This window comes from Helianthus annuus, chromosome 13 (genome assembly GCF_002127325.2).
Source record: "Helianthus annuus cultivar XRQ/B chromosome 13, HanXRQr2.0-SUNRISE, whole genome shotgun sequence".
Classification (NCBI taxonomy): Eukaryota; Viridiplantae; Streptophyta; class Magnoliopsida; order Asterales; family Asteraceae; genus Helianthus; species Helianthus annuus.
In genome coordinates, this window is record NC_035445.2 from 153,596,080 (window position 1) to 153,667,996 (window position 71,917).

At 41.0% G+C, this 71,917-nt stretch overlaps 4 protein-coding genes and 1 long non-coding RNA gene across 5 annotated transcripts; 3 read left to right on the forward strand and 2 right to left on the reverse strand.

The window, feature by feature from the left end:
• The first annotated feature begins 21,744 nt into the window (after window positions 1-21,744).
• LOC110901958 lies at window positions 21,745-22,440 on the forward strand. Its single transcript, XM_022148707.1, has one exon. The coding sequence runs from the start codon at window positions 21,745-21,747 to the stop codon at window positions 22,438-22,440; it is 696 nt and encodes a 231-aa protein (XP_022004399.1).
• A 2,295-nt stretch (window positions 22,441-24,735) lies between these two features.
• LOC110901957 lies at window positions 24,736-25,427 on the forward strand. The gene is made up of 2 exons (XM_022148705.1): window positions 24,736-25,057; window positions 25,228-25,427. The coding sequence occupies exons 1-2, from the start codon at window positions 24,736-24,738 to the stop codon at window positions 25,425-25,427; spliced, it is 522 nt and encodes a 173-aa protein (XP_022004397.1).
• Window positions 25,428-36,625: 11,198 nt separating this feature from the next.
• On the reverse strand, window positions 36,626-37,624 carry LOC110903380. Its single transcript, XM_022149366.2, has 4 exons — window positions 37,439-37,624; window positions 37,279-37,362; window positions 37,003-37,191; window positions 36,626-36,892 (listed from the first exon to the last, which is right to left on the reverse strand). Exons 1-4 carry the CDS (start codon window positions 37,586-37,588, stop codon window positions 36,728-36,730), a joined length of 588 nt encoding a protein of 195 aa, XP_022005058.1. The 5' UTR covers window positions 37,589-37,624; the 3' UTR covers window positions 36,626-36,727.
• A 5,007-nt stretch (window positions 37,625-42,631) lies between these two features.
• LOC110899746 (calcium-dependent protein kinase 17) lies at window positions 42,632-48,074 on the forward strand. Its single transcript, XM_022146635.2, has 8 exons — window positions 42,632-43,516; window positions 44,309-44,452; window positions 44,577-44,729; window positions 45,416-45,531; window positions 46,404-46,571; window positions 46,689-46,816; window positions 47,508-47,607; window positions 47,689-48,074. Exons 1-8 carry the CDS (start codon window positions 42,850-42,852, stop codon window positions 47,794-47,796), a joined length of 1,584 nt encoding a protein of 527 aa, XP_022002327.1. The 5' UTR covers window positions 42,632-42,849; the 3' UTR covers window positions 47,797-48,074.
• A 13,255-nt stretch (window positions 48,075-61,329) lies between these two features.
• Window positions 61,330-63,208, reverse strand: LOC110899745. Its single transcript, XR_004876388.1, has 3 exons — window positions 62,523-63,208; window positions 61,801-61,873; window positions 61,330-61,503 (listed from the first exon to the last, which is right to left on the reverse strand). It is a non-coding gene; the product is annotated as an uncharacterized LOC110899745 (long non-coding RNA).
• Window positions 63,209-71,917: the final 8,709 nt, after the last annotated feature.

A 71,917-nucleotide genomic window follows, 5' to 3' on the forward strand; every position in this document is an offset into this window, starting at 1 on the left:
ACAATTGCATTACATGCTTAAAATTAGCTTTTTGAGTCTAGTTTAGCTTTTAGGGTTAGTTTTTTTGGAGGTTTAGGATTAGGATTAGGTTTTTGGGTGTGGGGGAGGGGGGTTTAGGTTTTTTTTTTGGGGGTGGGGGGGGGGTGGGGGGTTTAGGTTTTTTTTCGGGTTTATGTTTAGTGTTTAGTTTTAGGTTTTTGGGGGGTGGGGGTGGGGGGTTTAGGTTTTTGGGGGTGGGGGTGGGGGGGTTTAGGTTTTTGGGGGGTGGGGGGTGGGGGAGGGGGGTTTAGGTTTTTTTGGGGGGGGGGGGGGTGGGGGGTTTAGGTTTTTTTCGGGTTTATGTTTAGGGTTTAGTTTTAGGTTTTTGGGGGGTGGGGGGTGGGGGGGGTTTAGGTTTTTGGGGGTGGGGGTGGGGGGGTTAGGCTTTTGGTGGGAGGGTGAATTTAGGTTTTGGGGGGTGGGGGTGGGGGGGGGGGTTAGGTTTTTGGGGGGTGTCGGTGGGTGGTGGGTTAAGTGGTTTAGTCTTTCCGTATTAGTGCACATGTGCAGTACAACAAAAATTTTTTTTTTTTTTTTTTTTGAAAATTTTTTTCCATACATATAAAGTAGCGATTTTTTATTAAAAAATTGTAAAAAAAAAAAAAAAAAATTTTGGTATTTTTTTTGGTTTTTTTTAGGTTTTTTTAGTTAGTTTTTTGGTTTTCTCATTTAAACTAGTTTTCTCATGATCCATCCCCTATATATATATATATATATATATATATATATATATAGTAGGAGTTGGCTACAAAGCCAATTTTTTCTTACAAAATGTACGAACCACCACATAATGACATTAATGACATGTGACAAGCAGTTATTTTAATGAAAAGGGCAAGAAGGTAATTTGATATTCATTCTATTTATGGTATATATTTATTATAACTAACACGTGAGAATTTAAGAAAACCAAATGTCACATTGAAATCGAATTGACAGTTATATTAGGATCGATTCATTGTTTATCATTCAAGTCACAATTCTTCTTCTTCTTCTAAAGTGGTTTGCTGAAAGAAAAAAAAAAAAAAAAAAAAAAAACCAGGTGTCACAATGTGTTTGTAACACCCACTTTCTTAAAAAATGTTTAAAAAAATAAGAAGTTAATAAACTTGTAATTGCATAAAAGTCCAAGTGTAAACACATTAAACTACTTCAGTGGAAGCAAAACCTAGATCATTTGCATGTTTAACTATATATACAAAAATTATTGTGGGTGGGGTTTATAGAAGTTGGCACAAACAAAATTCAATGAAAGTTAACTAGATAAACATCAGTGCTAGTTTACTAAGGTTGCCTTTGTCTTTCTATCCAAGAATTCATAGTAGATCAACCATCAAGGTGTTCACCTGAAAGGCCAAAGGCACCATAAGTATATTATAGATTAAAACATTAATTAAATACTTGTAGGACATTCTTTCAAAAAGTATATAGTATCTTATTATACTCGTTTAATTTTAGAACACGTTGTATGTATTTGAAACCTTTCACCACATACCATGGTCTTATAATCAAACATAATATGACAATTAATAGCTTGTCATTTAGATGCAGTTCCAAGTTCATGGTAAAAAATGGAAGTTGCTATTATTATTTTTTTTATATTTTGCATACTTCAACAATCCAATTTTATCTCATCATATGTAATACTTCCATAGGTAAGAATAGATACACCAGGTTTGAAGTCACGTTACCTCGTCATTGTTACGTTGCAATACAGATTGAAATAACAAATCTAAGTATACAATCCAAGATAACAAGGTTAGGGTGAATGGGGCGCCTGTGGGGAGGGGTGCGGTGAGTGAGTTCCCCACTCGGGAACACCGCCGCCGACCCCTCAGGAGGCTAAGCGGGGAGTGGGGAGCGGCATTGGTTCACCTTACATCAAATTGATTTTTTGAACGATATTTACTTAACTAAAAAAAAACAAAGTCCCCCGAGTGAGGAGTGCCGCCATCAAATTGAGGGTGTGGGAGAAGTTAAGTGGGGAGTTGACTGGCGCGTGCTGATTGGCTGTGGGTAAGAGAGGTCACTCCCCACTTAGAGGAGTGCCTCTTACACCCTTAAGGTTGTACTACAATAACTCAATTCATTTCCAGTATAATCAAACAAATTAGTTAGTAAATAGTATAACCATGTAATTGTTCTTAACGAGAGGAATGGTCAAGAAACTTACATTATGTGTTCAGCAGTCCCATCGACTCATTTATAATCAACAATCGAATTCTAGTATGCCAAACCATCTGAAACGTCACATTAGCATAATATTTTTGTCACACCCCAACCGATGCGGAGTCATCGGAGTGAGACAAAATAGATTGCTCATCACACATAACACTATTTGCGACAATAATTAATCCAAATCAATTTTCATTAATAATCATAAATTGTCAAATACAATGAAAGAAGTACAAGTACATCATCAAAATACTTAACTTCTCGTTATGATTCTAATGGGTATCTTAACCCATGAAACCGCATCAACACATAAGGGTTTTAATAGTGTTAAAAACGAGAATTAAGTCTAGATGATTATTTTCTCATATACATACTTTGGTGTATTTAAATTCCTAATCCTTCGTTAAAATCCGAATACTCACACACGTATGTTTCCTCGTGTAGGAGAACTCAGTGTTCCATCTCTAAACCAACAACTTTTCACGGATTAACAAGTGGAAGTTTGTAGAACCGTGAGTACACTTGACCAATTTCCCTTTTTAAAACACTTTGGGTTGTAACATGTTAATGTACAAAATTCACAAACACACACTTAAACATACTTTATATTCTCAATCCGTTATACATGCTACTTATTATACTTAGGTTCATGCTAGATTCATACTTATTACTTCTCATTAACTTAGTTAGCCCAAACTTAACATATATAGAGCTATAGGAGTAGCAGGTCGTCTGTCGGGATATTGTTAAGCTTTTTCTTCATAAATAGTCTCGTTACTTTTGTGGCGAGGGACACTTAATTCTTGTGGACACTTGTGGTTTGACATTTAGTATTGCATGCTAGTTTACCTTGTATACGATTGCCATGTGGATTCGAGTAAATTCTTTTATACTTATGATATGTAATATAAAACCTGTGTACTCGCCAATGCTTTTGCGTTGAACCTTTATTTTTAACATGTTACATGTTGATGTTGATGCTATAACGAATCTAGTAGAGAAGACTTAGAAACACGCTTGAATTACTAGACTTGAATATTTCGTTATGTTATTGTTGTTGTATTTTGCCATTTCGATGATGTACTTGTACTTCTTTCGTTGTATTTGACAACTTATGATTATTAATGAAAATAGATTTTGGATTAATTATCGTCGCAAATAGTGTTATGTGTGATGAGCAATCTATTTTGTCTCACTCTGATGATTCCACCATCGGTTGGGGTGTGACGGATTGGTATCAGAGCCATAACTATAGGGAATTAGGTAGAATTGCCATGTTCGACCTAGTCTATAGTAGGTACCATACTTTGACCATTCTTATTACTTGTTTGAAATGTTTATTCTTCCTATTTACTTCTTCTTCTTTTTGTCTTAATACTTACAATATGTCTTTTCTAAGACATTTTACACAATACACGTTGAAGACACTCGTGTTACAAACGAGATGAGTTTACCAAAATAGGTGTGAAACCCACAATTTGGTGAATGACTCTCATTCCGCTTATTCTATTTTGCACGAAATTACGCCATCAAGTTAGGAGTGAAATCCACATCTTGATGGTAAATTTCCAATTCAAATTCTAGTGGACCCTCGTCAAAGTGTCGAAATTATATTTTGACTCGACGAGTACCAACCAGACTTAGGTTACGAAATCGTCAAGTTAGGGGTGAAACCCACATCTTGTCGATTAAGTCCCATTCCTCGATTTTCAATCCCGCCAATGTTTCGATTGTTTCAATCGATTAGGGACGTGTAGTAACTGGAAGGGTAAGATACCGTTAATCGCTTCTCGGCGAGAGTATCTTATCTATAGGCCAAAGCACGTTTCCCTAATTAGAAAGGACTTTCGATTCACTTTGGAATAGTCGACGTTTCTAAACCCGAAACAATCCAATGTTTTATTGAGCCTCTCTTTTATGTTAATTCAATTTATATGTGATTTTATACTTGTTATCTCTGTTTATTTCAAAACCGACACACGATTCAAACGTCTCCCGCAACCAAAAACAATAATAATTCTCGTGAACAAACTAAATTTATACACTTTTTACGCATTTATACGTGTTTATGCTTGTTGTATACTTGTCGAATACATGTAATTTATGTGAATCGTATGTGCTACATGATCTTATACATGAAAAACTTTATTTTGAATTAAGATCAAGTCTCATCCTTTCCTTCTCTTTTGTTTCTTAGATGTCTTCTCTTAGTCTCTCTAAGAAGACCAAGTCCATGAAGGGTTTCAGCTCGAACTCGATGTCCAAGAAAGACTACATGAAGTTCATTGCCAAGCAAATGGCCAAAGTCATACCCGACATCGTCAGCAAGATCAACCCCGATTCACCCCATGGTTCCGTTGACTCAAAGGTGGAAACACCTAGATCGACGTTCCAATTCAAACAGTTCATGGCCTGTAAGCCTCTCGAGTTTACTGGCAAGGATGGTGCCACTGCCATGATGAACTCGTTTAATGCTATCGAACTCTCCTTCCTTCAGAGCGGGTGTCCCGACAACCTGCGAACCCTGAACACGATAGGGGTATTCCATTTGAGGGCTCTCGAATGGTGGACCTCCGAGCGTAACAAACGAGGAAGTGACGCAGCCCACGACTTGCCCTGGGACAAAGAAAAGCAACTAATGAAGGACTAGTTTTGTCCTCCCAACGAGCTTCAAAAACTCGAAAACGAGTTTTGGAATTTGAAGCATGTTGGGAGCGACAACAATGGTCTGACATCGCGCTTCAAACAACTCAGTGTTCTCTGCCTAGGACAGATCGACTCCGTCCCCAAAGCCGTTGCCAAATACATTCGCTGCCTTCCACCCACCTTGATGAACCATGTTGCGTCTGCCTACCCCAAAACCCTTGAGGATGTATTCTGTATATCCGCTGAACTCGACAACAATTGTATTATTCATGGAACCTTCGACAAGGTTTCAACAAAGAATGCACATCAAGCAACCACCGACACCACCACCGTTGAACCCTCACCCTCCCAACCTTCCAAGAAAAGCAAGAACAAGAAGTGGAAGGCTTCTGGTCAGAACTGTGCGGTTGTTACTCCGCAAAACCCGATACCTTTACTGTCTGTTCCTTCTACCTCAAACCCTGAACCACCAAAGAGGAACTATACAGGACCGTGGCCCAAGTGTAACCAATGCTCTTACAACCATCTGGTAACACCTCGTGTTGCAAATGCGCAACCTATGGCAGGTTTGGGCATTTCGCCGTTCGATGTCGCCTTAACCTAAAACCCACCATGACCAAGCCATCGTTGCGAACCCTGTTCCAAACCAGATTCACCCCCAAGCCGTTCCTATGTGAGCATGTTTCAAATGTGGTGATCTTAATCATCTCGCCAATGTCTGTCCTTAGCATAACCAACCACAACAACAACAACAACAACAATAATAGCCTCAGCAAGCTTGAGACCGAGCTTTTGTCATCACTGCCGCTCAGGAACAGAATGCCAATGACGTCATTGCTGGTACCTTTCTTGTCAACCATGTTTATGCTTCGTGTTTATTTGATACTGGTGCAGATAAGAGTTTTGTATCAGTAGAATTCGAACCTTTGCTTAAGTATAAACGCTCTAAGTTGCCTTGATCATTCGATGTTAAAGTCGCAAATGGTAAATCCATCACTGTCGATTCTGTTCTTTCTAAGTGTTCCTTGAATCTTAACGATTATACGTTTCACATTGACCTCATACCTATGCAAATGGGTAGTTTCGACGTCATAGTTGGTATGGACTGGCTTAAGCGAGTTCGTGCTGAAGTTGTTTGTTTTGACAAGTTCATTCGTCTTCCTCTTCCCATTGGTGATTCTCTACACGTCTATGGCGGGAAACCATCTCAAGGTCTCAAGCTTATAGCTTGTACTCAAGCGAACAAGTGCTTGCGCAAGGGTACCTTCGCCTTTCATGAGCACATTGTGGAAAAGAAGGACAAAGTCCCAAGCAAAAGCGATGTTCCTGTTGCTCATGATTTCCCCGATGTGTTACCCGATGGTCTTCCTGGTCCGCCTCCTGCTCGTTCTGTTGACTTTCGAATTGATTTAGTGCTTGGCGCTACGCCTGTCGCTAAGTCTCATCAAGTTTTGAAATCTAGCACACATCCGTGGCGTAGCGTGACGGCACAAATTCCACAGACTGTTGCATCCATTTTCCAGCTCTAGCATCCCAAAAACTCAGAAATAACTCTAACTCCTTTTCAACTTGTTCCGGGACTTGGTATTTCGGCGTTTTAGCTCGTTTTCACTCAATTTCCAGCGAATTTAAGCACCAAGACCTGCAAAACTCAATCTGATCAATAGTATGCATTTTCTAACGAAAACTAAACTTAATGTAACGCAAAACTTTATAAACTAGGTCGAGTCTAGAATTAAAGCTTTCCGATTGGGCCCTTTGTGAAAAATTCTATAACGGTCTCACCCAAGAGACTCATGATCGTTTTGACACTAATGCGGGGGGTCATATGATGGGCATTCTTACTGTTGCCGAGTATTTAGAGCGTTTCGAGGCATTTGCCCAATCTCAATCTCACTCGCGAGCCGATCAACGGTATCAAAGTGGTAATTCGAATACCACTACTACTGCACCCGCCCGAGGGGTGAACCATGTCACCATGGACCCTAGTTTAGCCGCTGTGTTGGAAAACGTGACTAGGGAGCTTAAAGAGATTAAGGCAAAAGTAGATAAGTGTGAGTTTTGCCGAGGGGGTCACGATACGAATGCGTGTCCATTGCTAGTTGGTGAGGAGCAGGTCGATTTTGTGGGAGGGGGTCAAGGTAGGTTAACCTAGTGGGTTTGGTAATTTTAATTCGGGTTGGAGAAATAATAATAATTTTGCTAATAATAACAATTTTCCCTCAAATGGACCTCCTGGTTTTCAAGTAGCTCAAAATCCAAATAGGGGTCAAGGTTCAGTCTTTGGTGGGGGTTCAAATGGGCAGTTCAATAAGGGGTTCAATGGGCAGGTCAAGGATAGGGGGTCAAGTAGTCAGGTTCAATCAGGTCAGGGTCCAAGTTATGATCTAGGGGTAGTTTAGAGAGAATGGAGGCAATGATGAGCCAATTAATTGTTAAGGACCAAACCACCCAAAAGACACTTAACGAACATGACCTTATTCTTAAGAACCACCAAGCTTCTTTCCAAGACCTTCAAAGGGTCGTAGGTGATATGTCGAGGAAACTAGAGGAGAGATTACCCGGTCAGTTTACGGGTAACACCCAACCGAACCCTAATGCTCAAGCAAAAGCCATTACAACTCGTAGTGGCAAAACAGTAGGGAACCCTAGAGTTGAGGAGAGAGTAGTTGAGGAAGATGAGGAGATCGTAGACGAAGAGATCGAGATGGAGGCTCCCAGAAAAATGCAATCGAGGCTAAGCCCAGCAAGTACAACACAGCCCGGTGAGTCTCAAGGTGAGAAGAAGGTATAGAAACCACCCGTAGACGTTAGACCTTCCCCACTCATAGACCATTCGCGTGTCCTGTTTCCTACACGTCTTAGGAACCAAAAGTACTTAAGGGAATACAAGCAATTCTTAGATATCTTCAAGCAATTGAAGATTAATCTACCTTTCATCGAGGCACTTCAGTCCATGCCAAAATACGCGAAATTTTTAAAGGACCTCCTTAGGAACAAAGAGAAGTTAGAGGAGTTATCGAATGTCCCTTTGAATGGAGGGTGTTCCGCCGTTGTTCTAAATAAGCTTCCGGAAAAGCTTAGCGATCCCGGTGTTTTTACTATTCCCTGTCTATTTAGTAGTAACACTAATACTAGAGCCTTAGCCGACCTAGGTGCTAGCATCAATTTGATGCCCTTTTCTCTTTATGAGAAGCTAGACTTGGGAGAGCTTTCACCTACCCGAATGACATTATCCTTAGCCGATCGGTCCGTGAAATACCCTAGGGGTATAGTTGAGAATTTGCTAGTTAAGGTAGACAAATTTGTGTTTCCCGTCGATATCGTCATTCTCGATATGGAAGCGGGTGAGAGAGTCCCTATTATACTTGGTCGTCCGTTCTTGCGTACCGCTAAAGTCCTTATAGACGTTTATGATGGTAAGATCACCCTTAGGGTCGGTGAGGAGAGAGTCACCTTTGAGATAGATCGTTCCATGAACCACCCGAGTGCTTCCGATGACTATAGTGGTCCTTACCATTCCGTATACTTCTTGAACTCTTTTATCTCATGTGTCGACCATTGTTTAGAGTATATTAGTGGTGCCGATTTAGTGGTAGGAGAGAAGGTAGAAGAGGAGTTGAAATTGGTAGATGAAGTTGAAGATGAGGGGATCCCGTTGATTCCCGAAGTTTTAGCCGTTAGCGATGACACCACCGAACCCCCACCCTTAGAGCTTAAAGTGCTTCCATCTCATTTAGAGTATGCTTTTCTAGGGGAGGGTTCCGAGCTACCCATTATTATCTCGTCAAAGTTGGAAGAAGGAGAGAAATTGAGGTTGTTGGAGGTGTTGAGGGCCAATAAGGAGGCTATTGCATGGAGGTTGTCTGACATTAAAGGCATAAGCCCTTCTTATTGCACCCACCAGATACTCATGGAGGATGATTACAAGCCGGTGGCGCAACCCCAAAGGCGACTCAACCCCAACATGCAAGATGTTGTGAAGAAGGAAGTTCTTAAACTCCTAGATGACTACGGGATGATATATCCCATTTCCGATTCTCCTTGGTTTAGTCCCATTGAGGTTGTCCCTAAGAAGGGAGGGATGACCATTGTCATGAATTCTAAAAACGAGCTTATCCCTTCTCGTACTCTAACACCTCGAAATTTTGCGTCCTATAATGTATTGACACGTGTCATAAGTTTACACGTGGTTATAGATACTAAATAAGGACTAAAGTTGACAAACATAGAAAGTATGTGAATCCGAGGGTTCAAAATGTCAACGAGGGATAAGTATATTGTACATTAACCCTACATGATGATCAAACTTCAAACGAATAAATCACGGATCATACGAAGCTAAATATGAAAGAAAGTGAGAGATTACAAACTACAGGGGTTAAATATGTCAACATGTTTAAGTTATACCTCTGAGTGACCTTTTGACAAACCCAGAGCTTTGTAACGGTTAATTATGCTCACTAGAATGCACGATATAAATTTCATAAAGTTTCGTTATCGTATGAGCAAGTTGTGATCAAATTCATATGCGAGGGATTAAAGTGTCAACGTTGAAAGTTAGGACTTTTCGGGTAACAATAAAGTTAACCGGGGACTTAACAAAATGGGTATATGTCTTGAAGACCCTAAACATCAATTTGGAGGGCTCAAAGTGCAAGAAAATGATGCCTATTCAAAGTTTGAAGAGCCAAGGACCAAAGCGTAAAAATCAGAAAATTGAAGATTTGGTGCAGAAAGGCTTAGCGTGACGCGATGCCCAAGGGGGGGGGGTCTTAGCGTCACGCGAGGGCCTGTCTGGTCCGATTTTATTGGATTCTTGTCTGCCATAGCCCTTGTAACTGACTTAGATCCATTAATGATGCAACATGGGCGCCCCCTACATGCTTTGGAGCCCTTAGGGACACTTGTTGATGTCACACCCCAATTTTCCACGTGTCACCGGTGGGCCCGGTGGGGAGTATAGTGACGTAGTTGGCATCATCATAGACAAACAACACAATATATAAATGCACAGCGGAAGCAAAAGATAAATATATTACATTCCGAATATAAGTAATGTCAAAGTATTGCAACGGAAGGTAAAGGATCCACAGACGGATCAATAAAAGAAAACTGTTCAATAGACTTTAGGCCTCTAGGACTTGCAAGATTCCCTAGTGACGCCCCGAGCTCCCAGCCAATTACGCATAGTACCTGTCACTTAACCTTTTGGAAAATACGTCAGTTTACACTGGTAAATACAATTAACTGACTCATTTTGGAAAAAGAGTTTGAAAAGTGATTCGAGTGCAAACGGCACAAAATATCTTGACACATTGATTAAAATGCACAGAGGCAAAATTAATCTTTATACTTGGGACAATTTTATTAATAAAAATCTTGTATCCGATTTACATGGTTGTCCAACATTTAGGGCCGGTGATTATACAATACAAGCCGGACAAGATTAATCGACACACCACAAATATAATCTCACAAGAAGATACCCTTACGAGTGAGTATACGTTATACATATGCAACAGGAGGTGTTTTGCCTACACCTTGTGCTTACGTCGTGGCCATTCACTTTTTAAAATGAGCCAAGGATATCCAGGACACGGTCATTAACCCCCAATGTTATTTGTTATCAATCAATACAGATTAAAACGGGATTATGCAATTTAATCATCTCCGATTAAACGGTTTCTATACCCGACCAAGCGGTATTTTTATAATACCGTATCCCAAGCCCGTATAAGGGAAAATAAGTTAAAAGTATTTACCTGAGCTAGCTCCTGTCTTAAATAGCAAGAATAATAACTCAGCCGTATTCACTTAAGTAAGCGTAGGTACAATTTACCGGAAGGCTCTATTCTGGAATAATGGTATAAATAACCAATTAGACTGCTAACGGGTCTTTAATTAAGCCTAAGCTTAGACCGGTTAGTCTTAAAGAAATATACAGTTAACACGCATGATTAAGCGAAAGACCGGATAGAATGTGATTTAGACCCGACAAGTTTGAATACTTGTATAATATGGGTATACTAAATACATTCTGGATTTTGAGATAAAAATGATAACGTTTGACCCGTTTCGGTCAATTTACGCAAACTAGTTACGTAAACCGAACCGAACGCAAAAAGGGCGTTACGGGTAACCAAAAGAGTCATATGCAAGTTCCCTGAGATAATATGCTTTAAATATGATATAATATCAGCAAGTTATGTCCTATTATGCCCCGAATGTATTTAAACTCAATTTACGCCTCATAAGGGCATTTTGGTCATTTAAAAGATTATGAAAGAGTCAATTTGGTAATCTGAGTTACAGGTCTGATTTATACAGTAAATATACTTAATTTGCCATATTATAACAGTAGGGTATGACCCGTAGACAAAACTTATCATTTAAAATCAAACTATGCACCGTAGGGGTATTTTAGTAATTTCACAAGGGCTAAAAACGACAAAACTGGAAATCTGAGTTCAAAATCTTATACTTACTGTTATTATATGAAAATATGCTAAATACATCAGTAGGTATGAGTCTTATATGTTTAATATGAGTATAACGCTTACAATGCGCTAAAAATGCTAAAAATGCAATTTAGAGCCGTTTCCGGGTTTTTAAAAGAAAGCTGAGATTTTTATATTTCCAGAATGCCCAAAATAATTTATTTAACAAATAAAATCAGTAGAAAAAGGTTTGGGGTCAAAAGAATGTATAAAACTCATTTTATGGCTTAAACGGTCAAAACCGGCATTAACCGAATCGACTTAGCGACGTATGATCCGATCAGCCAAAAATTAAATAAAAATCTTCAAAAATCCCAGAATATTATATAACATCAGTGGGTAAAAAGTTTTATATCGAAAAGTGGCCTGAAATAGGTTATACGCTAAATGCGCCGTTTATTTAACATAAAGATATAGTTTTACGCTATCGGCCATAACTCAAAATCTGGACCACCAACTGATCTCAAATTTTTGGTGCAAGTTTATAAATTAATAATAAAGATTTCTACTCTTTTACTTTTCCAAAAATCACGTTTTATATCAAAAAGGGCAAAATAGTCAACTTTTAAGCATAATCGGAAACACGCATATGAATCGGTTAAGCATAGACTCAAGATGTAAAAATTCCAGAAAGTTATACATAAATAAAAATGGTCAAAAATACACTCTAATACAGATCTCAAACATGCATGCACGGATCCGAATCGATAGTCTACGAAAAAGTCGTTTTGTAAGACTTTCGGTTCCGATCCGAGTTTATACTAAAGATTGTCGAGTTGATTATGATAAAACACATTCTTATATTCATTATAAGTTATTTTTGATGATCAAACTGATTGCATGTCATCTACATTACCATTTATGCTATATTTCGCAAAAACGATTTCTGTTGACTTTTTAAGAACATCTTTGACTCGACAAATAGCATGCTTAGAGTGGGAATCAGAGAATACCCTTTTGAGGGTTTGTTCCCCACATAAATACCAACTTATAAGTGGTTTCAATTTGAGAAATGACAGAGCCAATTTCGTTTAATCGAAAAGTCAAACTTTATGAACAGCGGTTTGACTCTTAACTAATAATCTATGCTAGAACGGATTTGAGGATGATATGAATGCTTACAAAGGTCCTAATGAAGCCTAGAAAACACTTGGAGGCTGCCTTGTCGATCAGATTGCTCCTGGAAAGCCTTGAGAGTTCTTGCAAGTTGTGGGTGTTCTTGTTACTATCACAAGTGCCTCAAAAAAATGGAGAAATGAGCTGATTTATAAAGGAAATCAGATGTTATAAGGAGTCTACAGGTGCCTATACTTGCATGTCCATCCATTGGTGCATTTAGGAGGTGATCCCAGCTGTTTCCCACAAAAAAAATGGACTAAACAGCCCCTGATTCGCAAAAAGCTGCACCTGGGCTGCCAAACTTGGATTAAAAATGGCAGCTTTGGTCCCTGTCTTTGCACGCGAGGTTTCGGCTATTTATTTTGACTCGTAAACCCTCAAATCTGGTTTTTAAGTACCTTGGGACATTTACCAACATGGTAATGTCCTCGGATAACTTTGCGCTCACCCGAAAAGCCATGAAATTCGAAGTTGACGCTTTTAACCCCTCAAGTACGGTTTTGGCCATAACTTTCTCATACGATAACGAAACTTCATGAAATTTTTACCACATATTCTAGTGAGTATATTTTAGCATCACAAAGCTTCGGGTCTGCCAAAAGTTCACTCAGAGGTATAAATTCAACATGTTGACACTTTTAGCCCCTATAGTTTGTAATTCCTCACTTTTGTGCAATTTCCGCTTCGTATGATCCATGATCCATCCGTTTAAGGTTATAAACATTATGTAGGGTAATTATAGAGTCTATTTATCTATTGTTGACACTTTGGACCCTTACGTTCCATAGTTTCCACCGTTTGTCAACTTTAGTCCCTCTAAAGTTTGTTTTTGCATATGCAAAGTCTATGACACGTGTTAATACATCATTGGACGTAAATTTTCGAGGTGTTACATCCTCACCCCCTTAAAAGAAATCTCGACCTAGAGATTTACTGAAACAAATGAGGATATTTCTCTTTCATCGTGGATTCCACTTCCCACGTGTATTCGGGACCTCTACGGGCATCCCATTTGACCTTAACAATAGACACGTGCTTCCTTCGAAGCTTCTTCACCTGTCGATCCTCAATCGACAAAGGTTTTTCCACGAACTTCTAACTCTCATCTATGTGCATATCTGTGTGCGGTATATCCAGTGATTCGTCAGCGAAACACTTCTTCAAATTACAGATGTGGAACACATTATGAATAGCGCTAAGTTCTTCAGGCAAGTTCAACTTATAAGCGACTGACCCGACACGTTCGACAAATCTCGAAAGGTCCTTTGTATCTCGGGCTTAGCTTGCCTTTCTTACCAAATCGCATCACCCCCTTCCAGGGCGATACCTTAAGTAACACTTTTCCACCTACTTTGACGTGAAAATCTTTGCGCCTTGGATCCGCATTCGATACGGGTTTATCATTATATCACAAGTCTTCCAACCGTTATGTGATAGTGCTTCTTGACCTATTGGCGAAACATATCCCTTAATCCTTAGGGTGATGAAGTACTTCTATACAATTCACGATTGAAATTGTTTGCGGGGAAGTTGAAATCATAGTGGTCGAGACCTTATATGGTTCATTACGTGCTTCCGTATGGAGCGGTGGAGATTATGGATGAGTCGGATGGCAGAAGTTGGAAGGTGAATGGCCACCAGTTGAAGCACTACATTGGAGGAGCAATAGACAAGAATGAGATGGAGGAAACTCCTCTCGAAATTCCATCAAAAGCCGCCACTTAGTGCTTTGGGATAAATCCCAAGTGTAGAGTATGTATCGTTTGTAATTTCGTTAATTTTCGTGATTTTTCATAGTTTTTCGTGTCTTTGTTTTGTGTGTTTGAGTAAATTTGCAGGAATCGTACCATTGAGGAGCTAAATTTGCGAAGAAAACGACATTCCAGGTAAGTCCCAACACTTAGAAAAAATTTGGGATGGTTTGGGGAAGGTTTGGTAACACTTAGAAAATTTTCTAAGTCATAAAACTTGAAAAATTTTGCAACCTTCTGCCCAAAAACCGCCCTTGCGTCGCGCCACACCGAAACTAGTCCCCTGGTCGTGCCACGCGACCCCTAGGTTCACAAAACTGATTTGACCCCACCTGTGGCGGCACGCCAAGACCTTTGAGCCTCCCCGTCACGTCACGCGACCCCCCCACTTTGACCTCACGTTCTGAACCGCCCCGTGGCGCTACGCCACGGGTAACCTATTTTAACGTAGTGCGACGCGACGGCTTAACAGGTCGTTTAAAAAACCCCTTTTCATCACTCTTCCCAAAAATCAACCTAACCCTTTTCTTCTTCACCCCACCGCCGAAAACCCATAAACCACCCTAAATCCACCATTAAACCACCGAAACTCCACCATTTTTACCCATGATTTCACCCTTGTGACCGGTTTCACGTGAGAAACAAACCCCACCCAACTAAACTTGAGTTTATCCGGCCGTTTGCTTCGAATCGGGACCCGCCACTAACGAAAATTTCCAAGTTTTTCATTCCAATTTCGACGCTTCAGGTACGTTTCTGTGCATTGTTCTCTTATATGTCTTGATTAGAGTCATTGTGTGAGTCCGTAGGTTAGTTGAGTCGTGAGTGTCGAGTCTTGTTTAGTCGGGTCTGTAGTGAGTCAGTCGGTTCATATTGAGTCAATGTTAGGTTCCTTCAGTCGGTTCATGTTGAAGTCATGTGTCTTCGAGTCTTATGCTTCGAGTTTGGTTAGTCGGGTCGATAGCTAGCCGTGTGTTGGGCTTGAGTTAGTCTAGTGTTGAGCCGATTTACTTCGCGTCTAGTATATGTATGTTTGTTAGTATAGTTCAGGGGTGCGGTTGGTTTGGTTTGGGAGTAACGGGACTTAATTTAGAGCTTGCTAATGTCACGTTATCGCTTATCATATGCAAGTGTTCTTGGTCTTGAGTATGCTTAGGCTGTTTAGTATCGACATATGGGTGCTGATGGTTTTGGTTTGGGTTCGTGAATGTGCTTCGATTAATGATTGATTGGTATGGAACACGTTGACACATAAAGTTTCGACCTTGCATAATGAAACGGAATTTTTTGCAACGACAAAAACCTCCTTTAATTAGGCGGAATTTTTCGACGTTAAAATCTGTTTTCAACTAATAAATGGCTGATTTTTTTAAGCAAGGTTGGACTTCAATGTCTTGGTTAGGCACTCGTTTTAAATGCAGACAATTAAAGTGCCGAGGGGAGTAGTGTACATTGAGTCCAGTTTAGTGTCTTTGTGTCTTTTTGTCTTTTTAGTCCGTTTTAGTATAGTTTGAGTCATTTGAGTCGTAGTTAGTTGGTCTTGGGTTTACTTGCATGTACAAGTGATTTAGGCTCGCCCGTACTCAATCTCCATTCGGCCGAGTTTAACTATCACTTAGCATTTGTAAAAAGGTTACCCGGTTTTTATTCCAACTTTATTTTTTAGAATTAGCCGCGAGCCCTCGAATGAAATGCTATACGGCTATTCTAATTTTTTCGAAAATTTTTATAAAAATCCAAAAAAAATATAAAAATTTCAAAAAAAATTCAAAAAAATTAAAAAATTAAAAATACCAAAAATAGTTTGTTATTACTGATTGTTTGCTTGTTTCGCCTTGTTTAATATCTGTTTTGCAGACATGGCTAGCAGTTCGCGCAGCAGTAGGTCTAGAAAAAGGGTTGCGGGTCAGACAACACCACAACTGGATCCACCCCAGCAAGATCCGGTTCCACAGGATACCCCGATTATACAGATAGATATGAACGATCCAAAGTTGAGAAAGATACAGTATCAGAGGTATCACGAGTTTATTCCAACGCATAAAGTCAATTGACTCGATCACCCGATACTTCAATTCGAGCCGAATACATCTGAGTGGGAAAAATATGATAAGCTGAGGAATATGGATTTGCTTCAGCACAGGGTTATAGATTGGCATTGGTTGGAGGAAATAGGGTCAAGGCAGGAAGTGTTGGACCTTTTGGGTCCAAAGTTGTCTAATGCATTGGAGTGTATGCAGACTCAGTATGAGGAGCTGGTGCTGGAGTTTCACGGCACATGGAGACATAAGGAAGGAAAGTTTGATCAGGACACAGTTGTGCCTTTCAGTTTAGGTAGGCAGGTTTTTGAGATGAATATGACGAGGTTTGCCATTGTGTCGGGGTTTTATACTGAGGGGGAGGTGAGATAGCCGAGATTTTTGACTAGTTTGAGGGGTGCTTATTCTACTGCTAGGGATTACAATGTTGGTTCGGCTGAGCTGCGGAATATTTGGAAGACGATATCTGACCACCCGTTCACGGTTACGAACCTGATCACTTCGGTTCGTAACCCAGTTTATAGGTATGTTTTAAAGATTTTGTCTACTATGCTGGTGGGTCGGAAATCTGGGGAAAACAAGGCGAATTAGATAGAACTGTTCATTCTCATGTGCCGTGTGGAGAACCGTGAGATGAACTTGGCTACAGTATTAGCAGACTCGTTTAGCAGAGGTCGTCGAGGAGCTCAACGTGCTGGTTTGCCTATGGGCCCCTATATTACTCGGATTACACAAAATTTGGGGGTGTTCACCAAGTATGTTCCCCAATTTTTACACGAGGGGCCCAAGACGATGACATTTGGAATGAAAGAGTTGCAGCAGGCAGGTATAGTGTCGTAGACTGAGCCCTACGGCTGGGGGCCGATAAGGCAGGGCCCGCAGGTGCAGCCGCCGAAGGGACATCCAGCTGAGGATGTGATGATTCAGATTGACCCTACACGCCGACAGCGGCCACCATAGCGCCACAAGCTACCAGCACATCAGTATCCGAGGTGGCAGCCTCCACCTGAGCCTCTCACTTTGCAGTCGCTCTCTAGCTATATGGAGCAGAGATTTGACGAATTGAGAGCATCTTAGGCGAACTTTGGATCATTCATTGGGCAATCTTAGAGATTTTGAAGCTCTGGAATCATTGGTACGAGTTCGGGACGAAGGATTGAAGACTACACGGGTTTTCTAGTTCTTTGTTTTTTATTTTTCTTACAAAACTTGTTACAATGAATTCTTACTTGAGCATCTTTACTTTGTTTTCATTACTTAACATGCTCGGCTAAACTTTTAAGCCACCTAGACTTTGATGAATGGATTGATATGAAGTTTTACCTTTTTCGTTAATTGTATGATTTTTATGGATTGATTGTGTTTAGTAAACAGTTTGGTCTATTGATTTGATGTGCATGCATACTTTGATTTGGTTTATTGTTATCAATTGCTTCGTATGATTCTAGGTGACGGTCTTTATCACATAATAGAGTCGTGCTAGGGTTTTAGATTTTGGTGAATGTCTATATCACATAATAAATCTTAACTCTTTAGGGTGAAATTGCGCAAATAACCTTAGAAGTAATTGTTAGTGATTTGCTAGATTTTAGTGTTCTACTACTCCTTATAGCTGGAAGGTGCGGGGCTATTGATAGGTCTTACCCGGCGAATTACTTTAGATAGTCCTTGGAAAAGGTCGTGTCTTAGTTTCCCCGTCGGTTTATTAGTCTATCAAGTCAAATTAAGAAATCCAAACTACCCTAGATCTATGATTGGAAAAGAGTAGGTCAACATTAGGGTACTTACACAATAATTAGACAACTAGAGAGACGTCTAATAACCGATAGGATTAACGGCCTAGGTAGCGTCATAAGTTTCACCTCGAGAAGGGTTGAGGGGCTTAGTTAGTGTGTTAATAGGTTTAGTATTATAAGATCCCGGTTCCATAAATCATGCAGTTAACTAAATCGGTAATTCTTTAAAATAATTCCAGGATTCTAGTCTAGGTGGCCCCGTTCATCATATAAGAAAAGCCTTTGCCTTACTTCGTATTAGTCTAGTTTTAGTTTAATAATTAGTTTAAATAGACTTCCTTAGATTTTCCGAACCCCCCCCCCCAAAAAAAAATAAAACAACTAAACAAGTTTCAGTCGTGTCTATCAGTGTCTATTAGAGTCTAGTTTACGTGATAAATAGAGTCTTGTGGTTCGATATCCGGACTTCCAAGGGTTATACTACAGTGATCGGTACACTTGCCGATTGTGTGGTTTAGGTCGACTCTAGAATTAAAGCTTTTTAGTGTCTAGCTTAGAGAGTCTTATTTAGTTAATTTTTATAGTCTGTTTAGCACACATCAAGTCTTATTTAGTTAATTTTTATAGTCTGTTTTGCAAAATACATCCTTTATTTGTGTATAGTTTGTATAGTTTTGTGTTACATTTAGTTTAGTTTTCGTTAGAATGTGCATACTATTGATCAGATTGAGTTTTGCAGGTCTTGGTGCTTAAATTCGCTGGAAATTGAGTGAAAATGAGCTAAAATGCCGAAATACGAAGTCCCGGAACAAGTTGAAAAGGAGTTAGAATTATTACTGAGTTTTTGGGATGCTAGAGCTGGAAAATGGACGCAACAGTTTGTGGAATTTGTGCCGTCACACTACGCCACGGCTACCTACCTTTCTCGTCGCGTGCCGCTACCATTGATTTCTGATATTTTATATTGTCGCGCTACGCGACCTCAAAGGACTTCACCCGTCGTGCCTTAGTTGCCCCGTCGGTTTATTAGTCTATCAAGTCAAGTTAAATAATTCAAACTACCCTAGATCTATAATTGGAAAAGAGTAGGTCAACATTAGGGTACTTACACAATAATTAGACAACTGGAAAGACGTCTAATAACCGGTAGGATTAGCGGCCTAGGTAGCGCCATAAGTTTCACCTCGAGAAGGGTTGAGGGGCTTAGTTGGTGTCTTAATAGGTTTAGTACTATAAGATCCCGGTTCCATAAATCATGCAGTTAACTTCATCGGTAAGTCTTTAAAATCAATCAAGGATTCCAGTCTAGGTGGTCTCGTTCGTCATATAAGAAAAGCCTTTGCTTTATTTCGTATTAGTCTACTTTTAGTTTAATAATTAGTTTAAATAGATTTCCTTAGATTTCCGTAACCCCCCCCCCACAAAAAAAACAATTAAACAAGTTTCCGTCGTGTCTTTCAGTGTCTATTAGAGTCTAGTTTACGTGATAAATAGAGTCTCGTGGTTCGATATCCGGATTTCCTAGGGTTATACTACAGCGATCGGTACACTTGCCGATTGTGTGGTTTAGGTCGAGTCTAGAATTAAAGCTTTTTAGTGTCTAGCATAGAGAGTCTAATTTAGTTAATTTTAATAGTCTGTTTAGCACACATCAAGTTTTTGGCGCCGTTGCCGGGGAACTCTTGGCAATCGCGTTCATTAGCTTTGATAGACTTTATTGACATATACGTGCTACGTGTTTTGTTTGTTTTGAGTCTTGTAATTTTATTTTTGTGTTTATTTTTGAGTCGTAGTGACTAGTGTTTGCTTTTCTCATATCTAGGTTTTTGCTTGTAGTGGATGCCACATTTGCGCTCGCTGGGACCGCCGAAGCCGCCAGTCACAGAGTCATCATCTCGATTGGGTCAGGCCCACAGGTCAGTATTTCTTTCTCTTCTCAATTTCCTCATTTCGATTCCACTCCGATACCCACCCCTTTCCCATCACCACCCTATTCACCTAAAACATCACCTAAGGTTTCCCCACCCGATAGTCCCACTTCTAGCACCTCTAGCGCCACAGAAAACGTAAACTTAGAAAACATGGCCAACGCTAGGCAAACCGTCCATCAACAAGCCACCCAAAATTTCACCGGTCTTGCTTCACCCATCACCGTTCCATCCATAGTTAGCAAAAACTCATGGCAGATCCCATCTTATGCCATGCAAGCCATCACCAATAGCAAAAACTCCCGTATCCTTGCTACTTTTAGCCTTCACGGAGCCCCAAATGATGCTACTTACTTGCAGCTTTTCCCATTTTCACTAGCCGGCCCTGCGGCTACTTGGTTGGACTCTCAGCCAAGCGGTACTTTTACCACATGGGCGGGCCTTCGTCAAGCCTTTTTGAACAAGTATTTCCTACCCGCTAAAGCCTCACGTTTTCGTGACCAAATTCGCTCCTTCCGCATGGAGCCCGTCGAGCCATATTACCTTGCTTGGGAGCGTTTCCAAAACCTTTGTGCTCGTTGCTCCTAGCATGGTCTTTCCGATTGGGCCCTTTGTCAAAAATTCTATAACGGTCTCACCCAAGAGACTCGTGATCGTTTTGACACTAATGCGATGGTCATATGATGGGTATTCTTACTATTGCTGAGTGTTTAAAGTGTTTCGAGTCATTTGCCCAATCTCAATCACAATCGCGAGCCGATCAGCGGTATCAAGGTGGTTATTCAAATACCACTACTAGCGCACCCGCCCGTGGGGTGAACCATGTCACCATGGACCCTACTTTAGCTGCTGTGTTGGAAAACATGACTAGGGAGCTTAAAGAGATTTAGGCAAAGGTAGATAAGTGTGAGTTTTGCAGAGGTGATCACGATACGAATGCTTGTCCATTGCTAGTTGGTGAGGAGCAGGTCGATTTTTTGGGAGGGGGTCAAGGAAGAGGTCAACCTAGTGGGTTTGGTAATTTTAATTCGGGTTGGCGAAATAATAATAATTTTAATAACAATAACAATTTTCGCTCAAATGGACCTCCTGGTTTTCAAATAGCTCAAAATCCAAATAGGGGTCAAGGTTCATTCTTTGGTGGGGGTTCAAATAGGCAATTCAATAAGGGTTTCAATGGGCAGGTCAAAGATGGGGGGTCAAGTAGTCAGGTTCAACCACGTCAGGGTCCAAGTTATGATCTAGGGGGTAGCCTAGAGAGAATGGAGGCTATGATGAGCCAATTAGTTGTTAGGTACCAAACCACCCAAAAGACACTTAGCGAACATGACCTTATGCTTAAGAACAACCAAGCCTCTTTCCAAGACCTTCAAAGGGTCGTAGGTGATATGTCTAGGAAATTAGAGGAAAGATTACCCGGTCAGTTTGCAGGTAACACCCAACCGAACCCTAATGGTCATGCTAAAGCCATTACCACTCGTAGTGGCAAAAACTGTAGGGAACCCTAGAGTTGAGGAGAGAGTAGTTGAGGAAGATGAGGAGATTGTAGACGAAGAGATAGAGATGGAGGCTCCGGCAAAGTGCAATCGAGGCTAAGCCCATCAAGTACCGCACAACCCGGTGAGTCTCAAGGTGAGAAGAAGGTAGAGAAACCACCCGTAGACGTTAGACCTTCCCCACTCATAGACCATTCGCGAGTCCCGTTTCCTACACATCTTAGGAACCAAAAGTACTCAAGGGAATATGGGCAATTCTTAGATATCTTCAAGCAATTAAAGATTAATCTACCTTTTATCGAGGCACTTCAGTCCATGCCAAAATACGCGAAATTCTTGAAAGACCTTCTTAGGAACAAAGAGAAGTTAGGGGATTTGTCGAATGTCCCGTTGAATGGAGGGTGTTCAGCCGTTGTTCTAAATAAGCTTCCGGAAAAGCTTACCGATGCCGCTATTTTTATTATTCCTTGTCTATTCGGTAGTAATACCAATACTAGAGCCTTAGCCGACCTAGGTGCTAGCATCAATTTGATGCCCTTTTCTCTCTACGAGAAGCTAGACTTAGTCGAGCTTTCACCTACCCGAATGACATTATCCCTAGCCGATCGGTGTGTGAAATACCCTAGGGGTATAGTTGAGAATTTGCTAGTTAAGGTAGACAAATTTGTATTTCCTGCCGATTTCATCATTCTCGATATGGAAGCGGATGAAAGAGTCCCTATTATACTTGGTCGTCCGTTCTTGCGTACCGCTAAAGCCCTTATAGACGTTTATGATGGTAAGATCACCCTTAGGGTCGGTGAGGAGAGAGTCACCTTTGAGGCAGATCGTTCCATGAACCACCCGAGTGGTTCCGATGACTATAGTGGTCCTTGCCATTCCGTCTACTTCTTGAATTCATTCATCTCGTGTGTCGACCATTGTTTAGAGTATATTAGTGGTTCCGACTTAGTGGTAGGAGAGAAGGTAGAGGAAGAGTCGAAGTTGGTAGATGAAGTCGAAGTTGACTAGTTGAGGGAATTCCGTTGATTCCCGAGGTCTTAGCCGTTAGTGATGACACCACCCAACCCCCACCCTTAGAGATTAAGGTACTTACATCTCATATAGAGTATGCTTTCTTAGGGGAGGGTTCCGAGCTACCCATTATTATATCATCAAAGTTGGAAGAATGAGAGAAGTTAAGGTTGTTGGAGTTGTTGAGGGCCAACAAAGAGGCCATTGCATGGAGATTGTCCGACATCAAGGGCATAAGCCCTTCTTATTGCACGCACCGGATACTCATGGAGGATGATTAAAACTGGTGGTGCAACCCCAAAGGCGGCTCAACCCCAACATGCAAGATGTTGTGAAGAAGGAGGTTCTAAAACTCCTTGATGCCGGGATGATATATCCCATCTTAGATTCACCTTGGGTGAGTCCTACTCAGGTTGTCCCTAAGAAGGGAGGGATGACCGTTGTCATGAATTCTAAAAACGAGCTTATCCCTTCTCATACGGTCACGGGTTGGCGCGTGTGCATCGACTACCGAAAGTTGAATGATGCCACCCGAAAAGACCACTTCCCATTGCCCTTCACCGATATAATGTTGGAGCGTCTCACCGGTCAACAATTTTATTGTTTTCTCGATGGTTTTTCTGGGTACTTCCAGATCCCCATCGCACCGGAGGATCATGATAAGACCACTTTCACATGCCCCTATGGCACCTATGCGTACCGACGCATACCATTTGGGCTATGTAACGCTCCATCTACCTTTCAGCGGTGCATGGTTGACATATTTCAGGATATGATTGGGAGTTCCATGGAGGTTTTCATGGATGATTTTTTGGTGTATGGCAACTCTTTTGATGAGTGTTTGAAGAATCTCGAGAAGATGTTGAAGCGATGTGTCGAGACGAAACTTATGTTGAATTGGGAGAAGTGTCACTTCATGGTGACGGAAGGTATTGTGTTAGGACACAAAATTTCTAGGGATGGTATAGAGGTAGATCGCGCGAAAATAGATACCATTAGTAGGTTACCTCCACCCACGAGTGTGAAGTCAATTCGGAGTTTTCTAGGGCATGCGAGCTTCTATAGATGCTTCATTAGGGATTTCTCTAAAATCACCCGCCCCATAACCAGTTTGCTAGAGAAAGATGTTCCATTCGTCTTTGACGAGGAGTGTCTTAAGGCTTTCAACTTCATGAAGGAACAGCTTGTGAATGCACCTATTCTTATCTCGCCCGACTGGAGCTTGCCGTTTGAGCTCATGTGTGATGCGAATGACTATGCCGTTGGAGCGGTATTAGGACAAAGAAAGGATAAGCACTTCCAACCCATATACTACGCGAGCAAAACATTAAGTGATGCTCAAGAGAACTACACCACCACGGAGAAAAAACTCTTAGCCGTAGTCTTTGCTTTCGATAAATTCTGCTCATACCTCGTTCTATCCAAGACCATAGTTTTCACCGACCTTTCTGCATTGCGTTTCCTTTTTCAAAAGAAAGACGCTAAACCCCGACTCATTCGGTGGATTCTATTGCTTAGTGAGTTTGATATTGAGATTAGAGACAAGAGAGGGGCCGAAAAGGTGGCGGCCGATCATCTTTCGCGGTTAGAGGACCCTAGGCGAGAGGAGATTCGTGAGGAAGAGATAGGAGACACATTCCCACACGAGTCTATTGATTTTGTAGAGGCTGAGAAGGAGGGATTGCCTTGGTTTTGTGACTTAGCAAATTTCCTTAGTGGCAATATTGTGAAAGGAATGACCACGCAGCAAAGGAGGAAGTTCCTTAGTGAATCGAGAAAGTATGTGTGGGATGATCCTTTTCTCTTCAGGATGGGAAAGATAGGATTCTAAGACGATGCGTGTCGAGAGAGGAGGGTTGGAACATCGTTAAACATGTGCATGAAGGCCTCACGGGAGGACATCATGGTGCATATGCCACCATTCAAAAGGTGTTCGATTGTGGCTTTTATTGGCCTAGTGTACTTCATGATACCATTGAGTTTGTGAAAACGTGTGATGCGTGTCAACGAATCGGCAACATTTCAGCCAAAGATGAAATGCCTCAAAACCCGATCCAAGTGTTTGAGGTTTTTGACGTTTGGGGCACAGATTTCATGGGACCCTTTCCCATCTCCAAAGGAAACTGTTACATACTTGTGGTGATTGACTACGTGTCTAAGTGGGTTGAGGCTTAAGCTCTTCCTACAAATGAAGCCCGAGTAGTGTTGAAATTCCTTAAGAAGCTCTTTTCCCGATTCGGCACACCTAAAGCCTTAATTAGTGACCGTGGTACTCACTTTTGCAATGCATTGATGGAAAAATTGCTTGCATGCTACGGAGTCACTCATCGTTTGTCCACCGCATATCATCCACAAATAAGTGGTCAAGTGGAGAATGCGAATCGCGGTATCAAACGTATCTTAGAGAAGACCGTTGGTAAAAATAGGAAGGATTGGTCCGCCAAGCTAGTCGATGCATTGTGGGCGTTTCGAACCGCCTATAAGACGCCTTTAGGCACCACACCATTTACGATCGTCTATGGAAAAGCTTGTCACCTTCCCGCAGAGCTAGAGCATCGAGCACTTTGGGCATTGAAAACCGTAAATCTTGATATGACCGAAGCCACTAGGAAGCGTTTCTTTTAAATCCATGAGCTTGAGGAGCTTAGGGATGTGGCTTATGCTCGATCATTGGGAATCAAGGAGAAAACGAAGGCCGCACATGATTGGAAGTTGAGAAAGGTTAAGGAGTTTAGCAAAGGGATAGAGTACTTCTCTACAATTCACGATTGAAATTGTTTGCAGGGAAGTTGAAATCGAAGTGGTCGGGACCTTATATGGTTCATTATGTGTTTCCGTACGGAGCGGTGGAGATAATGGATGAATCGGATGGCCGTAATTGGAAGGTGAACGGCCACCGTTTGAAGCACTACATTGGAGGAGCAATAGACAAAAATGAGATGGAGGAAACTCCTCTCGAAATCCCATCAAAAGCCGCCAATTAGTGTTTTGGGATGAAATCCCATGTGTAGAATATGTACCGTTTGTAATTTCGTTATTTTTCGTATTGTTTTCGTAGTTTTTCGTGCCTTTGCTTTGTGTGTTTAAGTAATTTTGCAGGAATCGTACCATTGAGGAGCTGAAATTGCAATGAAAACGACATTCCAGGTAAGTCCCAACACTTAGAAAAAATCTAGGATGGTTTGGGGAAGGTTTGGTAACACTTAGAAAATTTTCTAAGTCATAAAACTTGAAAAATTTCACAACCTTCTGTACAAAACACGCTGTCGCGTGCCGCTACACTGAATAGGACCACCTGGTCGTGCAACGCGACCCCTCAGTTCAGTTTTGCTGTTGAACCCTGTCATGGCATCACGCCACACCTCTTGAACTTTACAGTCACGCTACGCGACCCCTACTTGAACCCTTATGTTTTGAACCACGCCGTGGCGCTACGTAACGGGTAACTTGTTTTAACGTAGCGCGACGCGATGGCTTAACAGGTCGTTTAAAAATCCCCTTTTCATCACTCTTCCCAAAATTCAACCTAACCTTTTTCTTCTTCACCCCACCGCCGAAAACCCTTTAACCACCCTAAATCCACCATTAAACTACCGAAACTCCACCATTTTTACCCATAATTTCACCCTTGTGACCGGTTTCACGTGAGAAACAAACCCCACCCAATGAAACTCGAGTTTATCTGGCCATTTGCTTCGAATCGGGACCTGCCATTAACAAAAATTTCCAAGTTTTTCTTTCCAATTTCGACGCTTCAGGTACGTTTCTGTGCATTATTCACTTATATGTCTTGATTAGAGTCATTGTGTGAGTCCGTAGGTTAGTTGAGTCGTGAGTGTCGAGTCTTGTTTAGTCGGGTCCATAGTGAGTCAGTCGGTTCATATTGAGTCAGTTGTTAGGTTCCTTTAGTCGGTTCATGTTGAAGTCATGTGTCTATTATGCATCGATTTTGGTTAGTCGGGTCGATAGCTAGCCATGTGTTGGGCTCGAGTTAGTTTAGTGGTGAGCCGATTTACTTCGCGTCTAGTATATGTATGCTAGTTAGAATGTTTCAGGGGTGCGGGTGGCTTGGTTTGGGTTTATGCACATCACGTTACTTCATTGCTTAACTTGACATTGCTACTTTGACATAAAATTCGGTTTTTGTTTCAAAGCTCTTATTGGGTTCGGGTGGTGTCGGTTTGGTAATATTGAATGTGATTTGCTTGATGATTGAATGGTATGGGGATATTGGCGCTTGAAGTTTAACCTCGAAACTTAAAATGAAATTTTTGCAAACGGAAAACCCTCCTTTAATTATGCGGACTTTTTCAATCGCTAAAAATTTTGGTTTTAAACTAATAAATGGCTGACTTTTAAGAAAGATTGGACTGCAATATCATTGTTAGGCACTCGATTTAATTGCGGACAATTAAAGGGCCGGGGGGGGGGGGTAGTGTACATTGAGTCTAGTTTAGTGTCTGTGTCGTTTTAGTCTAGTTTGAGTCGTAGTTAGTTGTTTTTGGGTTTACTTGCACGTACAAGTGATTTAAGCTCGCCTGTATTCAATCTCCATTCTGGCGAGTTTAATTATCACTTAGCATTTGTAAAAAGGTAACCCGGTTTTTATTTCAACTTTATTTTCAGAATTAGCTGCGAATGAAATGCTATATGGCTATTATTCTAATTTTTTAGAAAAAATTAGAAAAATCCAAAAAAATATAAAAATTTCAAAAAAAATAAAAAAACTAAAAGAATTAAAAATACCAAAAAAATAGTTTGTTATTACTGATTGTTAATATCTGTTTTGCAGACATGGCTAGCAGTTCACGCAGCGGTAGGCCTAGAAAAAGGGGTGCGGGTCAGACAGCACCACAACAGGATCCACCCCAACAAGATCCGGTTCCACAGGAGACTCTGATTATACAGATAGCTGCAAATGATCGGAAGTTGAGAAAGATACAGTATCAGAGGTCTCACGATTTTATTCCAACGCATAAAGTCAATCGACTCGATCACCCGATACTTCAATTCGAGCCGAATACATCTGAGTGGGAAAAATATGATAAGCTGAGGAAAACGGATTTGCTTCAGCACAGGGTTATAGATTGGCTGTGGTTGGAGGAAATAGGGTCGAGGCAGGAAGTGTTGGACCTTTTGGGTCCGAAGTTGACTAATGCATTGGAGTGTACGCAGACTCAGTATGAGGAGTTGGTGCTGGAGTTTCACATCACATGGAGACACAAGGAGGGAAAGTTTGATCAGGACATAGCTGTGTCGTTCAGTTTGGGTAGGCAGGTTTTTGAGATGAATATGGCGAGGTTTGCCACTGTGTCGGGGTTTTATACTGAGGAGGAGGTGAGACAGCCGGGATTTTTGACTAGTTTGAGGGGTGCTTATTCTACTGCTAGGGATTACAGTGTTGGTTCGTGTTGGTGCATACGTCTGTCGACTTCGTCTTGTATCGAGTCTTGCATTGCTTGTGGCACGAAGTTCAAGAAATGAAGCAAAAAGTTAATTCCGCATAAAGGTCTTAATTCCGTTTGAAAAGTGATCCAGTAATTCCGTGCGGAATTAGAATGTAATACCGTGTGAGTTGTAATTTCGCTTGAATGTATTTGCGTTTGAGTAGTGTTCATGCGGAATTAGTCTGCCTATATATATAGGTTTGTTTTCGTGTCAGTTGGTACGAAATTACTTTGGTGTTTTCCGACGGCGAAGCTCTGTCGAAGTGTCTTCAGATCTGTAATTGTTTCAGAATCAATACAAACACAGTTATTAGTGTAAATCTAGCTGAATTCAACTCATTATGTCTGTTTCCGCTTTTCATTCTGAGTAGAACACCTCTGATCGACTCATTTCAGGTCCGACAACGATCCTACAACTGGTATCAGACCACAGGAGGAGGAGTTCTAGCCAATTCAGCTTGATTTCATCTCATTCTCTTACTTCTACACCTTCTTTTATCAATTGAACTAGTTCTAGTGGTTAAAATGATCTGAATTTCAAATATAACATGCAAAACAGTGTTTTAACAAAGCCTTGAGAGAATTGGACCATAATTCAATCAAAATCTGACAAAATATGTAATTTCGCATGAAATTCTGTTCGAAAATGATGACATCATCCTAATCTCGTTTGAAAGTGTACTTTAATTCCGCACGAGATTACAGTTAAAAGCTAATTTCGTTTGAAATTTCATTTAATTCCGCATGAGATTCTAATTTCGTTTGAGTAATCTCGTGTCAAATCTAATTTCATGTGAAACTGAGTAATTCCGTACGGAATTACTTGATTTCGTTAGAAAGATACTAATTTCGTTTGAAGGTTGTCTGTTGCAGGTAATTTCGTTTGAAGGACCTAATTTCGTGTGAAAGGGTTTGTTTGTGAAACTTTTTACCGTATCATGGAAGAAGATTTTTACAACGCGTTTGCTTCATCTCCGACTACTCCGGCTGCCATTGCTCAAAGCATGAACATGGAGAACGAAACCGGAACTTTACAAAAACCCCCGAAGCTTATGGGCATTGAGGAGTATTATGGGTAGAAAGATCGATTCGAAAACTGGGTGCAAGCTAATCATTTGAGATCTTGGGAATGCATTGAGAAGAAGTATGTTCGACCTCATACAGATTTAGGTGTTACAAAAGCAATTTCAGAATTGAATGACAAAGAGAGAGACATGTATAAAGCAGAAAAAAAATGATGATTAGTTTGTTACAGCAAGCTGTAAAGGAAGACATTTTTATCTTGCTTCAACATGATAACACTACGCGTTCAATCTGGGATGCATTGAAGGTTAAATTCGAGGGTAGTGAGAAAATGATTAAGATCAAGAAAGCATTGCTAAAGAAAGAATTCGATTTGTTTTCAAGCTTGGCGGGAGAAACATCAAAGAAGTTGATTGAAAGATTTTGCCACTTAGTTCGATCTATGTCTTTGTTGGGAATTGAGAAAAGCCAAGATGAGTGGGTAGACAAACTGGCTGATGCTTTACCTCAGAAAAAATGGGGTACGTTTCTGATGTTCTTGAAGAACACAGTGGAATATGATGGATTGACTATTTCACAGTTCATTGAAAACATTGAAAGTCAAGATCTTGAACAACAAAAGATTACAAGGATGAATAATCCGAGTAATCAACAAGATGTGAAAATGTATTACAAAGGCAGTGCTCAAGAGGTTGAAATGAGTCCTAAAATCCAAACTGCTTTTAGTGCCGGGAACTCATCTGGAACTGTTGATCAAAGTTTAAACAGTAGCAGTGGAATCTCTTCATATCTAAGTGTGAATCCAAAGAGTTCAACTACAATCTTTCAACATCAAATCTCAAAAACTGGAAATGGTTGTGTGATACAATGTAACATTGCATTAAATCTTCCAAATGGTCAAAGCTTTTCCGAAGAAGTTGCTAAAGATCACATGGAGTTACTTGCTACTGTGCTACAATCTTATGAGGGATTGGTTGCAGGAAGGATCGGAAATCCTATGCTGACGAAAGAGGATTACGATCAGATCGATGCTGAAGAGATGGAGCTCATGGACATCAAATGGTGTTTAGCGAGTGTCTTGAGGAGAGCAGAAAAATTCAAAATGATTACCGGAAGAAATGATTTTCTGGATGCACATGTTTCAACTTTGGGTTTTGATAAATCTAAAGTTACTTGTTTTCGATGCAGGGAGAAAGGTCATTTCAAGAGAGAATGTAAAAATCAAGAAGCTAGTGGAGCAAAGAATCCTTTTGGAAAGGATGATTACTATCGGAAAGCCATATATCAACAAGTTGCTCATCAACCACAACAACAACAACAAAAGGAGCCACAAACTGCACATGCTAGAATGCTCAAAGATGCAAATAAGAAAGCTTATTATGGTATCGTTGATCAAGATGAAAAAATGGCAGAAGGTTTCAGCTGGGACAAATACATTCCACCTGATTCAAAAGTGGTTGCTCTCATAGCAAAAGTCATTCAAGAACCTGATTTATTTACAGAATGGATGAAAGTGTTTGCTAGTGATGATAAAAGTCAAGAAGGAGAGTCTGTCTCATCAGATGAAAGTTCAGAAAGAACAACAGTTTTTGATCAAACACCATCTGATTCTGGTTCTTCAGGTGATAGTACAGGAAAGACAATAGAGTTTGATGAATCACCAATAGAAACTGATGATTTTAGTGATTATGAGGAAGAAATGCATATTGATGTTGCAAAAGCTCATTTATCTTCTGAAAGTTTTCAATTTTATTTTGCAGATCGTGTGGAGAAGTTGAAGGAGAGACGAGCAGCAAAAGAACGAAAGAAGATGAAATGTGAGAGTTTTGCTCAAAAGGAAGAGACTGTTCAAAAGAATGAAGTTAAAATTGCTGAGAAGAATGGTGATGCTGAGAAGAATGGTGAAGCTGAGAAGGTGATTGAGGTTGAGAAAGTTGTTGAAGTCGAAAAAATAGTCGAAAAGTTTGTTGAGGATATCAAGCCATGTGAAAAATGCTTGGAATCTTGCAAGCAGTGTGCAGAAAAAGATGAGAAACTAAGAGCGAAAGACAAGATGATAGAAAAGTTACTGTTTGATCTCAACTACGTGAAAGAATCTTACGATGTGTTGAATAGAACGGTAACTGGTTTGCAAAAGACTAATTCTGAAAGAGAAGATGCACGGACAATGCTGAATGCTGTGATGATGTCGATGCAGAAAGCTATCAATTTCTATATTGAAGAAAGTGCAAAGTGGAAGCACGAGTTAGAAACTAAAAAGATAGAAAACGAGAGAATCAGACGATTATTACAGAGTTATTCTAGTTCTGATTATCTTATTGATCGAATTTATCCAACTGTTGCAGGTATGGAAGCATTTAAAGATGAAAAGCCGAAGAAAAAGGATACTAGTAAGAAACAGAGTGTTAGCTATAACAAGTATCCGCCTCCGATCTGGGAAGGTTATTCTCCCAGAAAACCAAATGAGGAGCAAGTCCAAAAGGCAGTCAATATAAACTGAAGTCTGATATAACCGATGAGTTACCAGAAAACATTGACATCACTTTTACATCGTCTGACACTGATCATGAGTCCGAGTTAATAAAAAAGGTGGTCGATCATGTGTTGGATAAAGACGAGGAGTCTGAGTCTGGAAATTCGAGTTCGTCGGTCAACAGTCCAAAGACGTCGGTTAAAAGGGCTTACAGTAAAGAGTTTTTGTTATCAAAATCGAAATTGGATGATGAAACATTTGAAGTTGCATACACTTTGAATGATTCTGACAAATTATATTCTGATAAAGAATTTCCAATAAGAAGTGTTAAAACTGATTTGATAAAAAAAGGTTTTCAAACTAACAGAAATTAATATTTCTGAAATAAAAGGTTTAAATCTTTCTGCAAAACCTAAAAAATACACTTCGAGAGTTCAACAGCGATTAAACAAGAAAAAAGGTTACAGTTCTGGTTCTGGCTTTCAAAAGAAACCAAACCATAACGGTAATTTCAAAAAGAAAGGTTTAGGTTTTATTCCACCTGAAAATTATAAAAATGATAAAATTTCTAAAACAAACACAAAATTTGTTTCAGGAGGAAGTGCTGAAGAAGAATAGAAGAAACCTTTCTGTAGACAATTAAACCAGGAGTTTCTCGCTGAAAGGAAAGGGACTGGAGTTTTTCATAGAAAGGAGACAAGAACCTGTTACAAATGCAATGAAGTTGGTCACATTGCATGGAACTGTTCTCAAGAAACAAAAACAAAACAGGGAGTCTCTGAAAAACTCAAAGAAAAAGTTGTTGAGAAAAATGAACCACAAACTGAAAAATTCAAAATTTTTGAAAATTCAACTTATGAAGTTGGTGAATGTTCAAAGAAAAAATTTTATAAAAAGAAATCCAAAGACAACCAAATGTGGGTTGTTAAGAAGTTTGATGTAAAATCGGGCAATGATTCTGGTTCCACAAAGCCAGAAGAGCCACAGGTTAAGGTAAAAGAGGAAGACTCAGTACCTCTAGTGGATGATGCAAATTTTCCATCATTGAAGGCTGAGAATTTTAAATCAAGGGTTGGTAAGGTTGAGATCTCGAATCAATTCTATTCAGAGAAGAAAGAATTTGATGTCGAAAAAGCGTTTAATGGCAATGTGAAAAAGATTTATGGAAAAAATAGTTGAGGGTAAAGTTCAAGGGGTTAAAGATTTTTATGCTACAAAGAAGGCAACTTATAACCCGACTGAGTCAGAGTTAAGATCACTCAAGGCTGGTCAGGCTTCGGTGGACATTTTCTTTACTTGAAAAACCTGACTTGCCGGAGCTCCCAAGTTTGTAATCGCGGAGCAGGAATCGGCATCATTCTTGATAAAAATTGATTTTGTGAATGAATTTTTAAGTTGATAAATTTTTACAGGTTGTGGACTTGCCGGAGCTTCCAGGTTGGTAAGTGTGAAGCAGGAATCGACATCTTTATTGGTAAAATGAATTTGTGTAGATGTTTTATTCCTACAAATGTACAGAGGTTTATTCTTATTAATGATTCGTCAAGGTCATTAATTTGGACTTGATGTAATCTTCATATATGTGGTTGAAAAACAAGATGATGAACCCCTATTCTACAAGTGGTTTTAATAAAACTTATTTTCCGGAAAAACCATTTTGATTAAAACAAACTTAAGTGTTTTGAACTCTAAATGGGAAAATAGTTTGTTGAAAGGGGGAGTTCTGAGTGTTTATGCCAAGTGGATGGCGAAATGAAGCGATTCACAACAGTTGTCATTTTTTTTGTACTGTTTGTTTTCAAATTTCTTTTAAATGTGTTTGCATTTTAGGGGGAGTAAAAATTTTCAGAAAATCCAAAAACATGATAAAATTAAAAAAAATGAGTTTTGTTGAGAAAAGAGGAAATGATAGTACATCAGTGGACTATCACAAGATGCTAAAGAAATGGAAAGTCAAATGTGATAAACAATCTCACTACGGATATATCAGTAGGTTTTTACACATTTAGTAGATTGTTTTTGAGATATAAACCTAAATATTTCAAACTTGCTTATATCGTGGGGAACATTTCTTGGATATATGGGTAACCCCCGAAATCTTGTTTGAAAGGTCCCTCTTTCTGAGATACAAGGTCTTTATACTCAGTGATATCTGGGGTATTATCCCGGGACTTCTGATTTTGCGGAAGCAATGGCCTAGTCCCCGTATAATACTTTGCAGTTGCTTGAAATATAGCGCTGCCCTCAGTACAAAAATGATTAAACATTGAAAAATGCTAATCATGTGCTGTTGAAGAAAAGATTCTTTGAACACACCAAAAGTCGAGTCGTCATCTCTCTGCTGAACGGAAGTTCTGACCTGAGCTCTCACGGTTTCGCATTTAACCCTTTAACAGATATCATCCAGGTATACTCACCTGTAAGACTGAATATTGCGATCTGGATACGGGAGTATATTCAAGTGGTGGGACACGCGAATAAGTTTAAGTGCTTAAGACATTAATCTCGTATCTCGGAACAGTTGAACTTTGTATGAAAATTTAAGTGGATCAATATACTGACAATCTAGGTGAATTGTTTAAAACATAAAATGAAATGAAGCGTTGATGATTTGTCTCATAAACTGATATGATCTTCTTACACAAACTCACAAAAATATTGTCTGTAAATATTTCTTTACTGCATTTCTTTATCAAAAATCCCAAAAGATTTTCAGTGTGTTTTAGCATAATTTTTGAAAAATCCAAAAAGATTTTTGACAACTGGTGTTGAAAAACTGATTTTCAAAATTCCAAGTGCTAAACATGATGACAGTTTGTGAGGGGAAGTTTGTGTTTAAAAGTTTTTAAAATGATTAAATCTTTCCTACAAGTGGTTCATCAGAAAGGGATCTACAAGTGGTGTCTGTAATTTTCAAATCCTAAAATCATAAAACTTATGTTTGTGGTAGAGACAATGCAGGTTTGAAATCTAAGAAGAGCCAGGTTCCGATACCTGAGGACTCTGTGGTTAGAGAAAGCCAGGTTCCGATACCTGAAGATCAGAATGGATGCCAGGTGACAATCCTGATTACGAGCATAACTCGAGGGGGAGTCTGCTTGCAAAAGGAGAGCATGTGGATGCAAAGAGCCATGTTACGATCTTGAAGCTGAGGATGCTGATGAACTTAATAAATCAAGAGATCTGATCAAGAGTTAGAAAGTTGAGAGCCAGATTACGATTCTTTTTTTATAAAAGTAATGTTGTGATCAGGCATGTTGAGAGGGGGAGTCTGTTTGGTGCTGATGGAAAAGAGAGAAGACAGACTGATAAAGATTGAAGTTGCAAAGACTCGACACAGTAGACTCGTCAACATCCGAGGTGGAGTCTGTTGGTGCATACGTCTGTCGACTTCGTCTTGTATCGAGTCTTGCATTGCTTTTGGCACGAAGTTCAAGAAATGAAGCAAAAAGTTAATTCCACATGAAGGTTTTAATTCCATTTGAAAAGTGATCTAGTAATTCCGTGCGGAATTAGAATGTAGTACCGTGTGAGTTGTAATTTCGCTTGAATGTATTTCCGTTTGAGTAGTGTTCATGCGGAATTAGTCTGCCTATATATAGGTTTGTTTTCGTGTCAGTTGGTACAAAATTACTTTGGTGTTTTCCGACGACGAAGCTCTATCGAAGTGTCTTCAGATCTGTAATTGTTTCAGAATCAATACAAAGACAGTTATTAGTGTAAATCTAGCTGAATTCAACTCATTATGTCTGTTTCCGCCTTTCATTCTGAGTAGAACACCTCTGATCGACTCATTTCGGGTCCGACAACGATCCTACAGTTCGGCTGAGCTGCAGAGTTTTTGGAAGATGATATCTGACCTCCCGTTCGCGGTTATGAACCTGATTACTTCGGTTCGTAACCCAGTTTATAGGTATGTTTTGAAGATTTTGTCTACTACATTGGTGGGTCGGAAGTCAGGGGAGAATAAGGCAAATTGGATCGAGTTGTTCATTCTCATGTGCCGTGTGGAGAACCGTGAGATGAATCTGGCTACGGTGTTAGCAGACTCGTTCAGCAGAGGTCGTCGAGGATGCCATCGTGCCGGTTTGCCTATGGGCCCCTATATTGCTCGGATTGCACAAAATTTTGGGGTGTTCACCAAGTATGTTCCCCAATTTCTACATGAAGGGCCCCAGACGATGACATTTGGGATGAAAGAGTTGCAGCAGGCAGGTAGTGTGTTGTGGACTGAGCCCTACGGCTAGGAGCCGATTAGGCAGGGCCCGCAGGTGCAGCCGCCAGAGGGACATCCAGCTGAGGATGTGATGATTCAGATTGATCCTACACACCGACAACGGCCACCACAGAGACACGAGCTACCAGCACATCAGTATCGGAAGAGGCAGCCTCCACCTGAGCCTCTCACATTGCAGTCACTCTCTGGCTATCTGGAGCAGAGATTTGACAGGCTGGAGCATCTTATTCAGTCAATTCAGTTGGGTCCGGAGAGGCAGGATGATGCTCTCAGGTACATGATGAGTACACATATGATGGGGATCCCAGACTTCTTTCAGCCGAGACAGCAGGGAGGCTCGGCTGGTGCTGGTGGGAGGTTTGATCCGGATCCCCCATTCCATGTATTTGGTGAGAGTAGTGCTGGTGCAGGTGGACGACAGCAGGGCAGTGAGGAGTCTGTCAGCGCAGGAGCAGGACTAGTGTGGGGATGACATGAGGATGCAGCAGCTGACTATATCTTTTGTTTGATTATTTTTATGCTGTTTTTATCCTCATTTGTTGGTTTGTACTATTACTGATACATGTTAAACAGGTTGGTTGGGCAGGATGGGTTGGTTTATGTGGTTGAAACTGACACTACAAGAACAGGGCACCTTTAGCGGCGACGGGTGTCGCCGGTATTGACCGCTTTTGTCGCCGCTATTGACTATTAGCGGCGACATGTCGCCGGTAAAGCATCACCGGTATTGCTCGGACGCTATTGACTGACTGTCGCCGGTATTGATAGCTGTCGCCGGTATTGATGCTGCACTTTTAGCGACGACAGCTGTCGTCGCTAACTGTGTCGCCGGTGTTGACTTTCGTCGGTAAAGGGTGAAGAGTAATAGCGGCGACACGTGTCGCCGCTAAAAGTCTATTTTTTTTTAATACAGCAGCTGTATATACAGCTGCCCAGCCAGTTTTACGGCCGAAAAAACAAAACCTGCCTATTTTCAAACAACGCAAGCATACGCAATGAACATAATCAACATATACTAAAGGTAATATAATTAAAAACTACGTTTAAGTCGTACATTATATCCTACAACGTTTAATTAAATCCAAAGCATACATTAAAAACAAGTCACTCATCGTCATCGTTATCGTTGGGTTCATCGTCGGATTCATTATCGAATAAGTTGTCAGAATCGTAGTCTTTTGACTTTCCTTTTCCTTTTCCTTGTGAAGCAAGATAGTTGTTAAGTTGGTTCAAAAATGACGGGGTTTGGAACAAGCTGTTAACAAAATCCTACAATAATAGATAGCAAAACGTATATTAGCATATTAATTAACGCTACCAACATATATTTAACAACGAAACATGCGTTCGTTTGTCATTTTTTAAATTGCGCAGTTTACCTCGGAAAAGGGTTCTTGCGTCCGAGCTTGCGAAGACGACATGTTAGATGACGAGTGCGAGGACGTGTTGGAAGAAGGTTTAGGCCCCATCCCGCGGTACCATCCTCGCCGCTCACCCAACGCTTCCTGATACGGGGCAATTGGCGGACCCTCACCGCTCCATTGACTTGTGGCCTGTTGTATGTTCCGCTGTATTTTACGAAGATGATTAAATATATGTGTGTGTATATATATATATATTTGTTATAGAAAATAATACTTAAAAGAAATACTTACGTAATTTTGTTCAGCAACCGGATCAACCCAATTCCCTTGATTGTCCGTGTGGGTTTTAGCATACGTAGGTACCCAATCCATATCCTGTTTAACATTAAACTTAGATTAGACATTAAATAAACAAAAGCTTACACACACGCACACATACATAAAACATTACATTTTTATAGGCGGTGCTACCGTACGAAGATGTCCCCCCACGGTATGGGAATTGTTGTTTCTCGCGTACTAGTGTGTTGGCCTCGCTTCTTTTAATATATTTAGCTTCCCGGAAACCTTCAATGGTTCTCAACCAGTTATCATAGGGCATATCCTCGGGATGGAATGCCCTTGCACTCTCAAGATCATTGTAACCTCCCTTGCTCGTTATGTTTGAAATGATGATTTCAATTTCGATTGGGTGTTTTCTTAGCTCGTTATGTTTTAAATCATGATTTCAATTTCGATTGGGTGTTTTCTTAGCTCGTTATGTTTGAAATGATGATTTCAATTTTGGCGGGTATTTTCTATGTTCGTTATGTTTTAAATGATGATTTTAATATAAAGAGGCATTTCCTAACTAATATATATTTGTCAAATACACCTACATTATACTTCTATGTTCGTTATGTTTTAAATGATGATTTCAATTTTGGCGGGCATTTCCTAACTAATATATATTTGTCAAATACACCTACATTATACATTTGACATACAAACATTCATCCTTACATACACATTTGCATACTTTATACAAACATACATACTAACATACACATTTTTCACCAACATACTAACATACACCTACATAAATACATTCATTCATACACTTACATACCCACATACATTCTTACATACACCTAAATACACAAATAAATAGAGTTTCATATACTCATTTTCTCCAAATACACCTACATTATACATTTGACATACAAAACAATCATCCTTACATACACATTTGCATACTTTATACAAACATACATACTAACATACACATTTTTCACCAACATAGTAACATACACCTACATAAATACAATCATTCATACACTTACATACCCACATACATGCTTACATACACCTAAATACACAAATAAATAGAGTTTCATATACTCATTTTTTTTAAATACACCTACATTATACATTTGACATACAAACATTCATCCTTACATACACATTTGCATACTTTATACAAACATACATACTAACATACACATTTTTCACCAACATACTAACATACACCTACATACATACATTCATTCATACACTTATTTACATCCTAAACTAAAAATTATACAATTTCTAAACTAAAAACAATACAATTTACATCCTAAACTAAAAATTATACAATTTCTAAACATATTTACATCCTAAACTAAAAATTATACATACTAACATACACATTTTAGAATTATACATACTAACATAAGTCGTCAAAATTATACATACTAACATACTCATTTTCACCAACATATTTACTTCCTAAACCAAAAATTATAAAATTTCTAATCTTTAAAAAAAATACATATAAAACTAACCGTTTTTTTCAAGTTTCAAGTAGACTAAGACCGCTGAGACGAGGTGGTGCCGGAGAAGTTTCGGTTGTGACCGGAGAAGAGATGGTGGTGATCCGAATATTCTTCCATAAACACAAATATACCCAAAAACGAGCAAAAATTAAAGCCTATAACATGTAAATAACAAAATAGAGAAGAGATTTAAGAAAAAAAAAAGTTAAACTCACCGATTCAGGCGAAAAACGCGGTGTAGCGGTGGTGGTTGCAGAGAAAATGGGGGGAAAATGAAGGAGGAGGGAAGGAAAAGGCGCTGTCTGTGGTTTTACGGACAGAGCAATACCGGCGACACCTTTGTCGCCGCTACTAACTCATTCGTCGCCGGTAATAAGCTAACTAGGGTTAAAAAGGATAAGATTTCTGTGGCTAGGGATTAAAGTGGGCCACAAACTTTTAGCGGAGACCGCCTGTCGCCGCTATTAATGATCCCTTGTCGCTGGTATTGCTTCTGGAAACCCCAACCGTTAGATCAGAATATTGATCAACGGCTGGGGAATAGGGTTGACGTGGATCGACCAATAGCGGCGACAGGTGGCCTGTCGCCGCTAAAGGTGTCGCCGGTAAAAGTGGGACGTTCTTGTAGTGTGATCATATTTTGATGATATATACTATGATATGTTTTGCTAGTTTGTTGATGGTGACTGATAGGTTGATTGTAGTAGCCGCTTTCGTTCGCGTGTCCGAGATTAGGAGTTGTTTGCTGAGCGCGTTTCGAATTGGAGGGCTTATGTGGAAACGAGTGGCACTTTGACAGTCTCACATATAAAGCTAAGTCGCTTCCCTTGTATTCTTTTGTATTTTATTTATTTGTTTCATCTTTAGTTTCCAGTTTTTAGTGTTTAGGTAGTTTTTGAGTCGTATTTCCATTCTTGCATTAGGGACAATGAAATCTTTAAGTGTGGGGATGCGATACATGTAAATAATCGAGTCATAAAATTGAAAAATACAAAAAAAATGAAAAATTGAAAAATTTTGAAAAATCCAAAAAAATTGAAAAATCAGAAAAATGTCCTTTGAAATGAGAAGTTTGCAAATAAAAAGCGGAAAATGATAGAAAAGATGAATTTGTGCTTGGGTTCGAATAATAACAATATGAGATTAAATAAATCGAGCTTGTGTCTAGTTAGGGATATGTGGATAGGCCGGGGTTTGGTTGTAAGTCCCTTTAAGTTAATACACCTTAATTGTCGGTCTACTAGTGGGTTTTCGCCTGTGAAATATGGGAAATTGAAACCGCCAATAAGAGTATAAGGGACACCGTTATAAGTTAAAACCGTTAGAATTTTTTTTCATGAAAAATAAAATAGAAAAAAATAGGAAAAAATGAGCTAGAAACTGAATGAAAGTAGCGCAGTTCTATGTAGTCTGGGTTGGGGATAGTGACTTTACATCCGGATTACCTCTAGGGTGTGTGAAATCGACATTGCAAAGAAAAGTAAAAAAGTACCGAAGCCTAAGTAATCCGAGTTGGGGATAGCGACTCTACAGCCGGATGCCTCTTGGTTAGGGAAAGCAACGTCTGCGCTCATTGAAAGAAAAAAAAAGAAAGAAATGTGAAAAAAAAATGGAAAAAAGAATGAAAAAAAATTGATTGTGAATTCTCTTGGTTTTGATATAAGACGGTTGGGAATTGGTCTAGTGATCGTTCCTTTAGTTCTATAAACTTGAGGCGGGAGTAGGTGGACCGTAGATTCTAGCGTGAGACCCTGGGTAGATTCACCGCACTTAAATTAAATTCACATGATAAGGGCTTAAGACCGGATTTGGGTTTAAAGGGACAAGTATATTCGCAATCGCGGCTAACGCAAGCTTTGGTTTTAATAAAATATAAATATGCTTTGACCCAAGTGACTATTCAATTCTCATTCCGTTGCATAATTCTTTTTCGAGGATGAAAAAAGAGTAAGTGTGGGGATATTTGAGGTATTGCAAAATACATCCTTTATTCGGGTATAGTTTGTATAGTTTTGCGTTACATTTAGTTTAGTTTTCGTTAGAATGTGCATACTATTGATCAGATTGAGTTTTGCAGGTCTTGGTGCTTAAATTTGCTGGAAATTGAGTGAAAACGAGCTAAAATGCCGAAATACCAAGTCCCGGAACAAGTTGAAAAGGAGTTAGAATTATTTCTGAGTTATTGGGCTGCTAGAGCTGGAAAATGGACGCAGTCGCGCTAAGCCACGGCTACCTGCCTTTCTCATCGCGTGCCGCTACCATTTAATAATTGATTTTTGATATTTTATATTGTCGAGCTACGTGACCTCAAAGGATTTCACCCGTCGCGCGACGCGACGGGGTTATTTGACGGAAATAATTCGCTGCTCATTAGGGTTACGTATAAAATCCCAAGAAACTCATTATCAAAACCCTAACTACGAATTGAGAGCATCTTAGGCGAACTTTGGAGCATTCATTGAGCAAGAGCGGAGATTTTGAAGCTTTGGAATCATTGGTACGAGTTCGGGACGAAGGATTGAAGACTACACGGGTTTTCTAGTTCTTTGTTTTTTATTTTTCTTACGAAACTTGTTACAATGAATTCTTGTTTGATTGTCTTTGATTCGTTTTCATTACTTAACATGCTTGGCTAAACTTTTAAGCCACCTAGACTAAGATGATTGGATTGATATAAAGTTTTTACCTTTTCATTAATTGATTGCATGAATGTTATGGATTAATTGTGTTTAGTAAAGAGTTTGGTTTATTGATTTGATGCACATGCATACTTTAATTTGGTTTATTACTATCAATTAATTCGTGTGAATCTTGGTGGTTGTCTGCTACGGAATAGGTTCACGCTAGGTCTTCTACTGTGTGTTTTTGACCTTTAGGGAGAATTGGCCAATAAACCCTAGAAGTAGTTGTTAGTGATTTGCTAGATTTTAGTGTTCTGCTAGTGCTTATAGCTGGAAGGTGCGGGGCTATTGATAGGTCTTACCCGGCGAATTGCTTTAGACAGTCTTTGGAAAAAATCGTGCCTTAGTTGCCCCGTCGGTTTATTAGTCTATCAAGTCAAGTTAAATAATTCAAACTACCCTAGATCTATAATTGGAAAAGAGTAGGTCAGCATTAGGGTACTTACACAATAATTAGACGTCTTTCCACGAGCCACGTAATCACTTTTTGCATATTAAAAATTCCCTATAGCTCCCTTTAACAGCAAAACGCAGTTCATTCAACAGCTTCCGTAAAACGCAATCCAAAATCGACGATCATGGTGATGACGGCGGCGATGAACGACGCATCGGAGAGAACACCATCGATGCCGATCTGTTAAACTCTTTTGTAGGCTGATGTGTCAAGCTTGAATCAGGATTAAGAGATCTTCAGCTGTGGACGGTAACAGAGTGGTGGGAGTGGGGTGACGGTTGTGGTAGCAGTGGGCGACGAAGTGGTGGCGAGGGGGGGGGTGGTGATGTAGGGATGAGATGAATTGTAAAAGAGAAAGACGTTCTGATTTTTTTAGAACTGTGTTTTTTAGATTTAGGGTTTCATGAGACTAATGGTTGGTTGACTAAAATGCCCCTTCTTATTTATTTTCCTTTTTGCCACATGTCACAACCCCATTGCTTTCTATCATTCTACCCAAATTAAATTTCCTATTTGATCTCACCCTAGAAAGTGTTTGCTTGCTTTAGTCGATCTATAGAAATCATATCACTCGATCTTGAAAATGAAATAATTTAAAGCCGAGTGATTTGCAATCATGTTATCAAGGATTATTTGTCACTATGATACCGTTCAACCTGTCAATATAAGAAAATCCGTAGACCATTTCCAACCCTATAATCCCTCCCCATCATTCCACCTAAACTCGTCTTCTTTCCACACACTTCCATCCCATTTTGCAATCTTTCTTCACTTTTCTCTCACTCTCTCTCTCTTTCTTCTTTCCATTTACCTTCTTTCTCGCACTAGGTGTCTCTCTCTCTAAACCTTTCTTTCTTCAATATCCCAAAACCCTAATTTTCTTTCTCATTTTCTTTTGTTCTTATAACACTCATCGGACACCAATCATCCAATGGGATGCTGTTGTTCCCGAAAAGAACCAACCACCGAGAACGGTCCGACAAACCCTAATGATAATAATGCAGAAAGATCCGAAAACGATCCATCGAGAGCCACCCCTCAAACTGCATCCCCATCTCCCACAGCAAACTCCGGCAAGCAAAACCCGATTGGACCCGTGTTGGGACGCCCAATGGAGGATGTCCGCACGGGTTACACAATCGGGAAAGAGCTTGGCCGGGGCCAGTTTGGTGTCACACATTTGTGTACGAGCAAACAAACGGGTGAACAATTGGCATGCAAAACAATTGCTAAACGGAAACTTGCGAACAAGGAAGATATGGATGATGTACGGAGAGAAGTGCAGATCATGCATCATTTGAGCGGGCAACAGAATATTGTGGACCTTAAGGGTGCATTTGAAGACAAACATTCGGTGCATTTGGTGATGGAGTTGTGCGCTGGCGGCGAGTTATTTGATCGGATTATTGCGAAAGGTTACTATACCGAAAGGGGTGCTGCATCATTGCTTAGAACAATTGTTCAAATTGTTCATACTTGCCATTCAATGGGAGTTATTCATAGAGATCTAAAGCCTGAAAACTTTCTTTTGTTGGATAAAGATGAAAATGCTCCCTTAAAGGCTACAGATTTCGGTCTCTCAGTGTTCTACAAGCAAGGTTATACATATCACTCCATTATATTCTAGATGTTTTCCGTTTATAATGCATGGAATTGGATTCATCACGATAGGAATCCTAGTAACATGCATGAATGAATCTGATACCATGAAAGAATTCAATGTTTTTTTCGGTATATTGGTGAGCCATATATTATTAACCTTTTTAACGAATTCAGGTTTGCCCCGTCTCAGTCTCGGCATACCCTACTAATAGCTTTGCTACATATGTAATTTTACTAGATACGTTTGTTTGTTTAAATAGTGTTACCAAATTTCAAGATAATGAGAAAATGATAAAACGTCAACAACTATCCAATATTTAAATACAAATATAATATTTTGACAAACAAGTAAACTTAAAGATAAATGACAAATGAAATAATAGTAACTAATCAACCATTTTCGTTTTAAATGTTTCCATTTGCGATGCATGGAATTGGATCCATGAAAGAATTGATTGCCTTTCGTAGGAAACAGTCGTTTCCGACTCATTTCCCACAAAAGGCAATGGTAGGTAAAAAGCTCTTGTGAAATACTTTTACAACGCATTTCCGACAAACCTTCCTACGCAACCATGATTCAGTACTTTTAAACATATATAGAGGTGTAACTGAATTACAGGATAACGTATAAAGATAAAACGTCATTAATTATGCTAATATTCAAACTAGGGATTAAAATAATAACTAACAAAAAACTTAAGGATAAATAATAAATCAAATAGTAAATAATAGAATATAACAGATAATAAACTCGGCTAACATGAAGTAGTTGTTACATTTTGATGCAGGCGAGGTATTTGGTGACATTGTTGGAAGTGCATATTATATAGCACCTGAAGTTTTAAAAAGAAAATATGGGCCAGAAATTGATATTTGGAGCATTGGTGTCATGTTGTATATTCTTCTTTGTGGAGTTCCTCCTTTTTGGGCAGGTAATAATGTCGAAAAATGAATCACTTAGCATTGGAGAAAGCTTCAAAGATTATCTTTGTTTGAGAAATACAAAAGTAAATAACACTAAAAACATTGGATTAAAACATTTATGTGTTATTGCAGAATCGGAGCATGGGATATTTAATGCAATCCTGCGTGGGTATGTAGATTTTACAAGTGACCCTTGGCCTACCATATCTCCCCAAGCTAAAGATCTAGTCAGGAAGATGTTGAATTCAGATCCCAAGCAACGGCTGACGGCACAAGAAGTGCTTTGTACGTACACTAGTGTATATTTCTATGTCTGTCTATGCGACTAGTAAAAATGAGTCTTTATAATACACATAAGGCCACTGGGGGCGGAATAAAATCAACGCGTGATAGCATAAAATAACGCGTGGAACAATTGTGGAAGTCCACCGCCACCTAAACGACAACACGTTATAGCACCATGAATTCAGATTTCGTTATTTTCTACACGGCCCGTGATGGTTTTTTTGTGAGGGTAATTGTTGGTTGGGGAAATTGTTGGGTGTGGTGGTGAGTGATGACCATTGCCACCAAAAAAGGTTGTGAGTGATGGAAAAATGGTTGATGAAATGGCGGAACTTGATTGGGTGCTTGTAAGTGATAGAATTCTATCACTAGTAACCACCCCACCCCTAAGAATGAAAGATTTTTTTTTCACAAAATTTTAAGATTTTAAGCAATTAGCATTTTTTTAAACAAATGGTACAATTTTTTAAAACATAATGTTAATTTTTAAACCAACTTTCCACACGATTTTTAAATTGATATAACTTTTTTATACATTAAGACCTTAAAAAAATACACCATAAGAGATGAATAATGATTATCTATACAACTAGATAACTAGATGAATGTCATATTTTAGGATTTATATGTCATAATGCTTGTAAATTGTGGTACGAGCGATGAAATGTTGTTTGTTTTTTCTTTAGGTCATCCATGGATTAAAGAAGATGGTGAAGCACCTGATACGCCACTTGACAATGCTGTTATGGGCAGGCTAAAACAATTTAGAGCCATGAACAAATTCAAGAAAGTTGCTCTTCGGGTACATACTTCGTCTAATACAAATAATATGTTTTCATCATAATTCATTGAAGGTTGAAAAAGCGAGTACTCTTTTTACAGCAGTAAAAGTACAAGTTAATCATTGGCTATAATACATGCACATCAGTTTATAAACCTTCACCTCTATAAAAACCGTTTATGCCACAGAAAAAATTGTTACCGAAAATATTGGTTACAGAAAAACTCGGTTGTAAATTTTGCGACAAAACTCGCTTCAGTAGTTTTACGACGGAGGATTGCCATGTTGTCCGTCAATAAGTTTAGTACTTTGACGGAAAGTTCCGTGGTGACAAAGCTATTTGCAACCAACCTTTTTCATTGCAAACCCGTTGCAATGGCTGTCAGAGGCGGATATAGAGTGTAATAAGGGGTAACCCCCGTTGCCCCTTAACGCTTATGCGGTAGTGTAAGTTTCAGAAAGATTTGGGGGTTTTTTTTACATTTCGGTACCCCTTTAGATTTTTTTTAAATGTAGCGCCTATAATGATTTTCTAGATCCGCCATTGATGGCTTTTTGTGATCATTTTGCAGTCGCAAATTTCCATTCTAGGCCTATAAATGTGGTTAAGTTGTTGAAAATTTGGATTAATTTCAAAGTAAGAACAACTTAACTACATGTTCACACTTTCAAATTTACCCCAAATTCTATATATTTATACATGGGAACTTAACTTTTTATACATTCGTAACATTGGATAATTTTTAATTATTTCACAAATTTTAAAGGCTAAACTATATTTACATTTCTTATAAGTGCTATAGTTATGTTTATTATTATTTTGTGATCAGTTACCACAAAGAAATTGCATATAATTTGCGAATCTGAGTTTGCAATCTTTCCTGGATGAGCAGGTTATTGCAGGATGCCTATCGGAGGAAGAAATCATGGGCTTAAAGGAAATGTTTAAGGGAATGGATACCGATAATAGCGGAACAATAACGCTTGAGGAGCTAAAACAAGGGCTTTCCAAGCAAGGGCCAAAATTATCTGAAAAGGAAGTTAAACAACTACTAGAAGCCGTAAGATATCCGAAGCTGAAGATTAATTGATTATTTGAGCTCTTAATTATTGAAACATTTGAAAACAATCATATAAAACCTCATTTGATCATTTTAAATGAACTGAAAATAAAACAGGCGGATGCAGACGGGAATGGAACTATAGACTATGACGAGTTCATAACAGCAACGATGCATATGAACAGAATGGATAGAGAAGAACATCTATACACTGCATTCCAGTATTTTGATAAAGATAATAGTGGGTAAGTTAACTTAAACACTCTTCTCCATCTAAAACTGAAGTACATTTGACAAGACAAAGTTTTTGGACAATCGACAATCGTAACTTTCACTTTCGTTGTTAAGCATAATCCCCTTTTAACGGAAAAGTAACTACGTCGGCCTCTAGATGAACGACTTAATGATTTTGATCCTAACCAGAATGTTGTAAATTGTTTTGGAATGACAAAACGAAAGTTAGAGGCAAATGGAAGTACTTTTCCGTTATAGTTGGATTGCTTTTGGCAACGTAAGTGACACTTAAAAGTGTAATTGGTCACATTATTCGTATGAGTCAATAGGACATACTTTGAATTATGACGATCAAATTTGCCTATTAAAGATACTTATATAAAAAGTCCTATGATAAATAACCAAAAAAGTTAAATTTAGAGCCACAAATAAGGTAATTTGGGCCGGGCCGATGGTTACGTTTAAGGCCTGGCCAATTAAAATCTTGTGAACAACTCACGGGCTTCCTAACTGACTACTAGCTAGAAAAGCCTAATTTGCCTACGCAAATTTTGGACAAAATTTCGTAGGAAACCAAAATTATGGATTTGTCCGATTTTCATGCTCTCACTATCTAATGGAGTCTACCAAATACTCAATCTTTCCTCATGATTAAACAACAGAGAATGGTTTGTAATATATTATGGTCTCTCATGATGACAGATACATATCTATAGAAGAAATGGAGCAAGCTATACGTGACTACGGTATGAATGATGGAAGAGATATAAAAGAGATCATATCCGAGATTGATACGGATAATGTAAGTAATCCAATGAAGGCACGATTCAAACACATCTTATAATGACATCTTTGGGTAATTGAATGACTGTTTATTTTGCAGGATGGTCGCATCAACTACGACGAGTTTGTCGCAATGATGAGAAAAGGGAACAAACAAAATAGTGTAAATCCAAAGAGAAGAAGAGATTCCTTTGTTCCTAATATATGAGTTCGACTCATTTATTACATGCATGCGTGTACATATTTTCCAGAGACGTGAAGAGCAGAAGGTTATGCATACTATCACCCAGAATTTTTTGCAAAATTCAAATTACTTCAGCTGCAGTGAAGATAATTGATGAATCTTGATTTGATCTCCGGAATTGACATTGGTTCGGATGTGGGTTTTTGTCAACAAATTCAGCAGAAAAATTGTCATGTGAATACTTGTAATACTAGGCGAAAAAGCAAAAAAAATGAAGGGTTCTATCTGTGTGTTTAGAAATATATGCAATGGATCCCTTTTATGTTTATAGACTAATATGTAAATTTACTTAGTTTTCCATTGTTTACATTGATTGATCCATTCATATGAAATTATATATTACTTATTTTATTTATTATTTTTTACATAGAGTTTATTAAACCGAGTTTTTTTTTTCCAAATAGGTGTAGATGGAAAAAATATTTACTAAAATGGGTGATTTGAAAAATATTTACTAAAATGAGTGTTCTTTATTTTCTTTATTTTTAACAAATCTATTGTAAATCTTCTCTTTTTTTAACTAAATTATCACTTTTATACTTTTTTTTCTTCAATCGACTCATTATTTTTTTTATATATAGCTAACTTATTATATTTTTTATTTTATAAGCTTAAAGTATTATTCATTATAGATTAATCTAATTTTATTAATTTTTTTGTCCAATAAGTTGATGTTTATGCTTTAGGAGTGAATATTACCATTATCTTCGTGTTCATTTATAATCCTGAAATCACATGAGCAAACATTATATTTAAATTATTTATCTTACATAAATATAAAGGGAAAATAAAAGAAAAACATTAAAAAACCAAAGAATTAAAATAAGTTAGTTAAAAAATAAAATAAACTGTATAATGACTTGTTTGGTATAAAAAAAGCGTGATATTGAATAGATATTGAATAAAAAATAAAAGCAAAAAAATGCAATATATTAGTTTAAAATAAAGAAATAAATAAAAACACTCTTCTTGGTAAATAATTTTTTTTAAATAAACTATTTTGTTAATTATTTTTTCCACCACTACCATTGTGGGAAAAAACTTCAAAAGAAAACAACTATTTTGGTAAATATTTTTCAAATCACCTATTTTAGTAAATATTTTTTTCATCACCACCATTTTGGGAAAAAAAAACTCTTATTAAACCAAATAATAACAATTTTCAAAATTTAAAATACATACAGTCAAAAGATATTTATATTACTAATTTTATTTATTATTTTTTGCATACAGTTTATTAAACTATGTAATAACAATTTTCATAATTTAAAATACATACAGTCAAAAGACATTTGTCACAAAAAAATGTTTATTTTTTAATATGCATTACATATACCAGCGAAAAATAGATGGGGCCAGGGCACCATCAGACCTAAAGGAAGCTACACCCTAGCCTGTACGTATGAAAAAAAATTATCCGTTTTATAAACGAAGGGAAAAAAGGTTTTTTTTGAAGGACTGTTAAAATGACAAATTCAGTGGGGAAAAATACAGGAATAAAAGGAAACTAAGGGTGTAAAGGGTGCTCATCTAAGAGGTGAATCCCCTCTCTTACGCCCAACCAATGCTTGTGTGCCACGTCAACTCCCCTCTTAAACTCCCCTAACACCCTAAATTGATGGCGGCACTCCCCTCTTAGGTGACTTGGTTTTTATTAAAAAAAAAAAAAAAGTTTTGATTGGTCCACTCATCCTCTCTCCTCCCTCTCTCCTCCCCCTCTCTTCGGTGAAGCCCCACCGATTTCACTCCCTCTCTCTACCTCACCGATATGTTGGCGGTGTCTCCCCTAATCGGTACCGGGGTCCCCGCGTGGGTTTTCGGTGGGTGCCCCGCCCACCCTAAGGGTGAGAGGTGCACTCCTCTTTTAGAGGAGTCCCTTCTCTTACGCTCGGTCAATCAGCATGCGTCACGTCAACTCCTCTCTTAACTTCCCTCACACCCTTAATTTGATGGCGGCACTCCTCTCTTGGGGGACTTGCTTTTTTCTTTTTCTTTTTTTTTTGTTTTTTATTTGTTGTAATTATGCATGTTAATAAATTAAACAAATATTAATAAAAATTAAATAAAATTTAATAAAAGACATTTCATTAAATTAAAAATAAAAATTACATACAAACTAGAAAAATAAAAAAACAAACTACTCGTCGTCCGAACTCACTTCAAGGTGAGGTAGATCTAAACGTCCGAGATGCTCAACGAGATCGTGTTTTAGTCTCCAATGCGTTTCTTCGTCAATGAGCTCGTTAAAAGCTGTATCATCGAAGATAGGAAAGTCGGGTAGGGGAGAAAAAAACGGGAACTTGGAATCCATTTTTTTTAAAGATTGGTTAAAAAAATTAGATGAGTTGAATGGGTGAGAGTTGTTTTGGGTTTGAAAAATAAAAAGATTAAAGAGGTAGTATTTATAAGGGTTAAGAAATTTTTTTTTAAATGTATAACGGCTATATAGCCGTTTAAACTTTGATTCCCTCATCGGTGAATACACACCGATCCCATTCACCGAATTGCCTCCCCGCGTTGATGGCGGCGGTGTTGCCGCTCGGGGACTTGGGTCACCGCAGGCCTCCCCGAAAAGTGCCCCGCTCACCCTAAAGTAAAAAAAAAAAAAAAAAAAAAAAAAAAAAAAAAAAAAAAAAAAATCTACCAAGTGAAGTGCCCCTTAAAAGGAAAATATAATTATTAAATATTACTTCTGGGCGTTGCGGGGATGTACGGTGAGCCTTTGTCCACCCAAAGGTATGGGATATCCACCATTTTATCGTGTTTGTAGACTAACATGTAAAGTTAATCCCAATCCTAAACTAATGAGATGCGAACTTGGGACAACTAACTAATTGAGGTTTATTTCTCACCTTGTACATACAAACTAAATAGTAGATTTGTTCTTACAATTGTTTTTAATTTTTTTAAACGACAAATTTGGATCACTGACGGACCACTGGAGTATCATCGTATCACCAAGGGAACCACCCGATCATATCCATCTCTAGTAGATAATAATGCCTATACACCAATTCAGGAGAAAACCAAATAAATCTGGAAACCCCCCTTAGGAATCGAACCCATAACCTAATGAGATAATAGGTCTTATCTCACCCCTAACACTACAAGAAAAAAGACTTTTCGCGACGAATCAAAATAGGCTTTTCGCGACTAAATTTCGTCTCGATAGGCTATGGCGACGACATTTTGTCGCAATAGGGTCGTTCCTATTGCTCGGTCGTATTAGGTTGTTTTTTCGTCGCTAGCCTATGTCATGGCCTATAATTAAATATTAATATACTTGAGAAACAAATACCAGAAAACTATTACTATATAATATCACAATTTTTAAGCTTTTTATATTATAATTATTGTTTGATAATAAGCTTTATATAATACAAATAAACAAATTTGTGGCACTTAATCTATATGTTCAAAAGTAAGTTATTCAAATTTTGGGTTTAGCTTATGCTATGCTAGTATTTAACTGTAATAGAGGAGCGAACATTGCATCGACAAATAGAGTTACTCTAATAACCACAAAATGAGTATACCACCATTGAACCCGACAAAACAAAATCTAAAAGTAAACACCAATATTTAAGAAACACAAAGCCCAATCAACTAGCAAGTCGCTACTCCCCTGCGATTCTTTGAGATAGAATAGTAACTCCCATGTATCTGCGTTAAAAGAAAACCTTATAACCATAATCCATTAGTTAGTTACATAACAAACTAGAGCTGGTTTCCCATCCACTAGTTAATTAACGAGTGTATGATAAGTTCATTACAGTTTAGAGGTAGCAGAGTAAATTAGTAATTGGTAATTTCTCATGTCCCGCGGCGAGCTGAAAACGTAAATAAAAATAGGTAAAGCGCAAAGATTGGTATTAAAAAGGAATAATACAATTTTGTCGTTAAATTTCAAAAAGTGAGACGCTTAGGTCCAGTTCAAAAAGTGAGACGCTTAGTTAATATTAACTTCTACATAAAGTGTAAAGGGTAAAAGTAAAATTTCAAAATATAGAGGATTACAAAGTAAATTACATAAAAAAACAATAAATTAAATAAAGTGTAGAGAGGCAAACACAAATTTCAAACTATAGAAAGAAAAACTTATGTGATCAAATTGTAATCTACAAAACTTTAGTGGTTCAATTAAGAAAACAAAAACTAAACTATTACCAAAGATGGTTTTTAAATAATTGTACAAGTTTTTAAAATCGACGTGTTGCAGCGGGTCCGTCAAACTGCACAACAAAAAAGACATAAAAATGTTGAACAACATGCCCGTATTGCGGGGTGTTAATTTGCCAAATTTATACTAAAACATAAAACATTATTTTGAAAAATAATAACTAAGTAATAACAATAACAAAACCATGAAAAAAATCAAAGAATAATATATATATATATATATATATATATATATATATATATATATATATATATATATATGGTAGGGATCCTAAGAGAAGTCCACCCTATATGAGAAACTTGAGAAGCATTCTGGACCACACATTTTTCTAAGCCTTTCGTAATATACACATATGTATAGTTTAAAATTGACTATATACATATATGTATATTGAGTTATACACATATGTATATAGTCAATTTTAAACTATACATATGTGTATATTACGAAAGGCTTAGAAAAATGTGTGGTCCAGAATGCTTCTCAAGTTTCTCAACTAGCCTATCACTTCTCACATGATCCTTTTCCTATATATATATATATATATATATATATATATATATAGGGGAAGGTTCAAATGAAAACCACTAGTTATTGTGAAAACTCGAAAACTAATTAAAAAAAAGCCAAAAAAACATACAAAAAGTTTTTTTTTTAATTTTTTTTTTTGCAATCAAAATTTCGCAGGTTTTTTAATATAAAAAAAATTTCAAAAAAAAAAAAAAAATTTGTGTAGTGCACATGTGTAATAGTGCACATATGTATGTGTACTACACATGTGTATTATTACACATGTGCACTACACAAAAAATTTTTTTTTGTTTTAAAAAGTTTTTTTTTATATATAAAAACTAGCGATTTTTATAAAAAAAATTGAAAAAAAAAAAAATTTGTGTGTTTTTTAGGCTTTTTTTAGTTAGTTTTCGAGTTTTCACAATAAAAGTTGTTTTCATTTGAACCATCCCCTATATATATACATATATATATATATATATATATATAATATAGTTATTTAACAAGTTATAAAAAATAAAGAAAGAAAGCAAAATATAATCGTTTTTTCGACCACCAGTGCTTCACGGTTAGTTTGAAACGTGAATAAAAAAATCATGATGATACATAATACTTTCTTGTGGCGGCCCACTTTTGAACATCGAAACACAAATAAAAACGCTATCCTGGCTGTATATCTAAAAGTGTAAATGACAAATAGCAAATTGTAGGCCGTAGGAAGTTTATGGGGAAAATTTTTGTGACTTAACTTTAAGTTATAAAAGCTGTGGTGAAATTTAAAATAGCGGAAAATAACTTTAATAAAGTTCAAAGGTGGTACAATAACTTTTATTAAAGTGCAGGGTATGAAAGTAAATTAGTTAGAAATTTAAGTAAAATAAACAAATTATAGGCCGGGGTGCAAAATGTAAAATAGGAAAATGTTGTGAAAAAATAAAGTTACGTAAGTGTATGGGGTCAAAAAAATAAAATAAAATAAAATAAAATATCTGGTCAAAGTTTAAAAAAACAAAAGAGTAAACTTCCGTTTTCCTCTCTATGGTTTGGTCGTTTTAACGGTTTTGTCCCAATCCTTTAAAAACAACTATTTTACTCCCTGATCTATAAAGTTTATCTCTATTTCACACCCGACCCCTAACGTCATCCAATTTAACTATTAAATCCTGGTCACATGCCCCTCACATGAGGGGCATTTTAGTCTTTTCCCATCCCAGATCTGAACCAGGATTTAACAGTTGAATTGGATGGCGTTAGGGACAGGGACTGAAATAGAGATAAGTTTCATAGATCAGGGAATAAAATGACTGTTTTTAAAGTATTTGGGCAAAATCGTTAAAACGACCAAATCACAGGAAGCAAAACAGAAGTTTACACAAAACAAAATGTATATAGTTACCAATGTTGTTTTATAAATAATTTCCTTTTTAAAATGTTTTATCTTACTATTGGAAGACCGCTTTTAAGTAATTAGATAATTGCATTGAATGGGTATGGTCCCAAAAAGCCGCGCAGACCAATAAGGTCGTGCGATGAACCATACTCCTTATTCGTTAATCTGATTAGTCTGCAGTTCCCGCGCGAGCTACTTAGACAAAACCTAAGCCTCGCGCGAGGTACAAGCAAGACATAACATCAAGTTTCACACTTAGCATCTTGAATAAGAGCCCTCAACCCCAGAACCTCGCGCCGACTACTTGGACACACACCAAAGGTCGCGCGCGGATAGCGGCGCAGGGCCACTTCAGGAAACGTCAAAGGTACAAGTGGCAGAAGAATGAGCAAACCAGCGTCCAGCAGGCGGTACCCTATCGTGCACCACGATTAACGATCGTGCAGGAGACAAAAGGTACACAAGGACGCCTACGTGGCACCAATCAGGGGAGGCGACAACTGCCCCACGAGCTCCACTCACCTGCTGATGTCAGAAGGACAACAGGGTTGACAACCCAGACATGTGGCTCCAATCAAGGTGCGCTAGCACCGAGGATCTTCTAGTAGTCACTAACGGTCGACACCAGAGAGACAAAGAGGATATTCCTTGTTGTCACCTTCCGGCCAAAGGCCCATCAGCCCATCTCCTCCTACACCACTCCGGCTATAAATAGGGACCTTCATTCACAGGTTAAAGATTCTGCTCTCTACAATCTCACTCTTAACACACACTAATTTTACTCAAAGCAGTTACTTATTCTCACGCCGGAGAGTTGTTAAGAGGGAAACCCCCATATTCCCATCTTGACGAGCTTAACGATGTTACTGTTTTGCAGGAAGGATCGCACCCGAGCCCAGGAAGGATTAAGAAGAATAACCCTCATGTTTGAAACATAAACCCACCTAATAAGCTTAAAATTAGTTCTGTGTTTTTCATTGGCGCCCACCGATTTCTACAATCATTTCATCTTCTTTTTTCTGAGCTTTTTTCTGTTCTCTTGATGATGGCTGGACAGGGAATACCTGATTTCGGCTTCGGTACACACTCTCAAGTAGGAGCGGGGGAGGACAACTCGCACGTCCAGCCCCATCCTACTGACAAGTTCGTCGAAGGTAAAGCAACAAACACTGGGGGACCCCGCGCGAGCATTACTCACATCACTCAAACGGGTACCCCAGCAAGTAACGTTGCTGGACCGTCAAACTTAGCTCCAGCTCCAAACATCTCGGCGTTATTAGGCCTACCAGAGGGCGAAACCTTAGCCTCTTGGTATGCTAAACAAATTGCTACCATCAATGCTGCTTATCAGTCATTGAGCGCACAACAAGCAATTTTGCAATGGACCAAGGCATAGTGCAAGGAACAAGGGCAAGCGCCCATTCGAACCAGCATGGCAGGAACAACAAGTCATTTTTCCAGTAGTGCGCGGGGGACAACGCGCCACGCGCCCCGTTGTCATTACCGGCATCATAGGCCACTATGAAACAAATTACGTCTTCATCGATCCAGGTAGCACAGCTGACATCATTTACGAACAATGTTTCAACCAGTTTGAGCCAGAAGACAAAGCGCGCCTCGAGCCTGTTGATTATCCTCTGTCCGGATTTTACAATGAGACAGTCTTCCCACTGGGACAGATCAGCTTCCCCGTCACGCTATCTGACGGGAAGCATTCAAGAACTACAAACGTCAACTTTATGATGATGCCAGTCAAGTCAAGGCATGACGTTCTAATCGGAAGAGAAACCCAGGGAGAGATGAACATGGTAACCTCCACGCCCCATTCAGCCATTGGTTTTCCAATTGAAATAGGGGTGGCGATTATCTATTCAAAGAAGGAAGTGGTGGCAACAGAAGATGCGCGCCCGGTCAAAGCAACTAAGGTCTCATCAACCGAACCAGAAAAATGGGTCTTGAATCGCAAGTACCCCGAGCAAATGGTGACGATTGGCCACGCAATTTCACCAAGTATCAGGACGTACCTCAAGCAATTACTGTTCCGAAACATGAACATCATCGCCTGGACTCCGTCTGACATGACAGGCGTCCCGCGCAATATCACTGAGCACTTCTTGAATACTTATCCATCTGTCGAGCCTAAGGTCCAGAGGAAGCGCAACCTAGGATCAGACAAGACAAAAGCCATGAATGAACAAGTTTGTGAACTGCTGAAGGCAGGTATACTAAGGGAGGTGCGCTACCAAAGTTGGGTTGCAAACCTTGTAATGGTCGAGAAGTCTAAAGGAGGATGGTGCATGTGTGTTGACTACACAGATCTCAATAAGGCATGTCCCAAAGATTGCTATTCATTGCCTGAGATCGATAAGAAGATAGACTCTCTCGCGCCATTGAGGTGGAAATGTTTTTTAGATTGTTACAAGGGATATCACCAAGTCTAGATGAAACTGGAAGACAAAGACAAAACAGCCTTCTGCACTGACATTGGAATCTTCTGCTACACAAAAATGCCCTTCGGGCTCAAAAATGCTGACGTAACCTACCAGCGATTAATGGACAAGATATTTGGTGATGACATTGGGAAACATATCGAAGTATACATTGATGATCTCGTGATCAAGAGTCCCGAAGAGGACCAGCTTGATGAAACAATGGTTAACCGGGCAGGGTTAACACACTGGTCTCGTCAAGAAGGGTTAATCCCTTCCTCTCGAGGATCGCTGGCTGGATCACCGGTGGTTGATCTCCTGCACAAGGAAACAAGCCGTGACTCGTAACAAGGAGGATGGGGTGGGGGGTGCTCCTTGTTACCACTCTCCGGCGTGAGAATCAGTAGTTTGCTTGGGAAGCAAAGTAAGATAGTAGTAGTAGTGAGAGAGTTGTGAGAAGATACCTCAAACCTGGTTTGGGGTTGGTATTTATAGCCGAGGAGTGGAGGAGGATGATGATGGATGGACTGACGACGTGCTGCCCCTTTTCAGGTGTGTCAGGCTCGTCGGTTATGGAGGTTACGCCACGTCAGTCCATTGCTTACGTAGCTCTGACAGGTAACTGTCATTGGTGCCACTTGCACTGTGGTGTCAGTACCACTTGCTTGAGTACATAGGATGCGGTGCAAGCCGCATCGCTACGTGCGGTAACATCTGAAGTTACCGCGTCACCTACTTGTGATCAAGGAATACGCGAGATGCGGTGCTAGCCGCATCGTCGTCTTGCCTGCATCCCTTGTCGTGACGAAAATGTCCGTATGGTGCGGTGTCAGCCGTACCGCTACGTTCATCTTCTTCTATGCCCAAGGTAAGGCTTTCCTGTATTGATAGAAGCGTTCACTGGACGCGGTGCGATGCCGCGTCGCTGTGAATACTTCCGTTTTCGTACACCAGATGTGATGCTATGTCGCATCATTCTACCGTTCTCCTGTTCCATGTAAGTCCTCCTTTGTTATTAGATAGATTGGATTCAACCCTTGTGTCGACGCGTTCCCGCATGGGCACAAGTGGGTTGTTAGCTAGTGAGGGTTTTGATAAGGGTAATGGTCACTCGCGGTCGATGCTGACGCGAGATCTGGGACCATACCCCTTCAAGTCCCCCCAGTCTAGTGTTGCTGCCACATACAAGGTGTATGTGGGAGGAGTACTGGACTATGGTGTTTGGAAGGTAGTTTGGAGTCTGGAGAAGATCCTAGACCATGTGTGGTCTTTTCTGTATGTAAATGAAGCTGGAGGTCCGGAAGGGTCATCTGACGCCTCTTCCGTATCGGTGAAGGAATCTCGTCTGATGCGAGATTCTCAGCCGATTTATGTCACCAGGTGGTCTGCCACCTGTTGTTGTGCCGAAGGTCTCTTGGAGACCTTGTTAGTAATGCTGCACAAACTTCGAACCAACCTCTGAGATGGTGGTTCGAAGGTATGTGGAGGTTTCCCATCCTTTAAAGGTGGGCTTTTCTTCATACCAATTGTTGAATTGGTGCATGAAGAAGAAAAGAAACTTTTGGACCAATCTTTGAGACTGGGATCAAAAGTTGCTGATGCTTGCAAGTGCTTTGCTCGAGCTCTATGTTCAGCATCGAGTTATGAGACGACGATCCCTTTTTTGTGGGGTGTTCGTGTTTATCGTCATAGCTCTCTAGTAACCGCACGTTCTTTGCGGTTACCTCGTTGCGTCATTGTTGTCCATGTTTGGTCGAACAATGTATATTCATACTATGGGTAAATAAACATGGTCATAGGTAAGGGAATGCCCACCATTGTTTATTCTATGCGGCCCATAGTCGGGTTAACAAAGTCATAAGCAGACTTGTTACCGCTGTTCGGACGCTTGTTGTTCGACGAGAGTTTATTTAGAGCGCTGTTCTGCGTTCGTTTTGGAGCCACTTACCTTCCCGCTCCAATACCGAGTTTGCCATGCAGTAGCATTGTTCGGTGATGTGGAGTGAGCTTGGCTCTTCCGTAGCAACCACTCTGCGGAAGCTATGGTTATGTCCGTAGCTCCTCGTGAGTGTCTGTGGTTTTGTATTACCACATTTGTTCGAAGCGGGTGTGGGTCGGATGTAGCTCTTGAAGGTTCAGGAGACAGGGTTGCTGATGTGCGTTCACGTGCATACCCTTCCTTCCTTTTGTTAAAGAAGGTGTTCATGTACCCTCTGCGGTTGTGAACCGGGCAGGAGGGATTTGAAGCTTGAAGAGAATGAAGGCAATCCGGTTCTCTTGTCTCTGAGATGCGGTTCAGTCCAACGGCCAACGCTGGTTCTGAGCATCTAACACACCTGAACGGGCTCGTGTGTGTCATGTCCGCATATTCCACGTGTGCTCGTGGGTCGTGCGGATAGGTATTATACCCCCTTATATTGTAGAGATATATGTTTTTACCTATTTTTAGAGGTATGTTAAAAAACGACATGCGGTATGGGTTATGGTGCGGTATACCAGAGAAACCGCATGCCGCTTATAATTGGATAATGTAGTCGCTTTTTGTTGCATACGTGGCTGGACGCACGTGTGAGTTGGTGGAAGTTGGTGAGATCTTCCTGGCATGTGCTGAAATGAAAGGACGTTTGCACTGCCCGAGGCATTAAATGCACTGTAGCGAAGAGTGTAAACGTCTCTTGTGTCAGGCGCGTGGGCGGCCACGCGCGCGTGATAACCGTCAGCGGAAACGGCGCTCGACACGTGGTGTCCTATGATTCGCTCTTTTTGAACGTGATCATTTGTTTTCTCCCTCCGCATTAATTGCGATGGGTATATAAGGGGAAACCGTTCGTGGTTTCCCGTCACTTGTTTAAAATTTCAAAAATTTTCCGGTGAGAGAAAACCTGTTATCTGTCTTCTCCGACGAAATTTCTTGAAGTTCCAGTGAGGGTTTTTAGATTTTCTGTTCACCATCTTCTCTTTCTTTGATATTCTTGATGGCTGAACCATCTAATCCACACAATGTGGAGGGTGAAAACCCTGAACAGCCGGTAGTATCGGCTGATGAAGACGAAGATGATGATGTTGAGGTTCCCGGTGGTGGGTTACCGGTGTTGAAGTGGTCAAAGGGTAGTTTTAAAACCCTGATGGCCACTGTGCAGATGGCCAAAGACTGGAATGCTACTTACCCACAAGTGGGGGACACCGGTGCCGATGCTCCGGCCGGTTATATAACCTTGTGGGCGGATTTTTTCAACCACGGCAACCTTAGGTTGCCGGTGACGGTGTTTGTGGCGGAGGTATTGGAGTATTATCACCTCCATATCTCCCAGCTTAGTCCTTTCGGAATGTTCCGAATTCGGAATTTTGAGTACACATTCCGTGCCCATGGCCTGCCCATTACAGTAGAGAATTTCCGGCGGTTCTACCAGTTGACGGTGAACACCGGTTTTTTCTCGTTTACTCAAAGGCATGGGAGTCTGAAGTTGATGACACCCCCTAAGGGTGTGACAGGCTGGAAGAAGAGGTTCTTCTACATGAAAGCCTGTGCGGTCTATGCTAGCATGTCTTTCAGGAATGTCAATGTTGGAGTTTCCGATGAAGATATTCATGTTGCTTCCGCGAAGACCGCGGACTGGTTCTCTAGGCTGCGGCCTATTGAACTCAAGAAGTTGGATAATGACCAACTGTGGATATTGCGGATGATGCTCTCCAGACCGGATAGGAAGGAAAGGCCCGTGTTGCGGGAACAGGGTGGTGGTAAGCTCGTTACCCTTTGTTATTTTCCTTATTTCCTAAGCCTTTGTAATAACCTGCATGCATGTATCAGCGGATGCGGTTGGCTTGTGGAGGATGTTTGAGCCTGATTTCAAGGGCCAGGTTGAACTGATTGCGGTTGAGCTGAAGAAAGGTTTCAACCTTGAAATTCTGAAGAACTTCCGTGTGCCGTCGAAAGCGGTGTTGGATGCCCCGGTTCCGGGAGACGCAAGAGGTACGTCTTACGTGGCATTAGTTTTTTCAGTTTATCTTTTTGACTGGTTCTGTTGATTGTGTGAATCCAGGTGTCCTTGCGGATTTGGGGAAGTTTGAGAAACGCGTCCCCAAAAAGACTGTTGAGAAGAAAACGGTGAAGAAAACCGTGCGGGGTCGTGGCAAGGGGAGTGTTGAAGGCTCAGTTGCCCCTTCTTCCGTTTTTGAAGCCGCAGGTACCTATCAATCTTGTTCTCGGGGATATACCGATTACGTCGTAGTATCTGACACCCTTGAGGGTTTGGGTGTTATAGGTAGTGGTGCGGCCGCGGGTGGAACTGCTGTGGTTCCCCCCGTTGTTGGAGAGAAAAGGGGGCCAGAGCAGAAAACTGCTGGTGGTGGTGAACCGAAGAGGCGGAGACTGCAGACCAGGAGAGTTGCTCCGGTGCAGAAGAAACCTGCAGCTACTGCTGGTAAGTATATCCCTTTTCTTTGTGTTGTATGTACAATGGGTGGGAAATACTCATTGAATACTCTTTGTATTGCAGAATCCCGAGATGCGGGGTATTCTTTTTTCGACATCCCTGCGTCTCCTCCGCACACCGCTACCGCGGGCGCGGGTGTATCGAAGGAGAGGGTCGCGCCTAAGGAGCCTGCGGCCCCTTTTGTTGGGCCAGTTCGTGATCCCCCTTTGGAGAAGACGGTGGAGGCGACTGCTGACCGGATTTTTGACACTGTGGACTCCTCGGACAATCTGATCTCTCCTGATGAGGGTGACGGATTGAACTTGAGGTTTTCAGATGCCGGTAAGCAGAAGTCTGATGCTGAGGTGCGGCAACAGGATGCTGAGCCGCAGAAGTCTCCTGCTGGGGAGAAAGGTAGCGGCTCGTCTGCTGGTGGTGCGTGTCACACCCCAACCGATGGCGGAAACATCGGAGTGAGACGAAAACTAGATTGCAAGAGACTTCATAACACTAATTGTGACGGGTATTTAATAATTACTTTTTACATTGTTTGATCTATAGAAATACCACAAGTTTGAAATAAATAGCATACAACTAATTAAGTTTCATTTCATTTCATTGAGTAATGGTCTCATACAAAGATTGGAAACAATTACTACATGTTTGAAAATAAGACATAGTACAACAAGTATTAGAGTTTAAATGTGTTTCTAGGCAGTCCTACTAGATTCCTTGCATCATCAAAACCTGCAATACATGTTAAAGCATAGTTCAATACAAAAAGTATTGGCGAGCATACAAGTTTGAGTATAAGTACAAAAATGTTTTAAAAAGATTTTTCATGGCAATGACTAAGTACAAGCATATGAATTTAAACACGTATGATTGCAAGTATAACACGTATGAATGTGAGTATAACACGTATGAGCAAATATAGAGATTCTTTGTATAAAAGAATTTCTAGCATGTTTGTATATGTGATTCAAAGTACATGTATTGCATCCCAAAGGTAATAAAGCGTACAGAGGGATTGAGTATGCTCACTCTGGTTACGTAGGAAACAATCCACGAGAATTACCGCACGAGCATACGAGGTGAGGCAAATGACCAAATCGCCCTAAATTGGATACAACAAGTATATTCTAAATTAAAAAGGAATGATATAATGGGTCTAGTGCTTCGGAACTAGTGATTGGTTCTTGTATTTGTGAACTTATTGTATAAAATATCATTTTGATGTATAAATAGAAATTCCTAACCGAATATATATCTTTAAGTGAATGCAACCGTGGTTAGGATTAATTATTTTAAGGTGTAAAAAAAAAACCCATGATTTATAATTTACATGCATTTATAGAAACTGTGGCTATTCATTCAAATAATATTACACTTAATGATATAAAAAAAAACATTATCTATTTGGAGTCTTATATAAATCCATACAAATGTTTTATTCGTTAATTATTACTATAACCAATGTATGTAGTCTTACAAGGTATTATTAATTTACTTGAAAGTTATTCAACTGTTGTGAAAAGTTGGAAAAAAGAACATATTTACATTGACTAACAAGTGGGTCATAAGCTTTATATTGTTTTAAAGGAATATTCATAATCTGTTGGTATATTATCTTCTTCAAAAACCAAATGACATGCGTAGTAACCAATACCCACGGTTAACATATGTATAATTATGAAAGTTATCAAATCCTATTTGATCCGTATGTTGTGAACTAAAACGAAAAGATTACAGGGCGAAAGGTATACCGAAACATAGAGATGATTTCCGTTGCGAACTGAGCCCACTGGTGTGACTCGAGCCGAAACTAGTCGCACCAGTTTTGAACCGAGACTCGAAACTGAACCGACATCCGAACCGCTGCTGACCCGGAACTGGAACTACTCGTACTCGAACCGTGACCTAATGTGAACCAAGATGAAACCCGGGCCAAGCACCACCACTGACCCGTTTTGACCGAGACCCGAAAACAAACAAGCACCAAACCACCTGGGCCGATGCTAGTCGAAACCGAATGAAACTAAACTCGGACGAACCCGAACCGGAGTGAACCACCTGAAGCTTGAACCAACTGATGTTGAGACCCGAGCCATGAATTTTAATCCGCTGTTGAGCGTAAATCTGACCTGAACCGACGACCCTGATGGAATGAAATAAAACCCCGCCACCGTCGCCGCTGTAGACGACTCCACCGCCGTCGTACGCCGTCGAACTACAGCCTATTACCCCCCTCTCTCTCTCTTGTCGTCTCTTCCGATTCTCTGTTTCGTCGTCGCGCCACCACCAGACGGTGGTGGTGGTGGTGGTCGTTTACACAGATCGAAGGAAGAGGGTGGGGTTGCAGGTGTTGTAGGTGGCGGCTGTAGTTTTTGTAGATGGGTTAGGGTTTTCTCAATTTGGAGTATGTAGGAGAAAGGGGAGTGCAGACCCTTGTGTGCGTGTGTACTGATATATGGTTTAGAGTTTGTATTGATTTAATTGGGCTTTGGGCATGGGCCCAATGCCCACAAGCTAAATTCCCGGGTTTAAGTGGCCCGTAATTCCTACGAGCCCCGTTATCAACACCCGAGCTCCGTGAAACGTTGTAAAATAAAATTTTAGATTAAAAATATTTAAAATAATGTAAGTAGTCGTTGTTGTTGCGTTTGAGCGTCGGTTGCGTAAAAGCGCGTAAATTTGCGTCGTTTGACGTTTTTATTCCGTTTTCGATCTGATTTTCTAAAAATAGAAAACGAACTTGAATTTTCTAAAAATATAAGAATACAAAAATACGAGGCGTTACAGTGCGGGTTATGACGGGCCTCCAATTCAGCCTGGGGAGTCTGAATTGGAGTATTATTACCGCACGTACTCCCCGGGTCGCAGTATGGTGTATCACCGACCCCCCTGGACTGTTATGCAGGGGGATGATATTTCTAACGACCCTGCGGCATGTAGGGAGATTTTGGGTGGTCTGGGGACCCCGTTTGAAGTCGAGCGTGCCCGTGCCGCGCCCCGAGAGTTGCGTATTAACCAGCTTTCATCGATGCTGGTGGGGACTTCCATTGTGGCTAATGCCATTTTGGACGATTATAAGGTGCTGGGCCGCCGCGAGGAGGAGGCTACTCGTATGCGGGCGGAAGCAGAGAAGTTAGTCGAGGCTGCTCGTGCGGGTGCGGAGCAGCTCGAGAAGGATAAAGCTGCTTTTGAGAAGCAGAAACAGACTTCGGAGTGGGCTGCCGCTGCCCAGCTGAAACAGGTGCGTACCCTTGCTAAACTTCTTGCTGATGAGCGCAAAAGTTGGAATGAAAAAATGTCCAATGAGCGCAAGAAGTGGAATGCATCGTGGGCTAAGCAGAATGACATTCTGTTTCATGCTCGGCAGGAGCTGACAAATGCCAAGGCAGCGAATGCTACCTTGAGCCAGGAGAAGGCTGCGGCTGAGGCCATTTCTGTTAAGGCACTGCAGGCGAAGGCCGATGCCCTGAAGGCGCTTGGAGAGGCCAAAGAAGCCGGGGCTCGTGCCTCAAAGGCCCTTGAAGAGGCCGCAGAGAAGGAGAGCCGTGCTTCTAAGGCTCTTGAAGAGGCGAATGCGGAGCGCATTCGTTTAGGCAAAGTTGTTGAAAGCCTGCAAGTACGTTTCTTTAACTTTGTTGCTTTCGTCCTTTATTGTTTTGAACATATTTATCGAGTGAACTGTTTGCTGTTTTTGTAACAGGCTGAGGTTCAGGCCCGGGAGGTCGCGGTTACGGACCTTACTGCCCGCGTGTCTTCTGCGGAGAAGCGGGCTGACGCTGCTGCTGAGGCCAAGGATGCCTTGGTATCCTCTTTTAACCAGCTGGAAGCTGACCGTGAGTGGCTGCGGACTCACGGCATCGCGCGTGTAAGTATCCCTTGCCTTTACATTTGCTTGGATTAGCATTCAAGACTTATGATCTTTTTATTGCAGATTGTCGAGGCTATCATGAATGCCCCTGAGACCTCATCTGGTTTGGACCTGGTTAAGGAACGTGCGCGCGATGCTGGCTTCAAGGCTGGTTATAACCGCTGCATTGGGCATATCAATGTATTATCCGCAGGCGGTTATACTGATCAGGCATCCGGGTTCCGTGATGTGGATACCGAAGGTCGTCTGAAAACGGCCGTAGCCTCCTTTTATGATACGCCCCTTGCCTGTGTAGGTGAGCTGGACGAGTGTTTGGAGGTTGCGGACTATGTTGACCGCTTGCGGATGCTTTATCCGGATGTGGAAGAGGAAGAACCCGCTAGTGGTGCCGGAGGAGACGCGGGGACCAGCGGTACAAAATAGGGTTTAGGTTGGCGAGTGTGCCTCCTTTTTGTATTCCTCTTGTATAGAATAGGAACTTTATGTAAATTCAGTAAGCATCATGTGGATACTTGAATTTTTTGAATATAAAGTTTCTTTGTTCAGTTTGTACAAGTGTTTTTAATTCTTGCATGTCTGAACGTGTGTATGCGTAACTTTACCCATTTATGAACGGGGTCAAGTATACTCCATACTTTTGTTGTATGTGTATGCATCAATTCTGTTACTTACCGTGTGAGGGTTTTAGAATTGCTTTAAGCTTTGTAAAAGCTTATATTACCGGAACTCTACCCATTTGTGAATGGGGTCGAGTGTACTCCATACCTTTGTCGTATGAGTCCGCGTCAATTCCATTGTTTGCCTTTTTAGGCTCAGGAATTGTGTCAAGTGTTTAACAAAAACTTGTGTATCCGGCCGGATAAAACATGCAAGTCTTTTTGCCTTTTGCTGGCCTATTACAATATTTGTGTGTGGTTACCACTTTGTATGGGTATCACGAATGAAGATTTTGCCAATCTGTTTTTGGGATACCGCAAAGTGGAACACGCATTTGTAATAGTAATAACAAACAATAATGTAGAAAATTGCTTATTTATTTATTTGCAAATGGCCTGCGGCCCAATAGGTTACATAGAGAAATGTAAGAACATGGCTTACATATAACAGCGTCGAAGCTGTTGTGCATTCCATGTGCGTGCGATAGGTTCGCCTTCTAGTGTTTGCAATCTGTACGCGCCTTTCCCTAAGACCTCGTTGATGAGGTAGGGTCCTTCCCACTTGGGGGCGAGTTTGCCTGGGCGCTCGGCATTAGATGCCTCATTGTCGCGTAGGACGTAGTCTCCTGGGTTGAAAGTACAAACGCGGACGCGCGCGTTGTAGTACTTTTCAAGTTTGGATTTATATTTGGCCTCGTTGATGGCAGCGTTTTCGCGCCTTTCTTCCAAGAGGTCCAAATCGATCCTGCGTTCCATGTTGTTGTCTAGTTTTTCAATAGCCAACATTCTAGGAGAGGGGAGACCTACTTCTGCGGGGATCACCGCTTCTGAACCGTAGACTAGGCTGAAGGGTGTTTCCCCATTGCTTGTTTTTGGGCTTGTACGGTGAGCCCATAAGATACTTGGGAGTTCATCGACCCAGCCACGCCTGGCCGTTCCCAACCGTGCCTTGATCCCTTCGACTAGGCTTTTATTGATACTCTTGACTTGGCCGTTCCCTTGCGGGTGTGCGACTGAGGAGAATATGTGCTCAATGTGTAGTTCCTCTAGCCATTTTTGAAATTCGTCGGCAGCGAAGTTGGTGCCGTTATCGGTGACGATGCACATTGGTAATCCGAAACGGCAGATGATGTGTTCCCAAATGAACTTTCTTGTTATCATAGCAGTGGTTGAGGCGAGTGGTTTTGCTTCTACCCATTTGGTGAAGTAATCAACCGCCACTATGATAAATTTAACCGCACCTGGAGCGTCAGGGAAAGGTCCCACAACGTCAATTGCCCATTTCTGAAAGGGCCATGCGGTTGTAACGGGGACTAAGTTGTTTTTTGGCCGCAAGGTTTTTGGAGCATGACGTTGACAGTCGATGCACCTGCGCAACTCTTTGACGGCATCCAGGTGCATGCCGGGCCAGTAATACCCGGCATTCATGATTTTGGCCACTACCATGCGTGGTCCAGCGTGTATGCCACATATGCCCTCGTGTATCTCTCGAATGAGGTATGTGGCATCCTGGGGGTTGACGCATCGTAGTAGTGGCCCGAGGTATGATTTGCGGTATAAGATACCGTCTCCCATCTGATAATGGCACGCTTTGTATTGTAGTTTGCGTGCTTCTGATTTGCTTTCGGGAGTCACACCGGATTGTAGATATGCGATAATAGGTGTCATCCATGATGTTGAACCGTATTGAATGACGTTGACTTGGCGCAGGGGTACCGAAGGATTTTGCAGGATTTCGATGCGTATCTCCTTTGCCAAGTGTTGGAAGCTGGTAGATGCAAGTTTTGATAGTGCATCTGCGGACTTGTTTTCGCTTCGATTAATATGGCGAATATTGAATCAAGCGAATTTGGATTTTAGTTGCAGGACTTGCTCGAGGTAGAGGATCATGATATCCCCCTTTGCGGCATAGTCGCCGCGTACTTGGCCTGCAACTAACAAAGAGTCGACGTGGGCTTCCAGATGTTGCACGCCGATTTTTACTGCCAAACGTAGCCCCGCTAACAGAGCCTCATATTCTGCCTCGTTGTTTGTGCTTTTGAATTCGAGGCGGATTGCATATGTAAGTTCTTGGCCGTCAGGGCTGACGAGTCGCAGACCTGCACCCGCCCCTTCGTCGTTAGAGGCACCATCTGTGAAGAGTGCCCATGTTTCTGAGGAGGGTGGCGTTGGTGCAGGAGTTTGTGCTTCTTCGCATTCTTGGATGCGATTCACCGGTACTTCGGCGGCGAAATCAGCTAAGATCTGGCCTTTAATCGCGGGGCGCGGTTTATAATGTATCGTGTGCGCGCCCAGCTCGATGGCCCATTTCGCTAATCGCCCAGAGATGTCGGGTTTGGAGAGGATCGGGCCGATCCTGTAATTGGTTAGCACTGTGATGACGTGGTTTACGAAGTAGCGACGCAACCGTCTCGAAGCGTGCACTAATGCTAGCACCAATTTCTCCATTATTGAGTACCTCGTCTCTGGGTCGTTGAGCATCTTGCTGATGTAGTAGATGGGTGTTTGAACCCCCTTTCGCTCCACAATTAGTACCGCACCCACCGCGTTGTCCGCGGCGGATAGGTATAGTATGAGTGGCTCATCCTTGCGTGGTGCAGTTAAAGTTGGGAGTTGTATCAAACACTCCTTCATTTCCCGGAAGGCCTGTTCAGCCTCTGCGGTCCACTGGAATTGTTCTTTCTTTGAACAGCTCCGCAGGGTCTTGATGAACGGATAAGACTTAGCTGCGTGGTTGGCTAAGAATCTGTTAAGTGCCGCTAGCCTGCCGGCTAGCCGTTGCATATCCTTCATCGATGAAGGCGATGGCATGCGCTCGATCGCCTGGACCTTCTCCGGGTTTACCTTGAATCCATCTTTAGTCACGATGAACCCAAGGAATTTGCCTTCTTCCATTCCAAACGAGCATTTCCCTGGATTGAGCTTTATGTTAACGCTTCACAGAGTTTGGAATGTTCTTTCAATATCTGTGAGCATGGTATCTTCTTCCATGCTCACGACGACCAGGTCGTCCATGTAGATTTCGACACTTTTGCTTATTTGGCCGCGAAAAGTGTCGTTCATCAACTTTTGGTAGGTTGAGCCGGCGTTGCGCAACCCAAACGGCATTTTTGTATAGCAGTAATTTCCGGTGGGAGTCCGGAATGCCGTTTTGTCTTCATCCTCGATTGCCATTTGTACCTGATGGTATCCCTTATAGCAATCGAGGAAACACTTCCACCTGAATGGTGCGAGATTATCGACCTTTTCGTCGATTTCTGGAAGCGCGTAACAATCCTTGGGGCAGGCTTTGTTAAGGTCTTTGTAATCGACGCACATGCGCCAGCCCCCGGACGGTTTTTCTACCATGACTGGGTTGGACAACCAAGTCTGGTATTTAACTTCCCGCAGGATGCCTGCGGAGAGCAGTTCTTCGATCTGCTCTTGCATCGCCTGATTTTTAGCTGACCCAAGGTGGCGTTGGCCTTGGATCACTGGCTTGATACCTGGCATGGTATTCAAGTGATGTTGCGCAATATCACGTGGGACCCCGGTCATGTCTGCGGGTGTCCACGCGAAGATGTCTTGGTTCCTGAAGAGGAGCTGCTTCAGTTGCGCTTTGGTGGTCGGGGACAAGGCGTGACCCAATGTGACCTTTTGTTCTGGGTATCTCGCGTTGAGAACCCATTTTTCTGGCTGGTCATTGGGGGTGGGCCTTGCGACCTTGGTCGGACGTATTTCGTCCGACATCATGACGTCCCTGCGGGCATAGATTATCGCGACCCCCGATTCGGTTGGGAAACCAACTGCAGAGTGGGGGACCGACGTAATCATATTGAAATCTCCTTGGGATTCTCTCCCGAGGAGTACGTCATATCTGGAGGTGTGAGGTAAAACCATGAAGTTTACCTCTTCTGTCCTTGTGCGGTTTCCGCTGGAAAGACGCACAGGGAAAGTAATCTGGCCTAGGGCAAAGACAGTTTCCCCTGCGAACCCGGTTAACGGGTAATCTACTGCTTGCAACCGATCTTTGTCCTCCTGGTCGAACTGGTTGAAGCATTGTTCGTAGATTATATCAGATGTACTGCCCGGGTCGATGAACAGACGCTCGGTGCAGTAGTGTGCTAGTTGGCCTGAAATGACGACGGCGCGCCTGTCGCGCGGTCCGCCTCGGACTTTTGGAAAGACGACTTGCTCGTCCTTCCAGTCACATTCCGGCCTTCTTGCCGCTTTTCGCGGCCTGCCCTTGCCTCCGTGGATCATGTGGGTGGAAGCCACGTGCATGGTTCGCTTCCCGGAGGAGGTACCTTCGCCGTGAGGGGTAATGCGCTTGGTGGGTTTTTGCCCACCTGGCAAAATATGTTGCAGTTTCCCCTCCTTTAAGGCGCGCTCAATCTCCAGTCGGAGACTGATGCAGCTGTTGGTGGTGTGGCCCGAGTCCTTGTGGTACTCACAATAGAGTGTGAGGTCCTGATTTTTCTTGGACTTCATTGGTTGGGCCGGTCGCAAGAACTGTGGGTCCGCAAGGAGGACCTCACTTGGCGACATGGTGATCTCGGTCCAGTTGCGGTCCCGAGATTCTTTCTTGGGCGCCCGACTGTCTCGGGCGGGGTTGTAGTTCTTTGGGTCGAACGTGTTGGTTTGCGGGAAGTATGGTTTGGAAATATCGCGATTTCCAACGTCCCGGTTGCGTTTATTGTTACGCTTGGACCCTTGTTGGGATGTTTCGGCTTGGGGTTTCGCCTTTGACACATGCGGTTCGAGTGACCGCTGTGTCTGGGCGTATTTCTTGACCGCAGTCATGACGTCTTCCCATTTTTTGGGTAAGCCCTCCTTGCCAGAGATGGTCATGATCATCTCTCTGTCTTTGACGGCCCGAATAAAGTGGTTTCGTGCCATCTGGTCTGCCACGCCACCTATCTCCAGGCACTCTTTATTATATCGGACGACGAATGCTTCGAGCGATTCGTCGTTCCTTCGCCAGATGTTCATGACGTCACACGAATCTCGTTCGTGGCGTCGCTGCTGGCAAAAATGTGCGAGGAACTTGGTACGCAAGTCCTCGAATGAATCCAGTGATCCCACTGGCAAAGAATCGAACCATGCCCTGGCCAGGCCCGTGAGGGTCTGGGGGAAAAAATTGCACCAAGTGGGTTCATCCCACTGGCCGTTGATGCCCGCGCCCATGAAGACGTTCATGTGGTCGTCCGGGTCGGTCGAACCATTGTATTTCCCAACGTTGAATGGGAACTTTGTCGTGGTGACATGGGCGTTGGCAATCCGCGTGCCGAATTTGGAATTTTCGGCCGCTGCCTTTGGCCTGTATGGTTCGTTTGCAGGGCGCTTTGCCGCCCTAAGGTATGTGTTGCGGGGGTGACTGGGAGGAACATAGTTGCGTCCTCCTGGTCTGCTACTGGTGTCATGCGAATCACCGCGGTAGCTATGGTCGTCAGGGTCGGTATGACCGTACCCTTCGGTGTATGGTTGTGGGCCCAATCGGCTCTGAATGCCGGGGCCGCGTGTGGAGGTTGATCGCCTCCTGTCCTCGCCATGGGGGCCAAGGCGGGTGTGTACCGGTCCTCTGGTGTGGGACCCGTATGAGGAATCATCCTCGTTGAGGGTGTGGACCGAACAGTAAGACGATCCCCTTTCTTCACGCCGGCTTCTTGAAGCCGGGCGTGAATGGATCCTGCCGTCGTATTGTAAAATACGCTCAACAGGGGTGTGCGGTGCTGGGGGAAGCCCAGCTCGTATATTCGCTTCAGTACAAGCGCGGTTGTATGCTGCAGTCAGCGTAGCTGCCTGCTGCTCGTACCAGGCATGAATGGTCGTGCCTGGTGGGATCACAGATGGGAACTGTGATAAGTCATGTCCGAACATAAAGGAGGGGCTCCTTTGTGTGGACGTGCCAATGTGTCCGGGTTGGGAGGTCGAGGCATTGACCCCTACCGGGTTTGGGATTGGAGGATTTTGGTTATCCGCAGTGTTGTTTTGGTGATCAGTCATGATCGTGAGAGAGGAAAAAGGGATGGATTAGAAAATGCTAAGAGTAGCGGTGGGCGCCAATGATGAAACAATGGTTAACCGGGCAGGGTTAACACACTGGTCTCGTCAAGAAGGGTTAATCCCTTCCTCTCGAGGATCGCTGGCTGGATCACCGGTGGTTGATCTCCTGCACAAGGAAACAAGCCGTGACTCGTAACAAGGAGGATGGGGTGGGGGTGCTCCTTGTTACCACTCTCCGGCGTGAGAATCAGTAGTTTGCTTGGGAAGCAAAGTAAGATAGTAGTAGTAGTGAGAGAGTTGTGAGAAGATACCTCAAACCTGGTTTGGGGTTGGTATTTATAGCCGAGGAGTGGAGGAGGATGATGATGGATGGACTGACGACGTGCTGCCCCTTTTCAGGTGTGTCAGGCTCGTCGGTTATGGAGGTTACGCCACATCAGTCCATTGCTTACGTAGCTCTGACAGGTAACTGTCATTGGTGCCACTTGCACTGTGGTGTCAGTACCACTTGCTTGAGTACATAGGATGCGGTGCAAGCCGCATCGCTACGTGCGGTAACATCTGAAGTTACCGCGTCACCTACTTGTGATCAAGGAATACGCGAGATGCGGTGCTAGCCGCATCGTCGTCTTGCCTG

Bases quoted from the DNA above. Each gene is read 5' to 3' on its own strand.
- LOC110901958 (XM_022148707.1), top strand. From the start codon at position 21,745: ATGCCAAAATACGCGAAATTCTTGAAAGACCTTCTTAGGAACAAAGAG.
- LOC110901957 (XM_022148705.1), top strand. From the start codon at position 24,736: ATGGAAAAATTGCTTGCATGCTACGGAGTCACTCATCGTTTGTCCACC. The intron at 25,058-25,227 runs GTTTCTTTTAAA...AATTGTTTGCAG, and splicing joins GACCGAAGCCACTAGGAAGC to GGAAGTTGAAATCGAAGTGG.
- LOC110903380 (XM_022149366.2), bottom strand. From the start codon at position 37,588: ATGCCCTATGATAACTGGTTGAGAACCATTGAAGGTTTCCGGGAAGCT. The intron at 37,192-37,278 runs GTAAGTATTTCT...CGTAAAATACAG, and splicing joins CGGTTGCTGAACAAAATTAC to CGGAACATACAACAGGCCAC. The intron at 36,893-37,002 runs GTAAACTGCGCA...CTATTATTGTAG, and splicing joins CGCAAGAACCCTTTTCCGAG to GATTTTGTTAACAGCTTGTT.
- LOC110899746 (XM_022146635.2), top strand. From the start codon at position 42,850: ATGGGATGCTGTTGTTCCCGAAAAGAACCAACCACCGAGAACGGTCCG. The intron at 43,517-44,308 runs GTTATACATATC...ATTTTGATGCAG, and splicing joins CTCAGTGTTCTACAAGCAAG to GCGAGGTATTTGGTGACATT. The intron at 45,532-46,403 runs GTACATACTTCG...CTGGATGAGCAG, and splicing joins TCAAGAAAGTTGCTCTTCGG to GTTATTGCAGGATGCCTATC.